Source organism: Cicer arietinum, chromosome 4 (genome assembly GCF_000331145.2).
Source record: "Cicer arietinum cultivar CDC Frontier isolate Library 1 chromosome 4, Cicar.CDCFrontier_v2.0, whole genome shotgun sequence".
NCBI lineage: Eukaryota > Viridiplantae > Streptophyta > Magnoliopsida > Fabales > Fabaceae > Cicer > Cicer arietinum.
The window spans coordinates 61,107,352-61,178,181 of NC_021163.2; the positions used below are offsets into that span (position 1 = coordinate 61,107,352).

General features: G+C 29.4%; 9 protein-coding genes and 1 long non-coding RNA gene across 13 annotated transcripts; 5 read left to right on the plus strand and 5 right to left on the minus strand.

Annotated features, from left to right (window-relative positions):
• Positions 1–9,267: 9,267 nt before the first annotated feature.
• Positions 9,268–13,741, minus strand: LOC101491673 (U-box domain-containing protein 52). 3 transcript variants are annotated; one of them, XM_027333494.2, is made up of 9 exons: positions 13,574–13,741; positions 13,262–13,482; positions 13,045–13,127; positions 12,608–12,777; positions 12,041–12,220; positions 11,682–11,934; positions 11,150–11,251; positions 10,380–10,808; positions 9,268–10,292 (listed from the first exon to the last, which is right to left on the minus strand). In XM_027333494.2, the coding sequence occupies exons 2-9, from the start codon at positions 13,416–13,418 to the stop codon at positions 9,537–9,539; spliced, it is 2,130 nt and encodes a 709-aa protein (XP_027189295.1). In that variant the 5' UTR covers positions 13,419–13,482; positions 13,574–13,741; the 3' UTR covers positions 9,268–9,536. The 3 variants fall into 3 exon arrangements, with proteins under 3 accessions (XP_027189295.1, XP_027189296.1, XP_027189297.1); XM_027333495.2 differs by lacking the exon at positions 13,574–13,741 and having other exon boundaries at positions 13,258–13,424; XM_027333496.2 differs by lacking the exons at positions 13,262–13,482; positions 13,574–13,741 and having other exon boundaries at positions 12,608–12,794.
• An 843-nt stretch (positions 13,742–14,584) lies between these two features.
• On the plus strand, positions 14,585–18,727 carry LOC101492319 (protein PLASTID MOVEMENT IMPAIRED 1-RELATED 2). The gene is made up of 3 exons (XM_004498791.4): positions 14,585–14,752; positions 14,959–17,247; positions 17,655–18,727. Exons 2-3 carry the CDS (start codon positions 15,029–15,031, stop codon positions 18,550–18,552), a joined length of 3,117 nt encoding a protein of 1,038 aa, XP_004498848.1. The 5' UTR covers positions 14,585–14,752; positions 14,959–15,028; the 3' UTR covers positions 18,553–18,727.
• A 45-nt stretch (positions 18,728–18,772) lies between these two features.
• On the minus strand, positions 18,773–20,032 carry LOC101491983 (probable WRKY transcription factor 57). Its single transcript, XM_004498790.4, has 3 exons — positions 19,704–20,032; positions 19,126–19,288; positions 18,773–19,031 (listed from the first exon to the last, which is right to left on the minus strand). Exons 1-3 carry the CDS (start codon positions 19,906–19,908, stop codon positions 18,908–18,910), a joined length of 492 nt encoding a protein of 163 aa, XP_004498847.1. The 5' UTR covers positions 19,909–20,032; the 3' UTR covers positions 18,773–18,907.
• Positions 20,033–23,125: 3,093 nt separating this feature from the next.
• LOC101492648 (protein RBL-like) lies at positions 23,126–26,649 on the plus strand. The gene is made up of 5 exons (XM_004498792.4): positions 23,126–23,305; positions 23,608–23,706; positions 24,998–25,833; positions 25,915–26,176; positions 26,403–26,649. The coding sequence occupies exons 1-5, from the start codon at positions 23,287–23,289 to the stop codon at positions 26,582–26,584; spliced, it is 1,398 nt and encodes a 465-aa protein (XP_004498849.1). The 5' UTR covers positions 23,126–23,286; the 3' UTR covers positions 26,585–26,649.
• A 3,908-nt stretch (positions 26,650–30,557) lies between these two features.
• Positions 30,558–39,900, plus strand: LOC101492983 (FAD-linked sulfhydryl oxidase ERV1-like). The gene is made up of 6 exons (XM_004498793.4): positions 30,558–30,948; positions 33,559–33,636; positions 34,435–34,482; positions 37,556–37,620; positions 38,478–38,555; positions 39,622–39,900. Exons 1-6 carry the CDS (start codon positions 30,769–30,771, stop codon positions 39,734–39,736), a joined length of 564 nt encoding a protein of 187 aa, XP_004498850.1. The 5' UTR covers positions 30,558–30,768; the 3' UTR covers positions 39,737–39,900.
• Positions 34,812–40,401, minus strand: LOC113786322 (uncharacterized). Its single transcript, XR_003472588.2, has 2 exons — positions 40,222–40,401; positions 34,812–36,946 (listed from the first exon to the last, which is right to left on the minus strand). It is a non-coding gene; the product is annotated as an uncharacterized lncRNA (long non-coding RNA).
• Positions 40,402–44,408: 4,007 nt separating this feature from the next.
• Positions 44,409–49,112, minus strand: LOC101493315 (PHD finger protein ALFIN-LIKE 4-like). Of its 2 annotated transcripts, none has more exons than XM_004498795.4 (5): positions 48,824–49,112; positions 48,697–48,729; positions 46,537–46,765; positions 45,521–45,653; positions 44,409–44,949 (listed from the first exon to the last, which is right to left on the minus strand). In XM_004498795.4, exons 1-5 carry the CDS (start codon positions 49,071–49,073, stop codon positions 44,686–44,688), a joined length of 909 nt encoding a protein of 302 aa, XP_004498852.1. In that variant the 5' UTR covers positions 49,074–49,112; the 3' UTR covers positions 44,409–44,685. The 2 variants fall into 2 exon arrangements, with proteins under 2 accessions (XP_004498852.1, XP_004498851.1); XM_004498794.4 differs by having other exon boundaries at positions 44,409–44,967; positions 48,824–49,073.
• Positions 49,113–54,693: 5,581 nt separating this feature from the next.
• Positions 54,694–56,202, plus strand: LOC101493840 (protein BIG GRAIN 1-like A). Its single transcript, XM_004498796.4, has one exon. The coding sequence runs from the start codon at positions 55,012–55,014 to the stop codon at positions 56,074–56,076; it is 1,065 nt and encodes a 354-aa protein (XP_004498853.1). The 5' UTR covers positions 54,694–55,011; the 3' UTR covers positions 56,077–56,202.
• A 3,642-nt stretch (positions 56,203–59,844) lies between these two features.
• LOC101494478 (uncharacterized) lies at positions 59,845–60,336 on the plus strand. The gene has a single exon (XM_004498798.4). It carries the CDS (start codon positions 59,918–59,920, stop codon positions 60,287–60,289), a length of 372 nt encoding a protein of 123 aa, XP_004498855.1. The 5' UTR covers positions 59,845–59,917; the 3' UTR covers positions 60,290–60,336.
• A 56-nt stretch (positions 60,337–60,392) lies between these two features.
• On the minus strand, positions 60,393–65,889 carry LOC101494168 (thermospermine synthase ACAULIS5). The gene is made up of 10 exons (XM_004498797.4): positions 65,642–65,889; positions 65,358–65,424; positions 64,794–64,888; positions 63,948–64,050; positions 62,841–62,929; positions 61,906–62,062; positions 61,585–61,660; positions 61,091–61,149; positions 60,861–60,997; positions 60,393–60,771 (listed from the first exon to the last, which is right to left on the minus strand). Exons 1-10 carry the CDS (start codon positions 65,827–65,829, stop codon positions 60,690–60,692), a joined length of 1,053 nt encoding a protein of 350 aa, XP_004498854.1. The 5' UTR covers positions 65,830–65,889; the 3' UTR covers positions 60,393–60,689.
• Between the last annotated feature and the right edge of the window lie 4,941 nt (positions 65,890–70,830).

Sequence of the window (70,830 nt, forward strand, 5' to 3'; positions counted from 1 at the left end):
TGTTTTTCTTGGTTATGGGGATGGTCAAAAGGGTTATCGTTGTTATGATCCTCATGCAAGAAAACTATATGTTTCTTGCAATGTTGTTTTTCTTGAGCACGTCCCTTTTTACTTTGTTTCCTCTTATTCTCATATTATTAAGAGTTCAAAACTAACTCATATTGATCCGTTTGATTCTAATCATAATGCTTCTAGTGATTGTAATGTTGAGAATTGCAGGACATATACTACTACTTCTCATGATGACATCCCCCTTGCCCCCTGGCTGTTTAACCACCTCGTGCAATTGTTGATCCTCCGTCTCCACCTCTTCGTTATCCCACTTGTCACTGTAAGTCTACTCAGTTACCTGATTTTGTCCATTCCACTTATTCAACTTAATTTGTTTCTTTCTTAACCTCTATTCACAATTTTTTTGAGCCCTCTTCCTATAAAGAGGCTATTCTTGATCCTCTTTGGCAGAAGGCTATGGCAGAAGAACTATCTGAATTGCACAAAACAAATACTTGAGAATTAATAGCTCTTCCTCCTAGAAAGCATGTTATTGGGTCTCGTTGGATATACAAGATCAAAACTAAGTCTATGGGTTGGTTAAGCGCTATAAAGAATGTCTTGTTGCTAAGAGATTCTCTTAACAATATGGTATGGATTATGAAGAAATTTTTGCCCCTATCACCAAGATGACCACTATCCATACTCTTATTGCAGTTGCATCCATTCGTCAATGACATATTTCTCAAATGGATGTCAAAAATGCATTTTAAAATGGTGAGCTTCATGAAGAAGTCTATATGGTCCCTCCACATGGGGTTTCTCATAGTCAAGGGGAAGTGTGTAATTTTAAAAAGCTCTATACGGTCATAAACAAGCTCCTCAAGCTTAGTTTGAGAAATTCTCTACTATGATCACTTCTCTTGGTTTTCGCTTTAGTGAACATGATTTTTCACTGTTTATAAAGTCTACCTCTTATGGTCGCATTATGCTTTCTTTGTATGTTGATGATATGATTATTACATGTGATGATGTTAGTGGAACCAATGAGTTAAAATTACAGTTAATCAAGCAGTTTGAGATGAAAGACCTAGGAACTATTCGCTATTTCTTAGGGATTGGAGTTGCCTACTCTCCTAAAGGCTAACTTCTTTCTCAATCCAAGTATATTGTCAACATTCTTGAACAGACTCGTATTTCTGATAATAGAGCAGCAGATACTCCTCTTGAGTTGAATGTGAAATATGCTCCCTCAGATGGTGTTCCTTTACCAGATCCCACTTTGTACCGTACTTTGGTTGACAGATTGGTGTATCTTACGATTACCAGACTTGATATTGCTTATGTTGTTCATATTGTCAAACAATTTGTGGTCTCTTCGACTACAATACATTAGAAAATTGTTCTTCGTATTCTTCGTTATCTACAAGGAACTCAATTTCAGAGTCTTCTCTTTTCGTTGTCGTCTTCATTGGAGTTATATGCTTATTTTGATGCTGATTGGGCTGGTGACACCACAAATCGTAAGTCCACTACACTATTCTATATCTTTCTTGGAGACTTTTTTTATTTCTTGGAAGAGTAAGAAATAAGACATTTTCTCTCGCTCTTCTACAGAAGCTGAGTATCGTACTATGACATCCACTACTTCTGAAATAATTTGGTTGCGTTGGTTTCTATCTGATATGAGAATCTCTTTTTTTGAGCAAACTCCAATGCACTATGATAACAAGAGTGCTATTTAAATTGCTCATAACTCGGTCTTTCATGAACTCGCCAAACACATTGAGATTGTTTGTCATCTTACTCGTCATCATCTTCAGCATGAAACCATTACTCTACCATTTGTCTCATATTCCTTCCAGATTGTTGATTTATTCACAAAGATACATTCCATTAAACGTTTCCGTTTTTTGGTTGACAAACTCTCGATGTTTCATGTTAATGCATCATGAGTTTGAGGGGAGATATTAGATAATATTATTATATATTAGTAAGGGTATTTTAGACTTTTCTATTCTCTTGTATATATAAATATTGTAATCTTATTACACTCAAGTTTGGTTCATTTGTTTATGAAACCCTAGCCAAGGGTTCCTTCTCTTCTTCCTCTTCTATATTTATGTTAGATTATCATTGTTAACAACTCTAATGTATGTTTTAACTTATGATGCCAACAATGTTGATTTATGTGGAATAGATTAAAGATGTTTGATTTTAATTTTAAAGAGGTTAAAGTATATTTTAGAGTTCGTAAAATTTATTTTGTCATGTTTAGATGTTGTTAAATAAAATTGATTATGCATTCAAAATGGATTTTAACTTAAAAATATTATTAATATTATTTTAGTCTAAATGTGATTTTTATACTAATTTATTATTGAATTTACAAAATTAATTTTAGCCATCGTTGAAACGTTGTGATTTCTACAACACAATGAATTCAAATCCGAATCTCCATTAATGATTGACATTTTGTATTTGACACTCCTCAAATAAAATTATCTTTCGTAGAAGAGAATTAAATAAAAAAATAAAAAGAAATATCGCTTTTCATTTTTTTAATAGAATTAAGAAAGGTTAATACAAAAAGTGAACTTTAAAAAAAAAAAAAACAGATATCTAAAAAATCTTAATATTAACATGGAAATTTTATCGAGAAAATAAAGTTTAAAAAAAAATTATAAAATAAAATTCCTACCATATTCGAACTATTTGTATAAAAGTTGTCTCAAATAATAACTCTTTTAATTTTTAATGCAATAGTAATTTTTTATTTATTAGTATATATGTTTTTTTTTATCCATCGAGGAAATGATAAAGAAACTCGCATAAATTGAGATTTTAAATTTAAATTCGAAATATAATATTCAATTTAACAATATTGATTTTTATCGATTTTTCAATAGTACACTTTAATTAATACTATGTACATAATTTTCGAGACAATATATTCTACTTTGTATTTATGATAATAGTAAATACATCATTAATACTTCATAATAATAATAATTTAATAAAAGTATTTTCAAAATGAGTACAACTTTGATAAAAAAAGTTACTTCAAAATTAATTTGGTTTTAAATTTCAATATAATATTAATTATTTTTCTAATTACAACTTTTAATTAATACTATGTATATATTACTTCGCAAAATATTATACTTCTATTTTATTTTACATTTTTGGTAGTACAAAATATACCAATAATTAATTATTAATAAGAAAAGTTATTTGAGGGAGTTAGAGTGATCAAGAAGTCACGAGTTCAACTCTTCATTATAATAAAATTAATAATTAATTGTTGACAATAACTATTTAAATTGATAGAATTATCATTGTGAAATGAAGTGTTATCTATTATTTAATAACTTGTATAAACTAGAAAAATAATGGTAATTTGATTGATTGAATTGAATTGCATTGAATGATAACAATTGTAATGGATTATAGAGGATCAAATATAGAAAGTAATGAGCAGTAAGGTAGTTCCTAACTAACTTAGAGAGAAGAGGTGACTAAGTCTAAGATGGCTAATAGATTGCCTTCCCCAAACATTAATAATTCTACCCCTCTTAGACATGTTTTTTCATCGTAAATCTAATTATCATGCTCTTAAAACTTTTGAATGTGCTTGTTATCCTTACTTAAGACCATATAATAGACATAAGTTCAATTTTAAATATAAACAATGTGTGTTTATTAGTTAATAGTTATAATCACAAAGGATACTTGTGTTTATCATCTAATGGTATAGTTTTTCTTTCAAGAAATGTCAAATTTGACGAGCATACCTTTCCTTTTCAATCTAACTCCAATTTCTAATCTTTGTTTGCTTCTTCTCCTAATAATACTATTGATCATGACTATGTTTCTCAGATAAGAACTATTCCGTGTTCTAATAGATTCTCTATTTTAAATTATCCTAACCTCAACTACGAAAGTCCAAGGCCCAAGCCAGGCCAGACGGCGGCGGCGTGTGATGGTCAATTTGAACTGCGTTCTTTCTGAAGGTAAAAAAATATCAATTATAAGGAAGGGGGTTTGAATTATAATTGTCCCTTTTAAAAATTTTGTTTTAAAAATAAGATCTCAATCCAAGATTGATCTTGGCAGTGATGAAGATCGATCTTGGTTTTGTTGAAACAACAATATCAATTTTATCAATATAAAATATGATTGTAAAGCATAAAAATAAATAGAGATAGAGATAGAGAGATCACACAAGGATATATCCTGGTTCACCCAATCCGGGTTACGTCCAGTCCTCACAACCGTGAGATTTTTCACTAAGTGTTCAAACCAAGATCGTTCTTGGTTTTCATGGATCAATCTTGATCTTTACACAATTCCTACCCTTCTACCTAGAAAGGATTTCTTCAGTTCTACCTTACTGTTTTGGAAAGACTTTAATAAGTTACCTTTCAAAACATGAAATTATTTTTGCAATTTACTCAAGATTTGACAAAACAACCTTGAGTTACAAAGTGATGGATTTGAGACTATTTAGAATCTTAGTATTGCTCAACTCTTGTTTGAGAAATATATTCTGTAAATAGACCTCAGTTGTAAATGATTACAACACAAAGATTAAAACAAACAACAAACTATAAGAAAGATTTTGAGACACTTGAGTATGATCAAAAAGATTGATCTTTTGCTTGGTGCTGATTGTTGTGTTTTGTTCTTCAACTTGCAGCTGCATTTATAGACTCCAAGAAGGCTTAAGACAGCTCATGCGGCCGTTGGAAAGGGACCAGCTGTCATGAAAGAGTTGTTGGATAAATTCTGCCAAAAACAAGATTGATCAACTGCATCAAAAGATCGATCCAAGATTGATCTTTTGGTTTGTGATGAGCTAGCATTGTACTCTATGATTTGTGTCAGTATGTCAGCCTTGAGTACATGTTTTTCTGTTATGTGTGCAGACTTTATGATAGCTCAAATCAGTAGTGTACTTTACTACTTGTAGTCTTGTACTTGCATTTGCTTTATAAGAAGAATTATCTTTGTGATATGCCTTTATTGAAGCATGTCTTTGATTCTTCAAATTCTAGAACAAATGTGACTTGGATTGATCTTTTGTTGATTCTATATGAGAGTATAAGATGAATATTGTTTCCAGGATTGAGCTTTTTCAGGGGAACAAATTATCCTTGTTTCTGCCATAAACGAAGATCGTTCTTCGTTTTTCATCAATAAGTCAAGATCGATCTTCGTTTTCCAGAACTGCTTTCTTTGATCTGATTTGTGATGTTTGATACCTATCTTGTTTTAACATACTCAAAAGCACATGTTAAATATCAAAACACTTAGAATCATAATTAGAATTCTTAATTAACTTTTTGTTTGTTTTCATCAAAACATTAAATTGAGATTTTGTCTCAACACTTTCTCCTTTACAAAATTGGGATATTCCTTGGGGCACACTTCAAGTTCCATATCTCCACCTATAAAAATTACTAGTGTGTGATATCCCTCCTATGTGAGACTTCCTTATTTTTCAATTCACAATGTCATAATTCATAATGATGACCTTGTAGCTCTCATTAATGTCATCATTATTTCCAACACAATCCTTACCATTGCCTTATCTCTGAGCTCACCCATCAAATAATTTGACATCAACAATGCCTTTCTTAATGGGAACTTTCTAAAACAATGTACATGGCCCAACTTCTAAGTTTCATCCAAGGGGATGGCTTTCTTGTTTGTAAACTCAACAAATTCTTGTATGATCTCAAACAGGCCCCACGAGTTTGGTTCCACAAACTTAACCAACACTTATTCAGCATTAGTTTTCACTCCACTACGAGTGATGTTTTATCAAATCAACTTCTAATGTCAAACTCATTATCTTTGTTTATGTTGATGATGTCATCTTCACTAGTAACTCATATTCATCGATCAATTTTTTCATTCAATCTCTCAACACTAAATTTCATCTCAAACAACTTGATAACCTTCATTACTTTCTTAAATCTGAGTGAATAACATATTGATTACTAACTTTATCCTTTATCTATTTTTATTTTTAAATATTTTTTAAATATACGTAAAATAATCAAATAGATACTTTTCGTGGGATTTTTTTTACAACATAGTTTTTGTGGGATGGAGTACTAGTGTATTACTTACTATAATGAATATCTTATTATAAAATTTGGAAGGTGACAACCCCACATTAACTCCGTATGAGTAGGACAACTGTAACCTGGTGTATATTAAAAAATTCGTATGAGTCAACGAGCTGGTGTATACTAAAAAATTATAAGAAACTTAAAATTTATAAATTTTATTAATGAACTCTATTGAAAAATTGTATCTCACTTTATAAATATACTTTGTTTTGGCGCAAACACTTTATTGATTCGATTTTAAAATTTATGATTATTCATTGCTTTTTCTCCTGCAAGTAATTAAATCTAACAAGTCATTCATTTCATGCAAATGGTTGCACTCGTTTTAAATTGATTAGAATCAACATGTGATTTTTATAAAAAAAAATTCCATTATTATAAGTCATTGGTTATTAATTAACCTTATGTATTATTTTAAGATATCTATATTGATAAAATAAAATACTTACATTTGTAACAAATAAATAAATAAAATACTTACACTTGTTTGAAGATATTTTTTACATTCTCGTCCTATAATAATTGATCTATTTGTAATAAAATCATAAAATAAATAATCATTTTAATTATTAATACAAATTTTTTCAAGTTTAATTAATATTATTTTTAATACAATATATAATAAAAATAATATTTATTTAATTTTTCTTTATTTAATTTTTTAAATATATAAAATAATTAAATTATTTTAAGAGGAAAGAAATATAAAAATATCTCTTAATTTGAGATAGAGAGATTATTTTCAACGAAGGCGTGAACACTGCACACTTTGACAATGAGCATGTATGTTCAGACTTGAAAGCTGCCTTAGATATATGGGTCTAATTATTCATTTCTTCTACACTTAGGCACATTAATTCAGCAAAATACGCTACTTTTGACTTTTTGTCTATCTAACAATAGCAAGTGTAACAAATAAGCCAATCTTTGTAAAAGTTGTGAGCGGCCGAAAGTGTATATTGTCATGTTTTCTCATTAACTCAATAATTGCCATGAAACAGAAAATGAAAAATGATAGATATTTCCACTCACATGTTTCAAATTTTTGCACCGTCTTTTAATATAAAATATATTTAATTTTTATAATAATTATTTCTAAAGTCATACATACAAATATAAATACTTGTAACTCTAATATATTGATAATTTAAATTCTTTTACATATATGACAATTAAACTAATGCAGAAATAAAAAACATTTAATCCTTATTAATTCTGAAAAAGAGGCGTTTGAATCCTTTTGGGTCAAGTGTAAAAGCAGTTGAATGATTGGTGGAAAAGAAATAAACATAATCTCCTACCCATTTTTTTTTAATAGTATCTTATTCATTCACTCCTTTTTCTTTTGATGTTTAAGATAGAGATACTTAAATTAAAACTTCGAGTTTTTTTTAGAACAAATTTAGAAGTTGTGTTGAATGTGCCAAAGACACATGTTAAAGAAAAAAATAAATAAATAAAAAGAGTAGTTTTATGTAAAAAAATATCAAATTTTAAAATTTTAAAACTTGTATATGTAAATTCTAATATTATATAAGAAATTATCGAATAGGCCAAATTTTTTTTAATATATTTTTGAGTAATAGTTAAATTTGCCCCTAATACTATTGTGATTAAACCTATCAAAGCTATTCCACTCATTATGGAGGGTATAAAAAAATTTCTGCTGCTAGTAGCATCATGTATAAAGAGAATTGGACAAATTTTGCAACAAACGCCAAAATAACAAGAGGGCACACAAAATAACAAAAAAGAAAAATATATTAACCTTATTCTTATAAATTAAATTATTGAATATTTAAAATAAATTACAAAATTCTAAATTATCTGTCATCTAATAAAAACTTATTTCTTAATAATAAATCAAAATCCCCTATACGATTAATTATATATACTTTTCGTCAAGCATTTGTCGCACTAAGACGTGTGAACCAAAGACCTATTAACGTATAAGAATTTATATTACTACGTTTAGTCTCAGAACTAATATTATGGAACACATGTTAGTATTTATCAATTTAAAATACTAAACGTCAATAGAAATACTAGAGAGAGAGTTTCTGTAAAAAAACTATAGAAAGTATATTTTTTTTTATCTTGCAAACAAGTGTCTAAATAAATTTTAAACTTAAAAAAAAGTTAAAAACACAACTTTCAATTCAATATTTCTAAAATTGGTTTTTTAACAAGTGTCTCAAAAAACATTTTGTTACCATTTGTGGATTTTAGTGAGAACTTCTTTATGTGCACTTTTACTATTGTTTATATATGAAATTTACTGTGATTTATTTAAATGTGTGTTTAATTTTACGGTGCTTAAAATTATTTTGAAATGAATTAATTTTATAAAATATATTTTAATTAAAAATGAATTGAATACAAAATAGTTTATATTTTAATAAAATTCATGTAAAAGTGAGTTTTATTAATTTTTCTTTTTTGATGTTTTAGATCAAAATCGCTTTTTCAGTGTATAATTTTCAAAAAAGAATTTTAACATGTACATAAAAAATTCCAAAAAGTTAAAATTGATTCAAAGTTCAACATGAAATCTATGAATCGACGCTTCAACTTCAAGTTGATACTCAGGCCAAAATAGTTTCTCATAAAAGGAACCAAACTTAATTGTTCAATTGAACTTTAATTTCTTATGCAAGCTTTGCTATGCAAGCTTGCTGTAGATCTTGGTTGGAATTTGCTTTTCTCTTATCTCTGAAATGTTTCTTATGTTGGTTGAATGAAGATATTAAATTTCAAAAAGAAAAAAAAACTTAATTGTCCTATTCATATATGATTAGCACTTTTCTTAAGAATATAGTTAATATTTTTTTACATGTTTGAAGTTTTAATTTTTTTTTATAAAGAAAAATTTAGATGAGATGGATTCAGAAACTCATCTGGGTGATGACATGTCTCAAAGTCCAAAGAATACTCACATATAAATACTTACAGACGACTTAAGGCTTAAAAAACTAACATAAGTACTTACATATGCCTTAAGACCTAAAGAGCGCTGACATAGATACTTACATATCAGTCAACAAAGAAATTCTCACATGGATAGCGAAAATTAAATCCACAACCTTGAAGGTGTGAACTAACTCCTTCTCAACTGAAGTAACCTTCACTACGAAAGTTTTATTCTTTATATCATATAAATTATCTATCATATTTTTTGCATCACAGCTTGAGTTTCTGATGTTGAATAAACATGATTCTAATTGGACAAGAGTAAATCTTCCATTCCAAGACAACTAACCGAAACTTCCATTCACAACAAACACAATAATGTGTGTTGCAAAGAAGTTCATTACAAAATGTGAAGTATTCATAACACGATCAACATATATACTAAAAATATAGAATCTATTTTATATTGAGAAGTGCTAGCAACACTCGCGTCTTTCAAAGTGGACTTCGAGGAGGCGTAGGAGGACGTGGTACATGGCTAAGATTCTGATAACTTTTCTGTGATTTAGTGCCAACATTTCTTAAGCGATTAAGCTCAGGAATGACTAGTGTTGCAAGATCTGGTCTATCTTTCTTACTAAGCTCTGCACAACTCAATGCAAGTTTAGCAAATGCTAAAGTTTCCTCAATTGGCCAATCAGTAATGAGAGGGTCAAGCATATCTGAAAAATTTCCAATTTCAATGGATCTTTTAACATGATGAGAGAGTCCCATTGGAGGTTTAGCTGTGATAATTTGAAGTAACATTATCCCCAAAGAATATACATCTGATTTTGTTGTTAATTTCCCTGTCTGTTGATATTCTGGATCAATGTAACATAATGTTCCAGCAGCTGAAGTCATATGATATTGTGTGACAGAATCAGCTACAGAAGGTGGTACTAGTCTTGCTAAACCAACATCACTTATTTTACTCACAAAATTTTTGTCTAACAAAACATTGGCTGGTTTAAGGTCTCTATGCACAATAGCCTCTGGCTTTGTTTGGTGAAGGAAAAGGAGTGCAGTTACAATCTCATAAGCTATTTCGAAACGTTTCCTCCATGGAATAGGAGGGCTGTTCTGTTTTCTCAGTAACCTATCTTCTAAGCTACCATTATCCATGTACTCATATACCAAACATCCATACTCTTGACATGCACCTAGAAGGAGAACCATATTGGGATGCCTTATGTTGCATAATACCTCAACCTACACACATACAGCATATTTAGTCACAAATGTGTATACATGAATAAAAAGAATGTAGATATGTATCTTATATATATATATATATACCTCTTGGAGGAATTGTTTTCTTCCTTGGGAAGCATCAGGTCTTAAAATTTTGATTGCAACATGTGTATGATCAAGTATGCCTTTAAAAACAGGTCCATATCCACCTTCACCTATTTTCATTGATAATGAGAAATTTTGAGTAGCATGTTCAATATCTTCCAATGTGTATTTTCTATATCGAATATCATTACGAGTCAACACATTTAATGCTCGATCCTTTTCTTCAATCTCTTTCATAGCTTTCCTCTCTAATTGCAATCTTCTTTGTGTTTCTTTTTCAGCCATTTTCATAGCTTCATCAGCTGCTTTAAAGGCAGCTTTTGCTTTTTCCTTTTCCTCTTCTGCCATTGCTAATGCTGCTTCTTTAGACATCATAACTTCCTCAACTGTACGTGCCTCCTCCAATTTCCATTGATTAATCTCTTTAGCCTGTCAATAACTTACACCTTTTAGATGAGCTAAAATTAATTTTAAAAGTTTAAAATTAATCTTGACATATATGAATGTATTTGAATATAATTCATTTTGGCTTTAAAAATAATTCTAACTTCAATTTATAATTTGAAGTTTTGACTCTAAAATTGATTTTAAATTTTAAATTTTATTTTTCAACTCACTTTTAAATAAATGAGTATATTTACATATAAGTTATTTTACATTCAACTTAATTTTATCGATCATCAATTTTAAAAAATCAACTTAATTAAAATAAAATTTTGTTGCCACTAACCAAAGAATGAGTTATGTCAATAATAGCATAACTACATTACCTTATTTTGAGCCGTGATTGCTTCCTTGCATGCTGAGTTGTACATTTCCATAGTTTGCTTTAGTTTGAGCTTCAATGTTTTCATCTCAGCTTCCATGCTTCCCTGTAATCAATAAAATGAAAACACAATGTTACTAATTAGGTTCTTTATCACAATATAAATTTGGCCACATAATGTTGCTAATTAACTCTTAAAACAAAGACAAACAATTTATGGTCTAATATATACAACAATATGCCATTAGGAATTTGGACTTGTCGTGGTTACTTCTTCCATGCTAGAAATTAATTATATGATTATTGATTGAGATCAGACAATTTAAATTTCAAGCAAATCTTGATGTTTTTTTTTAAAATAAAATTATTGAACTTGAAATATTGACTGTTTTGTCTCAATCAAATAATTACACAATAACTGATTACGTAAATGCATGCAGTCATTAACCGAGAAAATCTAGATCAAACAATTAGAAGCCTCTATTTAATATTGCAACAAAAAAAATCACTATGTAATTTATATTTTTCATGCTTACTAAGGATTGAGAATCTGATGCAAGGCTTGAATCCCAATCTTGTTTTGTTGCATCCAATGAAGCATATTTGTGTGATCCAGATGAGTCATTTTCACTTGAGCTTGTTGAGTCGCCGTTAAATGGTGACCTTTGGCCACGATTGGATATATCAATTACCTCCAATGATTGACTAGATGATAAAAATTTTAGTGGCTCATGTAACTGTGATCTTCCTGATCTACTATTAGTGCTTCCACTTCTAAATGTTTGTGTCCTGTTTCATTAAAATCAAACCAAAATATGATAAATAAATAAAACTATAACCCAAAAAATTATTTTTGAGAGTTACTTATAAATTTCATTATTTGGTTAATTAGCACCTTAGAGCATTTTCTGATTTACAAGATGAAAATCCATGTGATTGTGCAACCACGTTTCCCGACGTGCTTATTGCTGATCGAGTGTCCACTATCTTTCCTTTTGAAACTACGAATACCGAACTATAATCCGGGGCTGATTTAATTAATGTTGTTGGTATATCATCGTACCCTTTAAATTTTCTGAAATAGTAAAAAAGAAAAAAAAAAATTTAACATAATTCATATACACTATCAGTTGACGTATAATTTTTATTTTATTTTGTCAATCAATTACAATCGTTAAATTATTAGATATGTTTGATTTTTACTGTAATATCTATAAAGTCAACTCTATGAATATTTGTGATATGGTGATGCTATAAATTTTTTTACATCAACATTGCATCACAATTAAACTCAGTTTATATATGTGTGCGCGCTTTCACTCTTGTGTGTGCTTTGCGTGTGTTTTAAGTAAACTTTGTGAAACTTGTAAGAATCTAGACCGATAAAAAAGAGTGTATTGTAATATTATTCAATTAAAATAGATTTTTTTTCTTCAAAGGATGTAATGTTCCAAAACTTAACCTGCTTATACTCCTCATGTTTAGAGACCTTGAAAGAACATTCTTGGTTAAGGTGGAAGTAAAGCTGGAGGATGCACCAACAATGATAGTTTGAATGCGATTCCTCTTTGCATATTCCAAAATTCCTCTAGCAATATCACTATCATCAATTACGGCTTCTTTCATCTTTACCTGAATTGATGCGTTGCCTTCAATGTTAATTAATTTCAACTATCATCAATACTATTTATTCCTTTTAAATTGTACATACAAAAAACATATATAACAAAAAATCTCTATAAATGAACTTCAACAAAATGTGGTCCAACCTCCAACTATGGAATTCAAATCTCACTTATGACATTTATAAAATAGTCATTAGTACAATAGTTACTAACAATAATTTTCACCTCCATAATTTTTTTTATAAAAAAGTTCAACAAAATGTGAATTACTTACAACTCTATCATCACACATTTCACGTAAGGGATTGAAAACATTGGCTACATCCTCTTCGTCAGGGGGGAAAACATTGGTGCCTTCTGCAAGCATAGGACATATGAAAAGATAATTAAGAAACAAAAGTATTAAAGTACCATGATAATTAACCATAATTAAATAAATGTTACATATAATTGATTATATGAAATATGTATAAATGTTAAAAGGTACCTACGATGAGGAATGTCTTTGTGTTTAACATGGACTGCAATAATGATCGGATTATCAATATTATTAGTTATCCAACGAAAGGCATGACCACTATTCTTGTCTTTGTCTACAGCTACCATCACTAAGTTTGTAGGTGGTTTGTTGCTACCATGGGAAGGCATTATTATACATATGGTAGTGTTCCCGCCAAGATTGAAGTTGTGATCACCGTCACCTTCAAATTTCCTTCATATTATAAATAAAAGTCAAATGAAAATTGATACAACCTCAATTACAATCATAATAATAATAAAATAAAATAAAATTGGGGTGTTACCACGATTGTGACTGCAAATTTTTCTTCAATCTTGATTGTGGCTACAACCACCACCACCACTACCACCTCTTCTCCTCCGTAACAAGGAGGAGGAGATTGGTTGGTCCCTTTTTCGCTTCCTCCTACCGTTTGAAGATGCAAATGAAACAACCCAAACAACCTCTCATGGGTGACAATTCAAACCTACGGACACAAATATTGTTTCAACGTCATCCTTTGTTTTTTTCTTCAATTTTTAGCTAATTTGACCAAGCCTATTTTAATAACAAATTAATTTTTTTTCTTTCACATTATCTATTTTTACAATGAATTTTCTTATTCTAAATTTTAATTATTGCATAAATTAATTATTTATATGGGAAAATTGTATAGGCAATTCTTTTACAAGGCTATTAATATTAATATGCTAATACATTAAAGGAATATTGTAAGGAGGTAAGGGATTCCGTCCTTTTACTATATTTTTTTTACTAATAAATTAACTACTAGTATTCGTTTAGAAAAAATGAAAATTCTTGTCTTCATTTGAGTTATATATTTTTATATATAGAAAAGAAGTTTAATTATAAAATTAAATGAAGTAAAAAAACACCTCTAACATCCTCTAACAAAATTAAAGAAAATAACGAGAAAACCTTACATAATCATAAATATTTGGATATAAATTAAGACATATACATCTAAAAATAAAAAAATTAAATAATATTTTGTATTATATTGATTATAATTATGATAAAAAGTACAGTTTAGTTTTACTAAAATATTCTTATTTTACATAGAGAAATAAAAATGCTTAACTAATTGTAGGTTGAAATATCAAAAAATAAAATAATCATTAAAGAGTATTTATAGTCTCTCATTCCACAATAACTTTTATTTGTAAAAAATTATGTCCTAAAATCATTACACTTAATTTTCAAAATAACATTAATTATATATTTTAAAATTATATCTCTAATTAATTAAATTTAGCGCTCCCAATTGAATATCTTCTAATTTGGATCATTGAGGGAGTCCAATCCAAGTAAATAACAATAGAGCGAATATAAATTTTAATTATATCTGTTCAAATGAAAGAGTAAGACAAATAGCACGGAAATCAACTACTCTTTCTTTTCTTCTCAATTTCCTCACACTATACACAACAACACGACACAAGGTTCCTTTTTCTCTTATTCGGTGAGTCATTTCATTTGCAAATTAATCTTATAGTCTTCTAAATTGTTTAATGGAACGCAACAATTTGGTTTCCTCAAAATTCTTGCTTGTTCTAATTTGATCTATCACAGTAGCTACATGATGAATATTCAATAACACGTTGCCCTATTTTTTTAATGTTAAATTTATGAATTTAATTGATCTGGTTATTTGAATTTTTTGTTCAGTGGCACTGGTAGTGTGAATGAATTTGTTGGAGTATTTTTCAATTTTAATGTTTCAATTTTCAATGGGAACATGATGATGATGATGATGAAACCAAAGTTTGAGTGTGAAAATAAAGATAATGGTGATGGTGATGGTAAGGAATTACTGCGTGACATTGAAGAATTAAGTAAAGCTCTTTACTTGGATAATACCTCTTTTAAGCCTTCCACCTTATCCTCAGTCGATAACCGATCCAAGTCTGCTGAAAAAGCCCGTTTGTCTAAATCTCAACTTAACTCAACCCCAAGATTTGTAAGTGAGGATCTGTTGCTAGGGGACAAGAAGTTGTCTTCAAAATGGAATTGGAAGAAGCCCTTGAAAGCTTTGAGGCATATTGGTTCTCAAAAGTTTGTTTGTTGCTTTAATCTTCATGTCCATTCGATTGATGGACTTCCTTTGGATTTCGACGGTATTGGGTTATGTGTGCAATGGAAGAGGAAAAACATCATTTTGCAGACCTGTCCATCAAGGGTATTCCAAGGTGCTACGGAGTTCGATGAAACTTTGACGCATAGATGTTCTGTTTATGGTAGCAGCACGGCATCTGGTCGTTCTGTCAAGTACGATTCCAAGTGTTTCTTGATCCACACTTCTGTTGTTGGGGAACCTGAACACAACATAGGGAAACATCACGTTGATCTCACAAGGCTTTTACCTCTGAGTTTAGAAGAGTTATGGGGTGATAAAAATTCAGGGAAATGGAGTACAAGATTTAGGTTGGCTGGTAAAGCTTTAGGAGCTAGCTTAAATGTTAGTTTCAGTTATCAAGTAATGAAGGATGAGTTAATTGGATTTGGTAGTAATAATGTGAATGATCTTAACCGTAGTAGCCGTGACAGTGTTGTCGGTTTTGGTCCTAGCAATAGCGACATAAAGCTTCGGCAGGCTGGTTGCTTTCCGTGTGAACTACAACATAATGGATCAATCCTTCGTTCTCATTCTGATGATGTGGTGTTATCGAATGAAGCAATGTTGATTCCTGGCTCAGGCTTTTCTAAATCAATCACTTTCCTATATCAAAAGCTTGATGAGGAGAACTTCAGTCATTCGACATGGGCAGACTCAGAACATTTGGGACCACCAGAGTCGTCTCAAGGATCAAATCTATACGAGTCTGATGAAACTGAATTTTCTTTCAGTGAAGGAGTAGAAACATTGGAAGGTGACTCATTGGAACTTGATCTGACAGGCATTCAAAAAGTTGATTTGTCTGCAATTGAAATCATTAATGTGGACGAGATTATTAAAGACGATGACATGTTTGTTGACCAGATCAAGAGATGTGATTCACTGGATACTGTATGTTCTAGTTGTGTGAATGAGAAGGAAATGGCAGATAACAGCAAGCATAAATTGAGTATGTCGTGTGTCAATCTATCATGCATGAAGATTGATGATTTAGTTCCTGAGACATCAGAGTTTCTTGACCAAGAACACTACTTGAGTGTTAAATCAAATTATAAAATGGCTAAAAAGTCACATAGCTTGGATGATATCATCGACTCTGTCGCGAGTGATTTCTTGAAGTCGCTGGCATTGGAGAGTGATTCGTTTCGCTCGAGTTGTGATGGTGATCCCTTGTCTCCCAGAGAGCAGCTTTTAAGACAGTTTGAAAAGGAGGTTCTAGCTTCGGGTAAATTCACTTTTGATTTTGATGAAGTCGAGGAGGAATTGAGGGAAGATGCAATTGGACTTAACTGCGAGGATTGTGCTATGGATTCTGGTTTATGTTTAATTAGTGGCGCTGCTGAAGAGGGGTATGCAAGGGAAAATCAGTCATTAATAGAGAGAAGGAAGGCCAAAATTCTCGAAGATCTCGAGACTGATTCATTAATGCAACAATGGGGTTTAGATGAGAGGGACTTTGAGAATTCTCCAAAAACTTGGTCCGGTGGATTTGGAAGCCCAATTGAACTGTCCGATGAAGAACCATACATATTACCTCCGATTGGGGAAGAACTTGGTTCATTTGTTCAAACTAAAAGTGGAGGCTTTTTGAGGTCAATGTGTCCTTCCCTCTTCAGAAATGCTAAGAATTGTGGTAACCTCATCATTCATGCTTCTAATCCAGTCATTTTACCGGTGAAAATGGGTAACGATATATTGGAGATTCTTCAACACATGGCATCTGATAGAGTTGAAAAACTGTATGATTTTATCTTTAAATTAATGCCTTTGCAAGATATCACCGGAAAATCCATTAAGCATGTTGTGCAGAATGCTGACACCAACAAGGAAGCTCCCGGAAGGTTAGCAAATATGTCTGGCATACTCCCTTAGTTCCTTTTTGTTGTCGCTTTTGCAGTAGAAATTGTGCTCCTATTTATTTGTTATTTTCAAAGTTAAATGCAACATTAACTATTGTTTTGTCAATAATACCCTTAATTATTTATTGCAGAGAAAAATGGATAGAATGAGATAATAAATATTTAATAGTATATAAGAGAAAGACAAATAACTCTATTAAAAGTAACAAAATGTATTGGTTTCTTTGATATGCGTAAATAACCTTAAAACGAAAATTAAAAAGCAACGAAGTAATTAGTAGTGAATGAAAGATTGTGTTTTCCCTTTAATCATATCACATTCTCTTCCTTTTTCATTCAAAGCATTTGATTTTTTTTTCCTCTGATTTTGCTTATTAATTCTGTTTCAGGCAGGAGTCATGGCAGCATGTTTTGTTTGAAGAATTTCAATGTAGTTATTTAACAGATAAAAACAAATGCCTTGACTCCTTATCTCTAGAAGCTATAGCTCCTATGACTATTAATAAAATTGAATCCCTTTTAATAGAAGGGCTGAGAATTCAATCTGGCATGTCAAATGAGGAGGCACCAACATTAGAAAGACACTATGGAGAAATCAACAATGATCTTGATGGTTTGATGGGTCTGTCGGTAAAGTTGGATCAGTGGTTGAGGCTTGATTCTGGCATCATCCAAGGAGAACATAATTTGGAACAAATTTTGAAGATTCTTAAAGCACACAATTCTAAAATCACAGAATTAGAAAATGAAGGGTTGAAAAACGCCGCAGAGAAGGCGAAAATAGATTGCAGAAAGCGTAGATATTTTGAAAATAACATAACAGTGGCTTATACGATCCAGCATAGAGACCCTCTAAGAAACTATGAAGCAGTTGGAGTTCCAATGCTGGTTTTAAGTCAGGTAGAAAGAGTTGACATAAATGCAATGGAGAAAGACGACAGCGATTTTGTTGAGGACGCGGATATAGATGAAGAAACTCCTCAGTCTAGATTCAAAATCAAGGAGATTCATCTTGCAGGTGTCCTTGCCAAAGGTGGAAACAGACAAGTTTGGGGCAGTGCATCTCAGCAACAGTCTGGGTTGCGTTGGTTGCTTGCCTGCGGCTTGTGTAATAGTACTGTCAACCATTCTTCTTCAAAATCAAAGGAGATTATTGTTAGACCGTCTTCACTGTTTACCAACAAGTTGATGAATCAAGATATCTTGTGGAGCATTTCTTGTGTTAATAGTAACATGAAGAATAATAATGCATACATTAGGAATCCTGATATCATCTTCCCAAAGTGAACAATGTCAGATAACTCTTCACATGATATTTTAGCCAATTTCCAAAATTTATCCATGTAAATAGTTTTATGAGTCTGCTAGCACAGATATTTTAACATGTATTGAATTTGAGGAACAAAGTAAAATTATTATTAGTTAATTATTATGTATTACACAGAGTCTTAGTTGTGTTGTTTGCTTTGGTGTTGTCTGTGTGATGTATATTGTTGAACATAGCATGTAGAAGGCTTAAATATTTTGTATCCTTCTTAGTATTTACTCCCTTCAGAATAAATTATAAACAAAATTAGATCAAATTACACATATTAAGAAATATTGATTACATTTAATCTATGCAATCCTAATAATATTGGACCTAGGAAGGAGTTGGGTGCGTGTGCATGCCTTCGTAGGTTGTTATCACGTACCGCGGATCATCCTTATCTTTCTCCACTCTCTTTTTAACAGGACATCCCTCCACAGAACACCTATAATAATTCCTGCAATTATAAGACATGTATATTATTCATACTCTTAATGAAACATATATAAACTATATGTTATAAATTAATCATGGTATTAATTCAATATTACCTTGGATTGGGACTGTCCTTCACCATTTTCTTTCCGTACTTCCTCCATCTGTATCCATCATCAAGTATTTCAACCTCTGATTTTGTTTTGAATGCAACTCTCTCCTTAACTAATTCCTTCTTCCAATTCTCACTTTCACTCATAGTAGTACTATTAGTATCTCCTAAATCATATATGACAACATCAATTACTATAAGCTAAAGACAATACAATACATATATTATAAATTAACTAAAATATGTCTAAATTAGGTTTAAATATGGTTTTGGTTTCTCCAGTTAAAACATTTTTTGGTTGTAGTCTCTGTAAGTTTTTGAGATGAGTCTTGCAAATTCAAAAATTGTTGTTTTTTAGTCCATGACGGTAGTTTATTGTGCCACATGATTGTGATTTTATTTGGCTACGTAGTAACTATAAGTATCAATTATTGATTTTCAGAGATTAAATTCAAACAAAAAAACTTACAAAGACTAAAAAAAATTATAATTTCATGAATTAAAACTATATTTAAACATAAATTAATATGATATTATATACTTCATTGAAATTTTATCAGTCATTAATTGAAATTGACTTACTAGTAGAACTAGAAGTCCCCTCTATGTGGCTGTGATCACCTTCTAATTCATTGGCATGATAAACAAAATTAGACTCGGTGGTTGGATCAATTTGTAGCCATTGGTTGTCATCAAAATTCAAGTAATCAGATAGTTCAAAAGGCCATTGGTTGCTAAAATCACTGTCAGGTGATGAATCTGCTGCTATTGGATTTCTCTCTGTCATTTTAATGCAACTGATATGGAAGAAAAAAATGATGAAAAGCTAAGACAATATATAAACACTCAGCAGCCAGCCAGCCAGCCACAGTTTTAGTGAGCTAGCTTGCTAGGTAGCTTCATGCTCACCTTCCTATATAGGAAGTTTCACAGGTAATTATAGAGATGTAGTTAACATGCCACTTACCTACATCAGTTCAAAGAAACATTAAAACAATTAATTAATCCTTGAATTTGTAGGATGTTTTTAAATAGATCTTTGAGATTATGAATATTTTAAACATATCAGTGACTCTATCAAATGTTACTTAATTCAGTCCTTATTTCAATGACCTTTTTTTAACATTGTTTCACTTGCAAATTCGATAATAATTTTTTGGATCAAATTGATATTAAGTGGTTAAATATATGAATTTAATTAATAGTAAGTGGTTAAATATAGAAATCAACTGAACACTTTAATTATATATGCTTGATAGAAAGATTGATGTGAGTAACATTTATCATAGTCAAAAGATGTTTTGGAGATATTTTACAATCCCTATTTGGGTGCGTCTTACAAAATCAAGAATAAATGTGGTGGTTTACTCATTAAGTAAGCCATTAATTAATTAATCTGTGAATGGTAAAGTAATAGAGAACAAACTAAGTGAATTGGACCGAAGTTGTATGACATTATTGATAAATAATTAGATTTTTTAAAACATGTGGATAAATATTCGTTTACAGTATTTGTTCTTAGCACTCACGTTTAAATGTTTGAAACATGTCAATCTAAACAATATTGACATAGTTATATTCATTCACTTTTATTTTTTTTAAATTAAATATTAGTGTCTAGTTGTAAGTGTTGTGTAAAGTATTTGTGTGTCTATCTCAATAGTTTTTCATAGACATTAATCCCTTAAATCGATTTATCTCTTATTACCTATTAGTATGTATGAGAAAACATTGAGGTGAATATTCCTTTATAAATATAAATCTCAATAATCAGAGAGATTACTCCAAGTCTTGTGCAAGTGGGACATACTAAGGATGACTTCGAAAGACTTTCAATTTTAAAATATTACTATTGTTTATCGAGCAAAGCAACAAGTCTTGTGCAAGTCAAAAGTGATGCTGATTCTTTGTGATCTAGTCTAGTGGAAGTTTCTACGAACCACTAACTACATGGACTTTTTACTTTTCTAATATTTATGATTAAATATTAGAAAATAAGATTTTTAGAAATTTTTATTATTTTAAAAAATATATTTTCATTTACTATTAGTTTATCTTATCTCTGCGATATTAATTTACTGTAAAAGTATTTTATTAATATAAAATCAATAAAGATTTTAAGAAATAGAAATAAAATATTTTAGACAAGTAATCGGTTTTAAGTCGCTACTAACATATCTGACCTAGCTGATGCAAACAGTGAAAATGTTTGAATTTTCCTCTTCAAACTTCAATACAGGAAAAATTATATAATAAATAAAGTCAAGATGTATAACAAATAAATTAGTACGGTGTTAATCGATATCTCTCATCAAAGTTTAATCGATTAGCAATTGGATTCAGGGACACAAGACATCCTTTGTACTCTTACTTATTAGCAGTACCCTTTTGAAAATTATACTAATATGCTACTTTTTTGTGCTATTTTAACCATCCTCATTATTTAATTTTGCACCAAAGACCCCTTTGATCATTCTTTTCGATTTTGGCTGACCAACTGTTGCCCTTACATTTTATTTGATCTATTATTTAACAACACCACTTCCCTTTCATTCAAATCATCTAATTTGATTTAATCGCAGTTTTTTAGAAAATAATTAATTTTATAAATTTCAATGATAAAAATAAATTTTATTTATTTAAATACTCTTATTAATAACAATTAGTTGAAAATTTTGATTAATTGAATTACAATAATTAACAGTATTTTAATGAGAAAAAATAATGAATGTTGTATTTATATTGTAAAATACAAATAATTTGACTAGAAAAAAATAGCAAATGAGACATTTAAAATGAAAATAAAAAAGTAATAATTTTTTGACTAAATTACTATTTTGATTCCTTATTTTTTTCTAGATGTCGTTTGGATTCCTTAATTAATTTTTTATTTTTTTTATTTTTACCGCTTCACTATGGTTTTGTCAGCCACTTTAATCATTTTTATCAATTTAAATGAAAAAATGCTAAAATACTAGGTTGTTCGAATTATCTATGTAAAATTTTAAATTAAGATTTTAAGAACAATTTTCCTCCTCCTCCTCTCCTTCTTCTTTGAACTCCAATTCAGACAAATAATAAAATTTTAACAAAAGAAAAAAGACAATAAGTTTATCATTCTCACATTCAAACCTAAATCCAAAACCTCAGCAAGTGAGATCAATGAGAAAACAACAACTTTCTATATCCCTAGATTCAAAGTGTTCTTTGCAAATATTTCCTTATTCCATTTCATAGAACTAAAATTGATTTGATTAGTTCACTATTTTGTGAAATATAATTAGTGCACTAATGTATTACCATTCCAACAAAATAGTGCAAGGAGTACAATCGACACATTCATTAACAAATTCATTTTAACACATTATTTTTAATTGATTAAAATTTAAATGAGTTCCATTCAATTTATTTAAAACTATAAGATTTAATGGCACCGTTAAAGTTTCAACTAATTAGAGAGTGTGTCATAAATAATTTGTTCAAAACTATTTTGCTAGCATAATACAAGTTATGATGCAAATTATGGTCTTGTTTGAATTTAAGAACCAAATTGACCTTATGTTAAATTTAACGGAGACTATTTTGATAATAAATTATATATTTTAGAGACTAAATTGGCATTAAGTTATGTTTTTATTTTTATTTTATTTTATTTTTCCAAAAAAAATATTAACGTGATTTTAGTCTTTGTGAAATTTGCTTATATATTAACAATAAAAAAATGTCATATCAACAAATTTACAAAGTTAACTGTCAATAAATAATAAACTCAATATTAATGACTAAATTGACAATAATTTTAATTATTTAAGGATTAATTTAAAGATTTTGCCGAGTTAAAAAATTACAATTTTAAAAATTAAAATAGTGGTTTATATTCTCTAAATTAAATGAATAAGTGAACACGAGCTTTTGAAACTAAGCGTTGCCTCCATTATTTGTCAATTTTATTTTTATCCATGTGAGTTAAAGAAATGAAAACAATTTGTGAAGTAAAAAAATAAAAATAAAATGCATCTGTATAGCTCTGAGTAGAAAAGAAACAAAGATATGCACTAGGAGAGTGACGTTCTTGTTCTTCTTAGTCTTACCTTTCTGCTTTTCCTCTCTCGTTTGCTGCTCTATTGTTCCATATTTTGTCAACCTCTTCCACCTTCTTCAAACCATGAACACTTCTATAATCGGTAAGTTTTCTACTTTTCCTTTTTCTTCTTCCAATTTCTCTTTCTTTCTCCCCCATTCCTTTTACCTCCACTTCATTCTGTTCATAAAATTATTACGATAATTACCTCATTACTGTCTATTTTGGGTACCATTATTTTATAACTTCTTCAACGCAACATTCAATTAACCTTCCTTGAATTTAATATATAGGTAAGGTAGGTAGTCACACACAAATAAAATTACCCTAATGTTTATTTCACTTTAATTTTTAGTTCATGTTCTTAGGTTTTTGACATTATTATTGTGCTGTTCCTTGTTGAAGATCCGTTGCAGGGTGATTTTCCAGAAGTGATAGAGGAGTATCTTCAACATGGGTGTATGAAATGTATTGCTTTCAATCGTCGTGGTACTCTTCTTGCTGGTAATTATCACTTACTCTTTCTTTTAATGGCTTCTTCTATTCCTTCCATTTACTTGCAACTTTTGTGCTAATAATGCTGGTTTTTGAAAAAATGGTAAATATTAGGGACCAAAATACCCTTTCCTAGTTGATTGGAAAAGAAATAGGGTTAGTTGTATGTGATAGTTATGCACAATTTTAAGGGTTTTTAGCAAGGTTTATATCACGGTTGAAGTTATTTCGGGAAAAAAAGTTAGGAAATTGATTTGTAGGAAGAGTTGAGCCTTTTATTAGCATTACCAAAAATTGGTGTTGCAATTCTTCATATTGTGGAGAATCACGGTTGAATGCGGGGATGATATGTCCACAATGGCAGTGGTGTTGTGATTGATGAGGCATGAAAATCTTTGCGTCTAGGCTACAATTGTGACTGCGCACCTTTTAAAAAATTTGGATTTTACCAATGATGATGGGAGTCTGTTTAAATTCTAGAAGTTTGACTTTGTTTGGACTTTGAAGTTTGACATTTTATTTTGCAAATAAATGTAAGCTGATTTTGTATGCGAGGGATGCTTATGCTTAGTACGCATCTTTTGTTACTTTGTAAATTTGTTGTTGCTTGTGTTAAGGAGAAACACTGGATGATGTTATTTGTTGGACTATCTTTAGCTCTGTCTTAAGAAGCGGCTGTAGCAGCAGCTATAGTGGTGTTAAGTAACGTTTTTGAGTAGCAGCCAAATAGCAGAGCAGGAAAATAGGGAGTGCTAGAGTGAAGTTCTTGTAAAAACCTGAAAATATATCCTCCACTTATAGCCATTCACTGTGCTTTTATTTCGACTTTTTGGTCCTTTCACCCTAAAACTTATTACTTTATATTGGGTTTGAAAATTCATTATAATGAACTTTGATTATTAGTTATGCATGTCTTTAATTTTGTGTATTGTTCTATTTTTGACCTTTCATGTGTATGGTACTATGGTATAAATGTCTTGTTCTTGTATTGTTTCCTTAAACATCAAAGTAGTGACCATACTATCACCCAAGAAAAAATTCAGTACTTTTAAGTATTTACTATAAAAACTTTCTGACTATATTTATATACACAACTATTTTTCTTTTTTGGATTAGATTTCAAGAGGTATTATTATTATAAGTGTATTTCTTTCTGGTTTATATTGCAGTTCTTTTGTGTTTTGAAGCATATAGGCTTATATTTGCATAACTGCATTTGAACTTTTATCAATTATTCATTGGAAGTATTGTACATTATCAACTTGCTCACTCTCGATACTTGATTTGATCAATTAAACAGCTGGCTGCAATGATGGAAGTTGTGTTATCTGGGATTTTGAAACCAGGGGAATTGCTAAAGAGCTTCGAGATAATGAGTGTTCTTCTGCTATTACCAGTATTTGTTGGTCAAAGTGTGGTAATCGAATTCTTGCATCTGCTGCTGACAAGTCGTTATCCCTGTGGGATGTTATGAGTGGTAAGAGGATAACAAAAATAGTTTTGCAACAAACCCCTTTACAAGCTCGGCTTCATCCGGGTTCCTCGAAACCATCTCTCTGCTTGGCATGTCCTCTCTCATGTACACCGATGATTGTTGACTTAAACACTGGAGATACTACTTTTCTTAAAGTTTCTGTCTCTGAGAAACCAAGTGGACCAAACTCTGCCTCACGCAACAAGTGTTCTGATGGGAGTACCTCCTTCACACCTACTGCTGCATGTTTTAGTAAGTATGGCAACCTGGTTTATGTGGGAAACTCAAAAGGGGAAATTCTTGTAATTGATAGTAAAGATGGTGAGGTGCGTGGCATGGTTCCCATCTCTGGTGGTTCTGTAGTTAAGAACATTGTTGTTGGTGGTTCTGCTAGCAAAGGAGAGCACAAGATTTACATATGGGATAGAGCTGGACATCTTGTGAAAATCCTTGAAGGTCCTAAGGAAGCCCTTATTGATTTAGCATGGCATCCTTTACGCCCTATTGTTGTATCTGTTTCTTTGAATGGCATAGTTTATATCTGGGCTAAAGATTACACCGAGAACTGGAGTGCTTTTGCTCCTGATTTCAAAGAGCTCGAGGAAAATGAGGAGTATGTTGAGCGAGAAGATGAATTTGATTTGATTCCTGAGACTGAGAAGGTATATGAACGTTATATGGTCATGTAGGTGTTATTAATCTTTCCTTTTCCATTTTACGGTCCTAAGTTCATACCCTTGCAGGTAAAAGGAACTGATGGAAATGAAGACGAGGAAATCGATATTGTGACAGTGGAGAAGGATCCTGCTTTCAGTGACTCTGATATGTCCCAGGAAGAGTTATGTTTCCTGCCAGCATCTCCCAGATATGATGTTCCTGAACAGCAAGACAAGTTCTTAGAAAGTTCTTCAAAGCTGGTGGACAGCAATAACTCTGGATCCACATTTTCAGAAGAGGCTGTAGTAAATGGACATATGATGAGTCATGCCTCAAGTCCACTTGAAGGTAATGAATGTTACTTGCAAAATATGCTTGTAAAAGAGTATTTGCATTCTTAAGAATCCCATCTTTTAAAAAAAAACTATTGGATATTTTTGTGAGCCCTTTATATGAGTGCAGGTTTCTTCATGTTCTAAGAATTTGCATTTCTCAAATATATTGATTCTGTTATTTAAAAAACATTACTATAGTGTTTGCATTTTTGACATGTTACCTTTGACATTATTTACAGATGATGCTGGGGCAACACGAATTAAAAGAAAGCGGAAACCATCAGAGAAGGTGTTGGAGTTGCAGGCTGAAAAAGTCAAGAAACCCTCAAAATCTAGCAAATCATCAAGAACCAAAAGTAAATCTTTTGTTGATGAGAATATTGGTGATGGTTTTTATTATGATGAGTTTTCTGATGAATAACGGAAGATTGTAAATTATTTTATTCAAAAACACCTTTTACTAATTTCTTTTTTTACTTTTGATAATTCTTGCCTTTGCACGTTGTTTATCCTTCCCTGCCACACTCCCTCCTCTCTTCCCATGCCTCAATTATTAAAGTTAGAATTGACCTAGCAAATTTTCATCAGGTTGGTTCGTACCCTATATAAATATGATAAAATGTCATGCTAGGAAACGCATTGTTGTGTAATGACATTGAATTCAACCCAACGTCAACTTTTTGAGTTAGGTGTCTTGCTCAATATTTTAAAAACCGAATCAGATCGAAGGAATGTTCAGCCAGTTGAACTATGAACAGTCACTGCCTACAGTTTCATTTTATGAGCAATTTGTCCTAATTCAAGCAATTTAAAGCGGTTTAGTTATGCCTTGGAGGCTTCACTATTTTGATGTTTGGTATAACATGGAGAAAGCCGGGTGGCACAAGTTTTCCACACATTTGTTACACTTATTGAGAGTTGTGACTTCTCATGGTAAGAGACTTACCTCATATATACATATTAAGTTGAGATAGTTTAAATTACTACATATTAAGTTGGAACAATTTAAATTTGTTGATAGTAAATTTTATCATATCAAACAAATGAATTTGATGATTAATCTAGGACTCAAATAGTATCTTTAAGGTTATGTATTTTTCACTTTAAAATTTCTTAACTTTTAAATTTCTATATTCGAGTTTGGGCCTATAGTGACCTTTTTCAAGTATCGTTTCTTGCATCTCAAGAACGTATTATTTGACTATGTATCTTTGACTTTATTTGAATAAGACCCTTTCGAAACTTTCAAGACTATTATATTGAAGTAACTATTTGTTGACTTTCAAAAGGAACTCTTTTCAACCCAACACAATGATGGCACACATCACACCTTACCCATTTTAAAAGAGAACACAACATGTAAGATATATAATCAATACTACGATTATATATCAATTATAGTTTAAATGTGTAGTTCTTCATGAACTCAACCACAAATCGTCATTAACAATGACCATGGAAAAAAACACATTCTATAATCCTACAAAGATGTTTGATATTTAATTATTAGTTTTAAAAAATTATACTGAAATTCTCGATGATAATCATTCTTTGAGTAATATTTTAGGGATGTTTCATACAAATCATTTTTGAATAATCATTCAGGAATGATTTAATTTTATATTTCCTTTTTTTAGTTCTTTGAAAACTATATTACATAAGAGCGTCATAAACAATGATCAAGAAAAATCATAATTTGAACAATTTTTCATTAATGTTTTTAATGTTAAATTCTTCTGGAATTTAATAAGAATAAACAAAGAAATATATGATAATTATAAAGTCAAACAAATTTCTCAACAAAATTTATATGAAATAATAAAAATAATTGACATGAAAAAATTATGACAGCAAACATAGAAATAAGATATGAAGAAGAAGGAGAAGAAGATTATGAAACTAATCAAAACTATAGCAAAATATAAAATAATAGAGAGAAAGAATACATACATGGTAAGAATTGTGCTATACTCTTCAATATCTAACATTTATAATATCACATGAATCCTATTTTAAGGGTGAAGATTAAAAGACACAAAGAAACTTGACGGATAGATATAGAGGAAACGTTTCTTCAAAAAATAAATACATAGGAGAAATTTCGTTTTAATAAAAAACAAGAAATACCAGAGCTCAATCCATTTGTGTTTCTTTAAGAAAATAAGCCCAATCTATTTTATGTAGGGATAGGATGTCTTTCTATCGCGATTTCGGCTGCCATAAAAAAATTTGAGAGAGAGAAATAAATAATGTATTTAAGCAAATAAGTTTTTGCTTTGTGATCAGTTCATTTTTTGTTTATCATGGGGATTTTTATATTTTCTTATTTTTATTTTTATTCGCATTCCTTGGTTTTTTTTTTTCAAACAACCAAGGGACTTTAAGTTATTGCATTTTAATTATAGAAGGATATCAATCTTTTTTAATAGTATGTGCAAATATTTAGTGCATAATCATTTCTGCACTAAAAAATATTTACGGAAAAACATAATGAATTTATATAATACATATTAAATTTAAATGATTATAAAAAATATTTTATTATATGTATGTAAAATAAATTATATTAAAATAATATATAATATACACAATTAATTTATCTAATATTGAAAATTAAACGATGTTTTATTTATTATTTTATAACTAAAAATTGTAATATTTAAATTTCTAACTTTGAAGTAAATTTTTAAATTGTAAATCAATTTCAAAATTAAATACTCAATAAAATTTTAGAAATACTCATGTTTGATCTTTGACTTTATATCTGCACCATAATAAGAAAACTAATAAAAAATTAATGTAAATGACATTTAGAAATATAATTAAAAAAAATATCTGCTTTTTAAGTAGGGTTTAAAAGTTAAAAGTTTTCAAAATAAAAAAATTATTATATGAACGAATTGAATGTGTAAAAATATTTGAATTTTTAATATATAATTAATTAAATAAAATCTCACACTGTAAAACTAACTAGTTAATTCATATTTTTTCTATTCATTTATCTCATTTTATCTCTATTATAATAATAATAAGTTTATATTCTTATTTTAATTTAGTTATATAAAATACTAACTTTAATTAATAATATTTTAGCAAAAATTTACTAAAAAATATGTATATTGATGTAGGTTTGAACTAATAAAATACTTTTATTAAATATTTAAGTAATATAGAAAATAAGAATTTATAAATACTAATTGATCCTAAGCAATCCGAAACACTGTTATTTGTAATAATATTTAATTGTTTTTATAATCCCTACAAAATTTATAAGACATTAATACACTCACTTCTATCGTCGTCTTACTATTGCATTTTACCCTTTCATTTAAAACTCCAAAACCTTCCTGACTTTTCTCGACACCGTCCACCTTCCGGTAACCTTCCTTGTTTCTCAATCGTTTAGTTCTGGTTTGTTTTTATTCATCCTTATCAAGTTTTTTCTCTTATTTATTCTTTTTTATGTTGTATCAATGGATTGGATGTTTTGATTCTTATTTTGAACATTTTAGTTTAGTTTTGATTGTTTTTTTGGTGTGTTGTTTCATTGAATTATTGTCCTTTAATTTTGTTGATTTTTTAAAACACCGTACCTATTTTGTGACTTCATTTTTTGTTCTTATTTGAGATTGATTTTTATGTGGTTTTTGCATGGTAGCTTTGAAGTTGTGACTTGCAATTGAATTTTTAAAGAATCTTCATTATAATGAATAAATTATTAATATTTTTGCAAGAAAAATATAATGACCATTAGGTTTCATTTTTATAGTTCTCATGGCCGGTAGTGTCGGTAGTTTCCCTGTGCAATCTAGGCCAATGCACACGACCCCAAAATTACTAAGAACTCAAATTCTGTTTTACTTTTAATAATTATGATATATTGATTAAAAAAAATTTATAGAGGAAAAGAGTTAATTGCACCAGATTTTATTGGGTTCAACAAGTTTTTAGTTAGTGAATGAGTCTACAAAGAACAAATGTCATAGGATTAAGAAATTTGTTTTGATAAAAAAAATGATTAAGAATGTGGTTATTTGATTTTTCTTTTGACATGCTATCTGACAGTATTTTTGAAAGTTATGAAATGTGATTAAGAAGGTGTGATTATTTTCTTTTAAAATGTGATTATTATTTGATAGTATTCTTAAAAGTTATGAATTTGCTTCAAAAAGTGGTAGAATGATAACTCTTTTTAAATAGTTAGAAGATTAATATTAGCTTGAAATTGTATTTAGATGTTATATATAATTTGCTTATTTTAATAAATTTAATAAAAATAGTTTAAGTTTTTAGTGTTTCATTTGTTAAAAATATAATATTTTAAAATAATTTATAATAACTAAAATTATATATTTTTTTTATTAGGGTCTCAATTTTTTAGATTTGAACAATACCTCTAAAAAAGAATTAAGACAGTCCTGGTAGTTCTCCCAGGTCACCATATATCTTCGACCGATCCTGATTGTAGTTATTTGCTAGTATATAATTCATATGGTTTATTTCAATTTTATTTTTGAAAATTTGATGTTTTTTTTCTGAGTGTGATATTGATTTTATTGTAATTTTTCCTCCAATGTTGTCATCAAGTGATACATCTGAGATAACATGTCTGAGAATCCGGTAGAGGGCTTATTTCATAACTTTGAGCAAGTCGCAAATTTTGTTCAACATCATGTATCTAATTTGATAGGCCATCTCAACTCATCAGGACCTTTTGGTGTCTCCATCAAAGCACCGTTTGTTGAAACCACATCTTCTCTACAACCTCGTCATCCCATTCTCAAGGTATCCATCATCAATGGCTTGCTTGTAATATTAATTTTCAATACTTTTATAATGAATCTTGTTCTAGTCAGTTATGAAACACAAACACGGACAAAGACATGAATATAATCACACATGTTCGTGTTGTGTCAGTGTCAATTAATGGACATAGCTTCCATCTTAAGTGTCAGTACTACCTAGGTAGTCAATAGCGCCGGAGCGGAGCGGCGAAGGACATGGCCGCGGCGGCACAGTGCGGCGCGGGCAAAGGAGAGGTCGCGCGTGATCTGGGCCGGTTCGCGGGTCGTGTTCCGGGTCACAGGATCTCAAACCCTAGAAAACGAGATTTTTTTTCTGAAAATCCTCTGTTTTTTTTTTCCATTAAATACCAATTTTACGTAATTTTGGTATTGTCCTTCAAATTTCAGAGTTTCCTTCCTCTGCGTCTTCTCACTGCCGGTTGTCGCAGGTGTAAAGGAAAATTGGGTGTCATGAAACATTTTTGTTTGTTTTGTTTGCCCAATTCTGTGAAACACTGCGATGCAAGTTTATTTGTTTATTTGTTTATTTATTTATGATGATTGCTCATCCAACCCCCATATTTTGCTCAAAAATGTTAAGAACACTACTGGAATTACGCTTCCGTAAGTGTAAATCGTCCCACTTTACACTCCCGGAATTTAACTTCCGGCGGGGGTGGAGGATTTGAGCACTTCCCTTTATTTATTTTCCATGTTTCTTTCACTGGTTTTGACTGTTAGGCCCTTTTGTATGTTTTTGTTTATTATTATATGACTATTAAAGCTATATTCTATAATTTACATCGACATTTCTGAGCTTGTATTTTTGTTTCTTTTTAGTTTATATTTTCCCCGAATCTAATGGTGTATGAAGAATTGAAGATTGATAATAAAATCAAAATGCTACCGTTTATAGGAAACATCTCAATTGGAAAATTCTTCTACTGTTTTTTAGCTATTAATTACAACTTTCATTTTTATGTTTAATTGTATATTGTATATAGGTCCAAAATGTTTGATTGGTTGACATGACTATACTTTCATGTTAAGTATTATAAAATAAATCTATAATAGATGGCTATGTTCCAATCATTCCTATTAAGATTCTTTCTTTATTTTCATATGAATTACATTTGGTGGGTCACAATAAAGAAGCAACATGTTTATCTGCATTCTAGATGCTTTCAGGGCTATTTGTATTTATGTCGTAGTAGCTAAACCCCTAAGAAGTGTGGATATGACATGACATTGAATGAGTATATTTTTTTAATTCTAAAAAGATATTGGATGCTACATAGTTAGAGTATATATAGTAAAATATATGGCTTCACATATTTTAAATATGTTGTTGCATTACATTACATGTGCAATGTATTAAGCTAAAATTCATGCAATTGCTCCTTTGAATGATTTGATTTTAGTTTTAGTTTCTGCTTAAGAATGATACATTCTAAATAGAAGACAATTATTTAGGTTACTTGAAGTTTCCGTGATCTTATTTGACAAACAAAGCTTTATTTTTGTTCAATTAGGTCATTTGTTGGCCTGTATTATTCCATTGTTTTGGTTTTAATAGATCTGGTGCAGTATGGAGTTTAATAGCACTATGCTTACCATATTTGGGAAGATTATCAATTAACTAAAGATTTATAGGATTTGCACCATCAATGTAACCCGATTTTGCACCGTCAATGTAAACCAATTTTGCACCGACATCCAATTAAATTTGAACCTTAATAATTTGATGTATATTGGATCCAAAGGTTTTGTCACATCTGTACTACATAACAGTGAATGTGATTTTTCGTCATTGCATGCATGGAAAAGGGTTTTTAAAATTAAAAAATATAATTTAAATGAAAATATTTAAGAGATAAGATATTTGAAATTATGAAAGGGATGGACAAGTTTAAATTTATATGTATATCAAGATTGTTGACATTTGTAACAAAAAATCTACGAATGACTAAATTTAAGGAATAATATTCAAAAGGAATAAAAATATTTAATATGTAGAGGTCGATATGCTGATATCCTTGTGTATCCTTTTCAATAATTAACCAGGACAAAAGTTATAATAGCAGGGTAAACAATGAACTTGGGTTTTGGGAAGACTTTGGTGTGGTGATGCATGCATATAATCAATTTTGGGGGCTTTCTTTTCTTAATAAACTAGTCTATTTTGCTAAGGTGCTCCTCTTGCAATGCTTTCTTGATTATTGAAACACTAAATGCTTTCTTGATTATTGAAACACTAAATGCTTTCTTGATTATTGAAACACTAAATGCTTTCTTTTGCTAGTTAATGATGTATTTATCATTTTTATTGTGAGGGTTTGAAGTGAATAAGAACTTTAAACTTATGATTATCATTGTGTGACAGTGATATAGGAAGTTTCAATCCTTTTACCTCAGTACATATGTTGTTTTCTATCACTGACATGCTTTTTTTCTTCTAGAAAATCAAACAATTCATTAACCTTTTTTTCTCCTTTTAGAGAATTTCCATCGAGTCAAATAATTTATTAATCAAGGATTCAGATGTGCCGCATATAAATATGCTTATAAATTGTTTTTGATTAGTTTATTTTTTATCATTTTGTTTTTGTAGGGTAAGTCCTCTTCCCCGGTGACTAAAGAAGAGCTTGGAAGGGCTACATGGACTTTTCTTCACACTCTTGCTGCTCAGGTTTTGCCATTGAAATTTTTCTGATACTATAGATTCTCTCATTCTTTTCAATCACTTTGCTTTGCCATTACTTTATCTGAGAAGTCGACAGATATATTAGTGAGTAGTGCCCATTTTCTCCCATTCTTGTTGATGCTATTGCCTGTTAAATGCTTTACATGGGATTGGGATGTTCTTTCAACAAGTCTAACTTTGTATTTGTACTTGGTGTGGTTAGTCACTAGGGAATGATTGTGGTGTAGCCATTGTTAATATAATCCCCATTAGAAAAATTGTGTCGGAGCCATTTCTCGTTATCACGGTGTTCTATCAACCAAGCTGATGGATTACTCATTTGTCTTAGTTGCTGGCTTTCAACTCCCCAACTCTTTACATGCAGTTACTTTCATCAACAAAGTAGTGTTGTTAAATAGTGGTTATAGTACTATAGCATAGCGGGTTTTGAAGAAATTTCAATTGTTTCGCAGTTTGGTATTTAGTTCAAAATGTTGTCAAGTAGCGGCTATAGCGACACTATAACTGTTGCGTATTGGAATATGAGCATACCTCCATTTTCCACCTGTCCAAGATTGACAACACTACTACAAAATTGATTTATTATTTGATGTGACACATAATAAAATATTATTATTTTTCATTTTTGTACACAAGGATGTTCAGAAGGGAAAATTTAGTTAATATTTTTCTTGTTCATGTGGTCAACAAGTTTGATTCTGATGTGCTATCACCCAAAACAACAAATGAAAAATTTGACATTTTTAAATACACAGTTCTGAACACCCTAGTTTCTTTTTTCAGTATCCAGATAATCCTACAAGACAACAGAAGAAGGATGTAAAAGAACTGGTATTTTCTTTCTCTCCTGTTCCCTTGTTATAAATCATAGAATTTCATGAAGTCGGGAGTTAGATCACACCAAGGTCTTATTTTAGTATTGTCTTATGAAACTATGATGTCTGATTTATTTATTTTTGTGCAAAAGCAAAGTAGAATATATTAAAATTAGCACAAGATGTGCCAAAAATCTTACAAACCAACACTGTTGTATCCACCTTTAACTCAATACATGTAAAGGAGAAGGTAGAAAGTATTGACATTAAAATCATTTCAACCAACTATGATGTCTGTTTTATAATTTATCATGTCGACAAAATGATAAAAACTGGTGACTATGATTCAGAAATTAACGAGTAAACTCAAAATTTATTACTTTAGTTTGGAGAATGATTCTCAAATCAGAGGTAGTTGTAGTACAATATACAGACACACACATTCACAATCTTGACACAATCTTGACAAAAAGAGAATAGAAAGATAAAGGAAACAATGAAAGCATATGCCCTTCGCGAGTTCTAAAAGCAATTTTAAGAATATCTTCCTCCTTCATCCTGATTTGGTGATACCCATACCTAAGATCCAACTAAGAGAAAATCATTGCTCCTCCAAGTTCATCAAGCAATTCATTATAATAAGAATGGGAAATTTGTATGGTCCGACAATTTTATTCAAAGCTCAATAATCTACACAAAATCGCCATCCTCCATAAGGACTCACTTGTTAGAGTCATACCTGAATTAAACATATCATCAACAAACCTTTGGATCTATTTTTGTGGTAATGTGGATATTTGTAAGGCCTGATATTTGAATTGTTAGCTCTATATTTAAGAACAATTGCATGATCCTGTCTTCTAGGTGGAGGTAATCCTCGAGGTTCTTGGAAGACCTCTATATATTCATCCAATATCACTTCTACGCACTCAGGCCCAATTGCACTGCATTTGGTTTCAGCCTACAAACTTTGACATTGAAGTAAAAATCCTTGTCCTTGATCATTTATTGTGTTGAGAATAGCTTTGAGTGATGCTGCCGTGCGAGTTACACCAGGTTCTTCTTTCAAAATATGACGCTTTCCATCAATTGGAAGCATTAGTGTCAACTCCTTGAAATTGACTCTAGTTTCACTAAGACTAGCCAACCATTCCATGCCTAACACTGTATCAACTCCTCCTAGATCAAAGATAAAAAAAAATCTTGTTGGATCTCCTAGCCTTGTAAATTTAACTTTAATTGAGGACACACCGCTCCACAAGAAAACTTCTTTCCATCCCCACCTTCACTGTATTGGTGAAGTTTCAGATACCTGTAATTGGTGATTTTTGCCCAATGCGGAAGATATGATGAAACTATGTGAGGCACCCCAATCTAAGGATTATCATTTGTTTTCCCTCTAAATTTCCCCATAATTTGATGGATTTCTCAGAGGTAATGCAAGTGATGCTACACATGGATAACTGTAAATTTTTCATCTCTCCTTCCTCGTGTGTATACGGTTCCTTCTCTTTCTCTCCATCTTCAACTTCTTCCTCCATCAATTGTAGTTATAGTTTGTTTGCACATACATGGCCTGTGATGAATTTCTCATCACATCTAAATCAAAGGCCCTTTCTGGATCTCTCTTGGATCTCAACATCAGTTAATCTCCTAAGCACTCCTTTCTTTTCTAGGGTTGTTGTAAGTCTAGGTTGGTTTTCCACTAAAACCTGTAAAAATGCTTCCCTTGTTTTTCAAATTATTCTTCGCATCCACCCTTTGGCCATAATCTATCAATTCAAACAAGCCATCCACTCGATAAAGTTTCAATTCTGCCTTGATTACTTCATTCAAACAAACCCACGTATAAGTCACATTTTCTCTGCATTCTTCTACCCACCCAGTTCGTCTAAGACTCGATAACAATCAAAAGGGCTTTTAATCATGGATGGTTGTAAGGGCCAAATCACAGCAGACCGGAAATCATCCCAAGTGGGATTTTGTACAGAAAATTCCCACCATTAATACCATGTCAATGCCTTGCCCTCGATTGCCACAATAACTGCTAGTAACTTATCTGACTCAGTCATCCACTTCAAATCAAACTATCTCCCTACACAGTTCATCCACCCATATGCCTCTTCACCATAAAAAATTGAAATTTCCAATTACCGCCATTTTTTCTGTTTTGCAGTCTTGGTTTCTCACTTGGTCATTCCCTGCATGACTTTCTTCCCTGAAACTTTCTTCTCCGAAACTTTCTTCTGGATTGGCACGTATTGTCAATCATCACATCATTTCCATGATCTCATACATTTTCCTTTAAGTTCCAACTTCCAACCATTCCAGCCTTTCTTGTTCAAGACTTCCACATACTTAATAACCCATCAAACCCACGCTCCAGTATTTCCATTCGAGATTCCATTCCTCTCGTTGAAACCATTAAATCTGCCTAAATTGTACACCTTTCTTTGACAATAATTGATAGAAACTGTTATCTATAATTCATAAATTAATGAGTAAACACATAATTTATTACTTTAGCTTCTGGAGAACGATTACTGACACAAACTTTTACAATCGGCTGAAAGAAAATAGAAATATAAATGAAACAGTGATATCATATGCACACCCAAGATGTCCGAGAGCTTGGTCTCTCCCACCCAAATTCTTACACAAAATAACTACCTAACTGCTTTTATCTTTCCCTCTTTTTTATTTATTCAAATAACAATCAGAGTTAGGCCTATTGGGCCTGGGTCTCCTCTTACATTGACTATTGATAAGAGGTCCAACACAAAACTACAAATTATGCTTACAATAAGTGTATGAGAGAAATGTTCAAGCTTCTTTTTTTCTTGTCTTATCCGCCTTAAGTTACGCGTTTAGTTCATTTAATCAAATGCGAATAAAGCTGTAAACAATAATATAACTGGAGTGAGTCATGTTCTAAACTTCTGATGTGGCAGTTTCTAATAATTGATGACTTTAAAGCATATAATAATATACTGTGTCGAAATTTCCTTCCAAACGGTAGTAGTATATGCATTGTGTTATCGTTGTGGAATATAAAATACTAGTTGTAATAGACTGTATTTGCGCTACAGGTACAGATCTTGTCTCGAATGTACCCTTGCAAAGAATGTGCAGATCACTTTAAAGAAGTTCTTAGGTATATTAATCTTTCATCTTTTGATTGATCAGAATTGTTTATGTTGGTTTTGCTCCTTTTAAATTTTCATTTTTGTTGAGACTGTCGGACTATCACTTGTTATAATTTTATTTTAGTATGAATGAACAATATCATGAAGGATATCCTAGATGCAATGGTTGGAGTAGTATTTAATCCCTAGCTTCATTGGTGAAGTCTTTACCCGCAATACGGTGTGTCTTCCCAATTATAGAATCAAATTATTCTTCCTTTTTCTTCTCATGGGTTTGGTGCATGCCCTGCATGTTTTGTATTCTTTTTTTTTTTTTTTTTAATATAAAAAATTAATAGGGTTTAAGGTATCAACATAGATGTGATTTCTTTCTCCCTAGTGATGCTTTTAGATGCCACTTCTTTTGATTAAAAAAAAGCAATGATTGGAGTTGCTGCTTTGTGACTAGAATATCCCACATTTAAGTTGTGACATCAGCTTCATGCAGATGCAAGAAAAGGTTGCGTAATAGACCCACAATGGATCCGACCCTTCTTTGGACCCTGCCATAATGAGTTTTGTAGCATTGCTTATGATTATTTAGGTCGACTTTGTAAATTAATGATGGATGTTATTGAATCTTCCTGAACTTAGACTATCGGTTATTCGTGGGTGTAATCATGTGCAAGTTCTCTTTTATATAGCAGTGTCTTAAATGTCTTTGCACTTCAATTTAGTTGCAGTACTATTTTACAGTAACAATTAACAAAAACCAAACCTATTTTCACTACGTGGGGTTGGCTTGTTGCACTGTTATTTTAGCTATCTAAATTTCTAATATACATGAGCTCTTACTTGATTGCTCCTTTGATGATATGTTTGGCAGATCAAATCCTGTACAGGCCGGGTCACATGCTGAGTTTTCACAGTGGCTCTGTCATGTGCATAATGTTGTCAATAGAAGGTAAGATCTGTTCGTTTTTCTTTCTATTATGTTAATGTAGACTATGATTGCTGTTATCTTTTGACATATATATCAAACCTTTTTTTGTTGAGTTTGTCGGCCACTTTTAGTATGATAATGAGCATGTCCTGTTGAATTTTTGGTATGATTTTCTTGCATATAGATAAATATCCTACTTAAAAGGTGAAATCATTTACAAATATTCCAGTTTTTATTTCATTTAAAATTTCCCAGTGACAAAAAATGTTTGATATAAAAATTAGTGTTAATATTTCAGCCAAGATCAAAAGATGATTTTGATCACTTCTAGTAAAACAAAGATTTGAAGGCAAAGTCAAATTTAAACAGAAACCAAAATCTATAATTTCACGAAAATCATTTTGGTAGAAGGATTAGTCAATTATGATACAATTCACCATAAAATCCAAACATCCAACTAAGGGTAAGTTTGAGAGTTGAGTTTTGGGGGGAAAGAGACGGGAGGGTATATTTTTCTTTTACAAATTAAGGAAGCTATAAAATATTTTTTAAAATAAATTAAGTAAAATTGATATGTTATATGATCATTTGTTATGTCATTCTTTTAATTTTTTTAAAATCTCAAATATATAACAAAATATAGACTTAACCCTCCTAAACCGAATTCTTAAACATAAGCTTTTGACACCGTGTTCTAGCCTCTATGACAAATTGGTCTGGATCGATCCGGACTTTGACCCTTGCCATCCCCTTCTATATAATGTTGAGAGTTTCTTCTCCCACCCCCGAATGTTCTCCTGATTGGCCAATTGGGATGTGTATTTTGGAGGCTTAAGGGAGTGGGAGAAGAAGCTATCATATTTGTTTCCACTTAGTATAAAATGGGCTTTTGTGTGCTGCCTATGCAATTGTGTATTAAGCCCAAATGCCTCTTACATGTGGGAGTGTATTAAATTTATAAAACTTAACGAACCTCTGAAGTTCATACTTTACTAGCTTGTGCTTACAGATTTAGCTAACAAACTAGTATAATAATTTTCCCTAATTTTGTTCCTATGACACTTACATTGTTATATTTTTATGACAGCATTGGCAAACCAGTATTTCACTGTGAACGAGTTGATGCAAGGTGGGGAAAACTTGAGTGTGAGCAGAAAGCATGTGAAATTATTGGTACTACATCAATTTTTGGGAACATATAAAGGATTACTACTAATAGATACTTGTACCATACAAGCTATGTATTGAATTGGAGCTGTTTAAGAAATCTTTTATGATACACCTTGATTGTTATCTAGTGACTTAGCACCATAGTGTGTAGGTAAGTTATATATAAATTGGATTTTCTGCAATCAGCAGGTACACACATTCATGCAGTCAAAGTATCGGCTGCACATGGGATTAAGATAAGACAGTTTAAATATGCACCATCCAATATTGATTAAAATGATTAAAAGTCTACGATATCTCGAATGCATGAAATATTGAACGGCTATCGATATCTTAAATGCGTGAAAATTGAAATATTTGCAATATTGTTCACCAAAGGCTGGGAGCCTTCCATATCATGAGAATAGTCTTAATTGAATCATCAAACCGAGATAACAAAACGCCATGCCAAGGCCTACAAATATCAAGGCACAAACTATCAATTAAAACTAAAATCTTATGATAGAAAGGACCGTACCGTAGCAAGGATAAACAGTCAGATGTTTTCTGATACACACGATCTTCATTTTTGAGACGAGTGTAGAACATACTTGCATCTCTTATGGGGAATTTATGATATGAACGTAATAATTAGAGCTTTCAGAAAGAAGAGAAAATTTATAAAAACATGTTTATATTTAAGCACACTGGTGGTTTTATTTCAATTGCCTCTGAATTTTTATGTTACAATACATCTCTTTTTATAGCAAATGAGTTGCACCAAAGACCAAAATACAAACTATTCATGATCATGCTCCATTATAAGCATTATTGGAATGCTTTACAATTATTGGAGACATATTTATGACACACTTTGACTATTATGCCACATTTGGACGAAATACATACTATTCATGATCATGACCCATTATAAGCATTATTGGAATGCTTTACAATTATTGGATACATATTTATGACACGCTTTGACTATTATGTCACATTTGGACGAAATACAAACTATTTATACAATAATTATAGAAGACATATTCATGACTCTTTGGACTCATTAATCTTTAAAGACAGACTCGTGACTTTTTTTTAAATATTTTGTGTTATGTGTTAGGTACTGTAATTTGATATATTTTGGGATTATGTGATATGTTTAGTGATTGTGTTATGTGTTATGTTAATTCGCATTTATTTTAAGTTAATTCATAATAAAAGATACTGAAAATGATAAAACAAAATATTATAATAATCCATAAACGTAGATACACAACATATTCTAATCTTCATTTAATGAAATACAAGATGATCTGATAAATGATGGATCAATGCGTTCCCAATGCTTCATACGTGCTGCATAAGCTACTTCCCAACTCTTTGCTGTGTCACTACAAAAGTCTTTCCATTTTTGTGACGTAGGTGGCAATGGACAATCAGACTTCAATTTGATCTGAATAAAAAAAATGTTACAAATTAATTTATCTGAATAATAAATTTTTTAACATTAATTTAATAAACAACATTAAGCATTAATTTTACCTGTACCCAATGATTCTCGTTAACAAATCCAATTGCTAGTAAAGACTGCCCAAAGGTCTCTTTCGATGGTGATTTGTTTAGCGGGAAAAATGTCATATTCAGATTACGAGACAACGACACCAATATGACATTATATAGTGTTGCTATCACGTAACCCAAGTCTGGTAAAGACATCCACTTATCTTTTCCTTGAGCACCCAATTTTGATATTTTCAATGAGTTCCGCACTGATTCAACATTGTCATCAAAAACATTAGAATAAACATCTTTATGTAGACCAATCTCTTTATCCAATTGTGATCGAACTAAAGCCCAAGATTCTTCGGTCCAACCTAGCAATGCTGCAATTGCACGAAACCCACAATTTCCATCAGCCACAACATCTACTATGTCCTCAATATACGGACGTATATAAGTAGGAAATTGTGTCTTAAAAGAATGCTGAGATGATTGAGATTGTTGCCTTGCAGAACGTTGAGATGATTGAGATGGTTGCCTTGCCTTTGCAGATTCTTGAGAGGCATCAACATACTCCCAATATGAAGGATCACGAGGAGTATCAAATTCTTTTTTCTTTTTACCAGCTCCTTTGGTTCTCACTTTCTCTAGTGGTGCAAGTATTGATGTGGTGTGTGGAAATACAACTTCACGCACCTTTGCCTTGAATATCCTTTGACTTATAATATCGTGTGTCTTCATGTACGCTTTCATTGCTTCCAACTCTTCAGAAAAGTCATAATCTGATAAAGATTCTTCATCCTCTAATTCATGTGCAATGCTTAACTGTTTCCAAAAATCATGAATGCTATCTAAAGGGATAGCATTACCATTTATCTGCAACTTAGCCAACTCACAAGCACATGGTAATCCATGAGTTGTTCTAATTGAACAACCACATTCTGTTTTGTTAGTGCCTACAATCTTCACCCTTTCCAACTGGTTATCAATTAATTTCATACACTTTCTTGATACACAGTGATGTAGATTTTGAAAAAATTGATATTGAATTTAAAAAAATAATAAAATAAATTTTGAAAGTTTAACTTAATGAAAAGTTCGAAACTTACATACATTTCGAAACTTTGGTGAAAATGAAAACTTTCAAAGAACAAAATGCATTTCGAAACTTTGGTGAAAATGCAAACTTTCGAAGTACAAAATGCATTTCGAAGATTTGTATGTTTCGAAACTACATTTCGAAGGTTTCATCAAAAGCCAAATGTTCGAAGCATAACTCTATTTCGAAACTTTCAAATGCAAGCAAAGTTTCGAATACTGTCTATTTCGAAAATTTAGCATTTATCCAAAGTTTCGAAAATTTGTCTTTTTTTAAATAAACTGCATTTCGAAGGTTTTAAAATAGCAAAAGTTTCAAGTAACTTACTAAAATTCATTTCGAAAATTTAAACTTTCGAATCCAAACATTTTTTTTTGTAAATTTTCGAAGGTGGTGGGGTGTGAAATCTGAATAGTAATTTTTAAAATAATATTATACTGTTTTACAAAGGGGTATTTTAGTCTTTAAAAAATACTGGGGGGTGGCAGGTCAAATTGGGGGGGTGCCTGGTACAAAACTCGAATACTTATTGTTTAATTCTATGACAATTTTAATGGAATTTTGGGTCATACTTTGTTAAAATCATTGAGTCCATGTGATGCATATGCATTTTGTTGTCTTGTTGTTATTAGTGCAACTCAATGGAATGTGTCTTCTGACAATATATACAAGAAATTGATCTCAGTTAAGTTGAGCATTGATACTATTGTATGCTTATTTTGACCTCAAGAATAGATGAATACTTGGACAATTGAAAATTAGTTCCAAATTTGTTAGAATTGAAAACCAAATCTATAGCTCAATGGCAACAAAATGTAATGATTTTTAAAATTTTGGTTATACTTTTGTACATTGTTTTGTTTTCGGATTAATTAGAGTACGTATTATTATTATTTTTATTCTCTTTACTGGTTTTTAATAAATAAATTATTAAAAAAACTTATTCTTTTTTAAATTTTGTTTTCATTAATTCAAATTTAATTTAATTATTGTTCAAGTTCACTGAGGGAAAAATAATCGTTTTTCGACTAACAGTCATAATTCTTTTTTTGGTCTGGCAGTCATAAAATTTAAATCTATGTAAAAAGGAAAACATGATTTGAGCATAAAAATGATAATCTTATTTTAATTGGTTTTATTTATTGAAAATTTTACCATGTACCCCTTACATTTTACCTTTACCCTCACAAATATAAGGAAATAATATTTTTTCCCTCGTATAAATTTTAATATTTATAAAAGAATTCAATTTTACCAAAAAACTTAAAAAAAAGTTTTCCCGTACACACCATGTATTCCGAAAAACTATTTTTAAGTTTTTTGATAAAGAAGTTATATCTCGGAAATCTTTTTTCAAATTTTTCGATAAAGAAGTTATATTCCGTAAACTTTTTTCTATCTTTTTTGGTAAAGAAGTTACATTCTGGAAAACTTTTTTCAAATTTTCTGATAAAGTAGTTATTAAAAACTTTTTCCAAATTTTTTTAAAAAGAAGTTATTTAAAAAAAAAAAAAATAGTGTACCGAAAACCTTCTTCACAAGTTTTCCAGTGCAGAAGAAAAAATTTTGGTATACACCAAATTCTTTTTTAAAAAAAGTAGTACCGAAAAACTTTTAAAAAAAATTCCGGTAAATCTTAATTTAAATTGATAAAATATAAAAAGAAAAAATCAATAGTATATTTGGCATTTTTAAAAATTTATGAGTATAGATACAAATATGGAGGTACAGAGTACATTTTTTTTATTTATTTAATCTAAGCATTTAAGAAAACAAACTAAATCAATCCAATTAAATAAAATAATTTCTCTTACCCATTCTTTTGGGTCATTTTGTGTTTAATTCATTTACTTTTTCAATTTTAATGTATTGCAACATATTAGTTAATTGATATTTTTTATATTACCTAGGCAATATAAACAAATATCGCGAAGTTCAACGATTTATTTATGTAATCGAGTTTCAAATTTTCGAGTTAGTTGAATTATTTTCAATTTTGTTTGATTAATTGTCAATCATACCCTAAACAGTGGTAACTATTGATAAGGACCATACTCCTCTCTCATGTTTGATAACCAAAGCCAGCACCATGCAAGTTCTCATTGTATGCACAACTCAAGGTCTAAAGGGAATAATATGAAAATTACTAAAATATAAACAGCGAGTACAGTTAGTTACATACAACATTAAAACTTAAGGAAAACACATAACAGAACAATATCGAAGTCTTTCTATGACATAAATATCCTAATTCTGGACAATATCACGGTGGCTCATACACCTAATATAACATACCTTAAATTTACGGCAAGACTGATGAGCCTGACCAACTAAACAAATTAGTAGTCATAATAAAATTGTCAAGATTATAGTCACAACCCTACATTCCTATATCCACAGTCAAGGGCGAGCTCTCTTGTTGCTGCAAGATGGACATTTGTATTGTTTGATATGTTCAGCCCTTGCCGGTGTTATCTTCACGCATTTTCCGTGAAACCACTTCTCACAGATGTCACAGCAAATCCAGAATTCATCAGCTGCATAGCTCTCTCCGCATGCCCCACACAATGTTTCTCCATGCTCTTCTTCATCTTCCTCGTCCACACCTAGACCATCCTCATCATTGTCCATTGATTGCATTTGCATTGGTTTTAAATTTTTTTCCTGAGATTCAGAACCACGCTGCATTTGTCAACCCAAAAGAGATAAAACCTTTAATTGCTAAATACCAATCAGAAACCGGATACCGCTCAAATAATTATAAATTACTTTCTAGCTCAAAAATATGGATTTGGATTCTCTGCAGTCAGAGATTCACAAATATGCCACAGTCGTGCAAGACCCGTCAAATCAAAATTAGACAATTCACTTTCTGACTTTGTAAATCAGATTAAAAATACCAATTTGAAACATGAATTGTCCAATCTTGACTGGAAGGTGATCAGAAAGTTCGGATAGCTTGACTGCGGAATTTCCCTAATGCAAGGAATCTAAATCCACCAAAATACTTCTACACTTTTGATTCAAATGTTAGCATCTACAAAACAAGTATTGCGCTACAGTAAATAGGAATATCTCATCATGGTCAATATCCCTTTCTCTAAACCATTGCTAACATACCCGAAGTTTTTTATAGAAAAAGTAATTCATTTCGTTGATAAAAGCTATGAAACTAGCAAAATATTACTATTAGAGGAAAGTAGTAAATGGTTAGTTTGATTCCAAGCATGCCTACCTTAGAGTTTGATTTGGACTTGTTGCTGCTATTATTAGAAACTGACATCTTTTCCTTTCCTTGATTCTTGGCCAACCCTGTAACAACTTCAAATATTGTTGGAAGATCATTTATCATATTAAATAGGCGCTTCCTGCAAGAAGATGATAAGTACATATTACTGAAAAATGAAAACTCAAATCAATTAATTTAGAGAAGGTAAACCATCAATGAATGACGAGAAAATTCAAACAGAAGCACTGCTAACAAACTATTAGGGGGCAGGATCAAAATCTTTTTAAGACATTGAATTAAAACAAAAGATACCCCTTTTACTAAAAGGAAAGAAACAATAGGTAAAAAAAATGAAAATTTCAACAGACTCTCTGAAATTATGTGCTGTAGTATTCATTCATATGTTACAACCCAGCAATTATGCAAGCAATAATAGTGGTATATTGCGAAAAAAACACTGTCTGCTATGAAATGTTTAAATAAACATCTTTCAACCATTCCATTGAGTTGCAGAAATAGCATGACAACAAAATGCATATGCATCACATAGACTCAATGCTAGTAACGAAGTATGACACCAACCAAAATCGATTAAAATTGTCATAAACTTAAATTCTTCAACAATCAGTTATTGTCCTTTAAACAGATATTTGAAAACTTCGGAATAGGCAATAAGAGACTTCCTACACTCATCTTTATTGGTTAGAAAACTATCCCTTTTGTGTCTAATCATTTATTTCTTACACCCTCATGTTCTGTTCACTCGATTCATATGAAAAACAAAGCAACATAAGAACATCATCCCAAAAATATGCTTGAACCTTCAGAGGTTTAAAATTTAGAAATAAAAAAGTGGAGACAAAGACCTTGAATCAGTGTGCTTAACCAAGCCTAAGCTATCTCCCTATCAAAACATCTCCAACAGTTATTTAATTAAAATAAAAACAACACAAACAAACGCAACTACGCAGAGCAAAAGTGCAAAACCGCAACTTTGTGAAAAGGTCAAGAAAAACAAGTACCTGTCAGCCTTGTCAAATCCAAACCTAGCACCAAAATAAAATGACACAGAAAGCAACCAAGCGTCACTGTGCACAGCAACCAAAGACAGCCAATCCTTTTCTTGCATCCCATCTCTAGCAAAGTTAATACCCAATGCTGGCTCTGGAAGCTCAGGAGGCACTTCCTCAGCTGGCAGATTCACCTCCCACTGCTCACTAGGAAATCCATAAAGGCAAAGATTTTCCTTCTCTGAATCACAAAGCTCGTGTAAATTTACTAACTCATATTAACAAAAACTAAAAAATACAAACAGCTATTTCCACTATGGAACTAAATCAGTACGGAGGAAACTGTAAAAAATACCAAATAAATCATATTACGTGCTGCATTGAATACAAAGAAAAATAAAATTTCTTAAGTTCGTTTCCTAGAAAATAGGTAAGGCAGCATGGGAAACAGCTTATATACGTCATTCAAAAAGAAAAAGAATACCAAAAAATAAAATTAAGGAGTCTAATTGAGCTATTGAGTACATTTTAGCTCACTCTATTCACAAATCACACAGGTACGTGCAGGCATATGCCACGACAAATGCAAGCAAATTATTTCCTCATAAGGTCGGTTGGAAAACAGAACCAACAAGTAGGGTCAAACCCAAACATGATGTGACAAAACCCTTGGATCCAATATACATCAAATTATTAAGGTTCAAATTTCAATTGAAAGTTTTGAGCAAATGAAAGATTAGTTAATGAGTTTAATGAGCATAGCCTGTCAATGCAAATCAATATTACACTAACATCCAATGAGAAACCACCATTTTCCATGCCATTCCCTCAATTTCAAAATACCCTTACAAAAGTGGAGTGATGTGGTAAAACAAATTATTTAAATTGGATGTTGGTGCAAAATCGGTTTACATTGACGGTGCAAATCCTATAAATCCTTAGTTAATTGATAATCTTCCCAAATATGGTAAGCATAGTGCTATTAAACTCCACACTGCACCAGATCTATTAAAACCAAAACAACGGAATAATACAGGCCAAGAAATGACCTAATTGAACAAAAATAAAGTTTTGTTTGTCAAATAAGATCATGGAAACTTCAAGTAACCTAAATACTTCTCTTCTATTTAGAATGTATCATTCTTAAGCAGAAACTAAAACTAAAATCAAATCATTTAAAGGAGCAATTGCATGAATTTTAGCTTAATACATTGCACATGTAATGCAACAACATATTTAAAATATGTGAAGCCATATATTTTACTATATATACTCTAACTATGTAGCATCCAATATCTTTTTAGAATTAAAAAAATATACTCATTCAATGTCATGTCATATCTACACTTCTTAGGGGTTTAGCTACTACGACATAAATACAAATAGCCCTGAAAGCATCTAGTATGCAGATAAACATGTTGCTTCTTTATTGTGACCCACCAAATGTAATTCATATGAATATAAAGAAAGAATCTTAATAGGAATGAGTGGAACATAGCCATCTATTATAGATTTATTTTACAATACTTAACATGAAAGTATAGTCATGTCAACCAATCAAACATTTTGGACCTATATACAATATACAATTAAACATAAAAATGAAAGTTGTAATTAATAGCTAAAAAACAGTAGAAGAATTTTCCAATTGAGATGTTTCCTATAAATGGTAGCATTTTGATTTTATTATCAATCTTCAATTCTTCATACACCATTAGATTCGGGGAAAATATAAACTAAAAAGAAACAATAATACAAGCTCAGAAATGTCGATGTAAATTATAGAATATAGCTTTAATAGTCATATAATCATAAACAAAAACCAATACAAAAGGGCCTAACAGTCAAAACCAGTGAAAGAAGCATGGAAAATTGTGATTAATTCAGTTGGATAATTGAATTAAACACAATTTTGACCGTGAATTGAATAAACCATGTACTCAACTTAATCAACCACGTTTTTTAACATTAATCAGGTGTCCCGGGGGTAGAAATAAAATGGGCGTATGAATATAATAATATAATAATATAATTACTTAAAAGCAAAAACAAGATTGTTGCAAATAAAAAAATAAAAAAATTCAGTAACGGTTTTTTGGCGAAAGTAAAAAGAACACGAAACGTAAACATAAAACAAGATATGAATTAAATTTTGACGAAATGAAACGTTACCGGGATCACACTGCTGATAGAACTCTCCCACATCTAGAGAAACACAAGAAATTAAAAAGAATTGTTAAGTTTTGAATTTCTTGCACACAAAAAAAAAAAAAAAAAAAAGTAGCGGGAGGATAAGAACCGGTAGTGAGGGCTTTAATTAAAGCAACTCTGCGACCCTTGAAATCCCGGAATACTTCTTCGACAGTACGAGGATTGTAAGGAGTACCACCGTCCATGGTTTTATTTTTTGGAGGTGAAAGTGAAAAAAGTGAAGAGAATGTGGATTTGTGGAGGGAAAAATCGATGGAAGAAACTGTTTGACCCTTCTCTCTCTCTCTCTCTCTCTTTTTCTTTTTCTCTCTGTTGTGTGTCCAAACAACAACAAACATGATTTGATTTTACTTTATTACTACCGGATTTGAATCGGGAAGAAGTGGATTGTGTTAACTGGATTTTATAAAAGCCCATCGAGTCCGTCAACCCGGTTACAGTTTTAAGTTTTTATCTCCTCTTCATTTTTTTTAGTCAGATTTTTTAAAATTAATTTTTTAAAAAATGGGATATAATTAACTATCATAATTTTACATCCACATTCAATCATAATAAAATATGTAAAATTTGTTTAAATTTCTTTTTTCAAAATATTATTGTTAAGAAAAATTATAAATATTTTAACATATAATTAATATATTAATTAATATTACAAATTTAGTTATTCAATAGTACGACACTTAAAATAAAATTTAAAAACTATAATTGCATGTGATGAAAAATACAAATCACACAATCATCGATCTAGTTGATGAGTCACTAGTTGAACAATTTAACTGTTGACCCAACTGACGTATATTAAAATTTTAAAATATAATCATGATAATAATATATTTTTAATAAAAGTATATATTTTGTTTTAAACTAAACTAAACAAATAAATTTTACATGAGTTGAAAATTAAAAAAAAAAAAAATTATAGTAGAAATAGATTTTTATTTGACTAATTTAATATAGAAAGTTGAAAATTATAACTGTTGTTTTTTTAAAAAATGTAACTGGTTGAATTTTAAAATAAATAACTTCTACACAGCCTTGAAATCCCGGAATACTTCTTCGACAGTACGAGGATTGTAAGGAGTACCACCGTCCATGGTTTTATTTTTTGGAGGTGAAAGTGAAAAAAGTGAAGAGAATGTGGATTTGTGGAGGGAAAAATCGATGGAAGAAACTGTTTGACCCTTCTCTCTCTCTCTCTCTCTCTTTTTCTTTTTCTCTCTGTTGTGTGTCCAAACAACAACAAACATGATTTGATTTTACTTTATTACTACCGGATTTGAATCGGGAAGAAGTGGATTGTGTTAACTGGATTTTATAAAAGCCCATCGAGTCCGTCAACCCGGTTACAGTTTTAAGTTTTTATCTCCTCTTCATTTTTTTTAGTCAGATTTTTTAAAATTAATTTTTTAAAAAATGGGATATAATTAACTATCATAATTTTACATCCACATTCAATCATAATAAAATATGTAAAATTTGTTTAAATTTCTTTTTTCAAAATATTATTGTTAAGAAAAATTATAAATATTTTAACATATAATTAATATATTAATTAATATTACAAATTTAGTTATTCAATAGTACGACACTTAAAATAAAATTTAAAAACTATAATTGCATGTGATGAAAAATACAAATCACACAATCATCGATCTAGTTGATGAGTCACTAGTTGAACAATTTAACTGTTGACCCAACTGACGTATATTAAAATTTTAAAATATAATCATGATAATAATATATTTTTAATAAAAGTATATATTTTGTTTTAAACTAAACTAAACAAATAAATTTTACATGAGTTGAAAATTAAAAAAAAAAAAAATTATAGTAGAAATAGATTTTTATTTGACTAATTTAATATAGAAAGTTGAAAATTATAACTGTTGTTTTTTTAAAAAATGTAACTGGTTGAATTTTAAAATAAATAACTTCTACACAGTTCATGGAAAAATAAATAAAATTACTAATTTTTAGAATATCAAATAAAAAATGAATGAATTATATTTCTAAAGGTTAATAATGATAAATATATTTAACAAAAAATTATAATAAAGAATACCAAATGTTACTATTTAAGTGAAAGTTTTAAGAAGATAAATGAAAAATAAGTCTATTTTTCCATTAAAGAAAAAAAGGAAGAATCTACATATATAGAATTTAAGGATAATGGAAGTTGGGCTTCAATGAAAAACTAGGCCAAAACCAAAAACTAAAACTAAAGAGTAACAAATGGCAACCAAGGAGGTAAATGTAACAACACCTGTCAAGCTTACCAACAAAACAAAAGGTGACTTACTCATGGTAACATCTTATTTAATCTTTTTTCTCTTAATTTTTGAAAAATGTTTCTCGAAGTTTTGTCAATGGAATCTTTCTTAATAATAGATTCATACTTCATTAAGATGATTATTAAGACTAGTCAAAAACATAAATAGTCATTTTTCTATTTTTTAAGAAACTGAACATTGTCATTATTGCACCTCCAATAATCCTCATTATAAAGATCAATTTATTGCCATTAAGTCATAAATTCATTATAATACTATGAAGTCACATCCTTATTTCCTTGTTTGTCACGTCATAGTCGTGATTTGAGATAAATATATAAAAATAATTCAAAATATTATAATATGTTTTTTAATGGTTTCCCAAACTTTTTTCGTGATTGGCCAAAACATAAAAGATTTTCCAATTGTTAACTCCATAATTCTAATCAACCAAACAATAATCATAGAATTCTGGTACTTCCAAAACATGTAATTTTGGATATGTTGTAGTAAACAATTGCACCTCCTTGTGAGGCAACTATATATACCCTTATTATCTAGCATCAATCTTACACTTTGGGACCACTCAACGCAATTTTTTCCATTGAGTTTATGAACTTCAATCTTGAGAGCATTAGAAAATCCATCGTGGCCTAAAATATTGGAGAAACTATTGTTGGAACCACTATTACCAAAGAAACTACTTCAATCACACTCATTAGGGTTGTTGCCGCCAAAACCACCGCCACCTTGATCACCATCATCCAAATCTCTACTTTCTGAACTGTCGTTGTTGGCGTTGTTGTCGGCCACTTTTGGTTTATCACTAGAACCGTCGTAGTTTTTGCTAGTAGTCATAAGAGTCACCTTCTACAAATTATGCGTTATTAGAGGCATAATTGGGTTGAAACATGTCAGGTTACAAAACCAGTCGTACAAAACCTCACTAAAGTTGTGGACAACTATGTATAATCCTAACCTAGAGCTCTAAATACCATAGAAAAAATAATAAAATAATATTTTATGTGTTATTACTACGACCTTATATTATTTATATATATAAAAAAATATTACAATAATTAATAACAAAAGAATCATGAAATAAAATAAAAGAATAAAATAAAAACATAGATAATCAAACTTTTTTTTTATTATCGAAAGATAAAATTACACAACTAGCAAAAACTTATATTTATTGGAAAGAAAATATAAATCCATAATGCAATACTCTTCATTAACCCTTTTGTCAAATAAGGGATTCCAAACTTAAAAAAACTCAAGGCCAAGTGCTATGTGGACTTAATGATGTCAAAGGGTACATAGAAGATTAAATTGTATAACCACATAACATCATCCCACCAACATCAATTGCCTCTAATATTAGAAAAACAAATATTTGCATAGACTTGTGATTATAATAAGAGAACAAAATTTAATTTGGGAATGCATTATTTCTCGAGGGTGTCAAGTTTAGAAAGGAATAGTGACTATTATATTTTGGGTTTTTTTTATAACTTTTTCTCAACTTATGTGGGAATCTCACAACTTTAATCGAAACATATCAACCAACCAATCATTTGATTGAAGTAACTTTCTCTTTAAAGGAAGAATACCTCTTAAATAAATAATACCCCTATGTAAAATTGGGATTTGGGTCTACTATAGTGTTTTTTACTCAAGTCTACTACAGTTAAAAAAACACACATGACTTTAAAAAAATATAGTTACACTACCACACATTAGTTGATTTTGTTCATTAATTTAATTTGAGATTGATGAACTCACATTACACATTTACAAAATCATCATCAAATCATTTTCATTGTAGATTTCAGTTCAAACAATTAATATAATCGATCAAGGACAAATAAAACGAATGGCTACCAAATTTCCTTTTAACAATTTCTAAGCGGATCCCGAAAAAATAAGGGGTTGTGTGTGGGTCTGATGCTAAAAAAACAACAATGTTTTCCTTTTGCCACACACAAATTAAGATTCCTACTTTGCTCACATATCAAATACTATTGCATATATTTTCTATTCAAGACCATCAATTTCCTCTATCTTTGACTCCAATTTTTGACCACAATACCCCAAGCACTGACCCTACCAAATATTAAATTCCGTTGAAGATTCATTGCAATCAGAAGTTGAAAGTACATTAGATCATTGTCTAATTGTTGGTGGAAGCCAGCCTCACGTTCACTTACTATGCTAATTTTCTAACACCTACACCACAATTCAAATTGATCATCACACTACTTGAAGTTGAATTCAAAGACCAAATCAAGCACCTTTCTATGTCACGTTTTTTCTTTTCCTTCAACTAAGGGTGCATAGTGGGTCATCTTTGTTGTATATATCATAGTTAATGTCTTGAGACTTATAAACATAGAGGAAACCAAATATTGGAATACATGTGACCATGACATGTGTTTTGGGGGCAAATCCTTGATATTCGTAGATCTAATGGCCATGGTGGGGTTTAATGGATCTTACTGTAAGTCCAATATGTCCTTCTCAATATGTTAAATCATGGACTTTTGCTTTCCATATACATTGCTACATACATTATCAGAAGGGATAAATTATTGCTATGGTAATCAAATTAATGTATTATTTGATCAAATCCATGCGCACAATAATTTGATTTCAATAAATTTGTCAGTTGGAAGGGTTTCATAGATAGTTACGTGACAATTGACGATCCAAACATTTTTCCCTTGCGTGGAGCAAGTAGGGATGAAAATTGTACTCCCTCAACATAGTGCTCGTCTTAATATTCACGTTTTAAAAAATATTTGTATTTGAGAATATTCATATGTAGACAACAACTTTAATATACACCTCCATATCTTTTGAATATCTAAATACATGTATCTACATTAGTCATGTACAATTTCATTATGAAAAGATAATGAAAATAAATAAAAAATATCCAAATTCAAATAAAATATGATTCAAAAATCTTTCAAAGCATCCAAAATATAAAAATTATGTATATATTACAACAACTAAAAAAAAAATCGTTAAATTATTTATATATATATTCACTATGTAAATAGATATTCAATATATTTATAAATTTTAAAATTATTTTTTTAATAAACTTTTTTTTTATCTTAATAAAGTCTTCTTTTAAATCTCCACTCTTATATACAAATGTTTGAATCTTTTAATGTTATTTTATGATGTACTTCTCCATCCTAAAATAGAAATAAAAATTGATTTTAAAAAAATAGTATTAACTATAAGTACGAAGACAAACACTGTGAACGAAAATAGCTTCCTTATAGTATAGGTATCCATACATTTACGCAGTTAATAAATTGGTAACAATTAGATTCAAATAACTTTACAATGATATTTAAATAGTTTGGTAGGTGAGTTAAAGAACATTAAATAAATATTCAGAAAAAAATCCTAAATTCAATCTCTACTACTAATTAACCACTAAAATTTACTTTAAAAAAAAATCGCTCACTTTACACTATTCAAATTATTATTCTTTCTAAAGTTTTAATTACTGAGCTTAAAATTTGAAGCATGTGATTAAGGATATCCCAAGTCCCTTAATTAAGGATATCCCAAATTGAGGCAATCTTAATCCCAATATTACCCTCACTCTCCAAAGTGTGAGCTACGAGTTGTGTGACCCTCCTATATAAGTCACCCTCTCCCCTCGTACCCTTCACTCTAAATTCTTTCTCTACACCCTACCCTCTCACCCAAATCTCAAAACCCATCAACTACTACTACTTACTTCATTCATAGATATCTCTTCCCTTTGCAAATTCAACACCTCCCTAAGTAACCACATCCTTCTCTTTTTTTTCTTTTCTATTAGTTTACTATTCTCTCATCCCATTTCATCTTTTAAATCTATCCAACCTTTACATTAACTCTCTTCTTAGCCTTTATTTCATTATCAATATAATAATTGTTATTCTTTTTCACCCTTGTCATTCATTTTTTTTTTTTTTACCAAATTAATTCCATACCAAAAATGTACAAGTTTGAGAAAACATCCAAAAATCAAAACAAAATCCTCAACCCCTCTTTCTCTTCCACACTCTTAGACCAAATTTACCGTTCCATAGACGAAAGCGAAACAAACTTAAACAACGAAACAACCAAATTCTACAGAGAACAAAAACCAACGGTTACTAAAATACAAACCGACACAAAAAACAATAAACCAAAAATTCAAAAAGTTTTTGTTGCGAAAGAAACCAACAGCAGAAAATCACATCAACTTGACCTTGATCATGATCACGATGTTCTCTTCTTCAGTTCAACCTCAATTTCTTCAGATTCTAGCTCCGGTGGATTCTCTTCCTCCGACACAGACTCATTATACGGAACGAAATCACGTGCCTCTGCACGTGATTTCGCGGCAACGAGAGTACCAAAACAAGTGAGAACAACGAGCGCGTCATTCAGATTTGAAAATGAGAAACAGGGGAATCGCGTTTTCAACGGGTTTTGTCGTAGTTCAGAAACCAAACAAGGCACAGAAAATCACGGCGAAGAAGCGGTTTTAATAAGGAGTAAATCGAGAGCGCTTAAGATTTACAATAATCTTAAGAAAGTGAAGCAACCGATTTCACCAGGTGGAAGACTCACGAGTTTCCTCAATTCTCTGTTCGAGAAGAAAAGCAGTAAAAGCGGTTATTGCGAAAACGAGAGAAAAGTAGCTTCCACGTGTTCTTCAGCTTCTTCGTTTTCACGGTTGAGCAAGACGACGTCGTTTTGGAACAGAGGCGATTCTATTTATAAGAAACAATTGAGTAATTGTGGGGTGAATAAAACGGTGCGTTTTTGTGGCGCGGAAGAGAATAAGGTGGTGGAGGAAGCTACTAGAAACTATTTTAATGAGTATCGTTATAAGCATAATAAGAAGAACGATTTAGTTTTATTAAAGGATTTGGGTATTAATGAGAATGATTATGATGATGACGTGGCAAGTTGTGCTAGTTCTGATCTTTTTGAGTTGGATCATTTGGATGTGTTGGGAGATGGTAGGTATTGTGAGGAGCTTCCTGTGTTTGGAACAACTCGTGTTAATTAGTAGTATTAAATACTAACAAAGAAACGAATTATTACAGAACCATTTTGATATTTGTTTTTGTAATATTTATAGTGGTGTATTTAAGTATATATGTATGATTGAATAAAATGGATGGTTTTGATGGAATGAAAACACAACTGTTAATGGAAGTAGCTAAAGGGAATTGCTTTCACATTGAGAAAATAATTAGTGCCTCAAACCAGCATCTGTTACTCGCAATTTAATTCTAAAAAGACAATAAATAATTAAAATATTACAACTCAATTAAAATATGATTCTAATTTTTTTTTTCAAATCAATTCATAACTGAAAATTGGTCATAACTTACCAAAGCTCATTTTCCTTAAACAAAATAAAGCCACGCTAGGAATGATGTATTTCTAAAATTAATAAAAATAATTCTTTGATATTTTCATTATTTTTTAAAATTCAAATAATTTTTTTATTTCATAAGTTCGACATTTACTTTATTTACAAGTAAAATTAATACAAATTTTAAAAAATAAAAAATGCCCTTAAATTTTTCATGTTTATGTAAACGCAACAAGATTGTACAGTAATAATTAAGACCGTTTCCATCGTATTTGACAACAATTCTATTTATCCTTTCGATTGAAAAAAAATCTAGGAATTCTATAGAATATATATTTTAAAATGTTGGTTTAATTTTGGATTGTAATGCACAAAACCAAATGGATGTAAATTACTCCCTCTATTTCTATTTAAAAGCAAAAGTAAATTATCAAACATTAATGTATTTAGTCTAAATAATAATAGATGAATATGTATGATAAGGATAAATGAACACAATTGATTTAAGCCTCTTATTGTTAAAGCAAAAGAATTATTTGTTTTAATATGTACGTGTCTAGGTGTATGTGTATAGTATGTATGTAATTGTTCATAGAATCAAGTATATTTTAAAATGAGCAAGAAGATGATAGAAAGAAGAGTGAATGGGGTACTTGTGATTTTATGAAAAGAAAGTGATGTGGGGATACCTTAATCATCGATCATGATATTCAGATGAAAACTTAGTTTGAGGAAAAAGGAAGAAAAAGAAGAGGGAAAACGAGATATTCGAGATGGTTAATCACAAGCAAACTGAGTGAGAGGGGGTGTGAAAGTGAATTATGCTCATGGTAAAGGCAAAGGCAAATCTTCATCCATGAGAATAGAGAAAGTGATCAAAGACTTAAAGCTTTTGCTTTATTCATCTCTTTCTTTATTTTATGTGATTCACTTGAACTACTAGCCAATCAAATCTATTACACGACCTTCATCCAATTCATTCACTATATATTTGATGGATTTATATCTAATCTATTTGATAATATAAAAATTATTAAAAAAAATCAATTGTTAGTGCTTTTACTATAATTCTAATGGGTCGTCTAAAATAATAACACAAACACAAAATATTTTGTAATACAACTTTGTAGAATGAGAACTCAATCAATTTCTATCTTTTAAAAAAAAATAAATTAACATTTCTTCGTACATTCAAATAGCAAAATTGAGTAAACTTCTAAAACTATAGTATATTGAAATATAACTTTTACAAAAAAGTATGAATGTTAAGAACTTCTAATTGTAAATATGTGAGCAATACTCTTTATTCCTTCTCCATTTCATTTAATGTTACGATAACGTGAATAAAACTCTATATATTAGCATAAAAACCAAATTTTTTATAGAAATATTTATAGGAGACTTAAGTATCCAAATTATTTTTGTGATGGATTAAAAATTATTTGATTATTGTGATAGACTAATCTGAGTGTCGACTTTTTAAAAAGTTTTATTTTACGAAGAAAAAAAAAGGGAAATAAAATTGGGCATCTCCTATGAGGCTTTTGTACTTTGTAGCAAGGGTGGTGTGGCTAGTTATAAGTACCCATGTCAATGTGATAAGCATTGGGTTGGAAGAAAAACATTGGGGCCTCTAACATTGTGGCTTGTTCTTATGGTCCACACCCTTTAGCTTTGTTATGTTGGGAAAGACAAAGTCATGGACATTGGAGATCCCAATATTAGTTTCCTACAAATACTATGGAATATGGATCCACTTTTCCTTTATACCCGAGAAAGAAAAATGGTGAACATGACCATGATTAAGATTCTTTCTGTCCAGCTCAATATAAGAGCATAGGTTTACTTTTCCACAACGATCTTGCTGCTTTGTTTTAGGTTCCTCATTTGGCACACCTTGAATTTAATGTGAGGGAAGATTAGGCCCGCCAAATTTCCTAGTGGTGTGTGCCATATAGGATTAAAATCTTCTCATGTTGAAAAAAAAAATTGAGGAAATAATGTGGAAGATTTAAACCTTTGAAATATAAAGAGGAGGTGATTTTGAAATTTGGAGAAAGATTAGTTAAGGGTTGCATTTTGAAACTTGAGAAACCATAAGAGAAAAAAAATGAGAACGTCATTTCCACCTATATGTATGATAAGTAGTAAAAATAAAATGTTTAAATAAACTTTTAAGTTAATTATTTTTTGAATTAAATAAATAGATAAAAATGCAATTAAGCCAAAATAAATTAAATTTATACACAGGTGAATACCTTGGTAAATTGTTAAATTGGTCCAACGGATAAGTTTTTACTGAAATAGTGTAAATATAGTAGGTGGAAATGACTACACTAAAATGTAAATCAAGTCATGCATCACATTGGTGAGAAATTATTTAATAATGTCTTTGTAGTTAATTTTTTAATTCTTAATACTAGTTAGGTTAGAAATTGATAAGATGCTATAAGAAAATGGTTTAATCATTTGTACTTATAAAAATATAATTTAAAATATAAAAATTTAAAATTTAATAAACTATAAATATATACAAAAATTGAATTTGATATCAAATAGAAAATATAAAAAAAATTAATAACTAAAATTAAGTACTTGACTTTATTTCTATAGTTATATACTTTTTGACTCAATATAAGGGATTCATAAATTATAATTTTTTTCACCAAACAAGTCAAATAAAAAAAAAAAAAAGCTTATATATAATTTTAATAATTTAACTTTTATTTAATATTTATTTTGATCTTTTTTTATTAATTTATTTTAGTTATATATCTTTTGTTTTAATGAATTTAGTACCATTAACGTATTTAGAGGTCTAAAATAAATATTATAGTGCAACTTTTAAAAATTAAAAAAATGTAACACATGACTTATAAAAAATAAAAAATAGATAAGTTTTACTGCACCTAATTTCGAATCTAAATTAAGATAAATGTGAGCACTTATCTAATCAATTGAGTTAACCGAATATCTAAATCAAATTTGTTTGAAGTTTTGTTTTAAGCTCTAAAACCCTAACTTTAACCACTTGTATGTAAATATTTCAATAAACATTACTGAATCACCCCTAAAATTTTACTTGCCTAAGACCCCAAATCAACATGTTGTCTTCTACTTAAATCTTATGTCACACATTCAATTTATGTATTTTGACTCAATTAGACTTTCACCTTAGAATCCAATAATGTTAAATAATTTTAACTCATAAATAAGGTAAAATAAAAAAATTGATCCATATTCACAAATTCTAATATTAATTCAGCAATTAACTAGCTAAAAAAAGCCAAGTCCACTCCACACTAGCACCTAAGAAATAAAAGTGTGTGTGACAATTGAGAGGATAACCTTATCTCCAATCCCAAGTAGAATATCTCCCACATCATCAAAAAAATCTCCATTTTCCACCTCACATCCAATTCCACACATTTCTTCAACCACTAATATCTAACCCCATATATCCAACCCTTCATCTCCAACATTTATTTTCAAACAAAAGCAAACCAAATCAAACAAATAATAATTATTAATGGCTTCTGCTTCTGTTTCAATGTCTTTACCACTAACCCAAGCCACCCACAAAAACCTTTCCAATCCCTTCTTGAAACCATCATTACCCTTTCCACAAGCAAAGAAGACAACAATAGTAAACAATTCAACCTCAAAATCCAAACTTGTTGGAATTGAAGCATCATTGAAGGACAAAACAGTGAAGGGTCTATCAGCTATTGCATTAACAGCTTCAATGGTGATTCCAGAAGTGGCTAATGCAGCTGGAAATGATTTCTCTCCATCTCTTAAAAACTTTTTGCTTAGCATTGCAGCTGGTGGTGTTGTTCTTACTGCCATATTAGGTGCTGTTATTGGTGTTTCCAACTTTGATCCTGTTAAGAGGACTTAAACTATGTTGTCTTGTCTCAATCTTCAATATTTACATTTTCTATGCTACTCATGTTTTTTTTTTTGTTCCATGTAATTTATGCAATTGTTTCTAATACAAGATGAATTAATGAATTATACAAACACTAGAGAAGGAAGATCCATCTCATAAATATGTCTTTCATATATGAGATAAAAATTCAACCTAAACATTATAAATGATGAAACAATTATTTATAAAATTATTTGTTCTAGCTAGCTATGTTTCTCATACTTATTATTAACTGTACAGAAAATTCTTACACACTCTAAAAACATGCCTGTATTACAAGAATTGAATTGCCCTATTGATTAACCTTATAGGATTATATAAATATTGCGCAATACTTTTGAGGTGAGAGCATGCAAGAATTTCCCTTCCTTTAGAGACGATAAGAAGCCACACCATGTCCTGGAATAAATCTAGCATTTTCTTCAGTGTACACATTAGTTTCATTTTGGAGCCTGAAACAACAATTATTTTTTATGTCAAATTTTATAAAGTAATCAAATTAATATTCTTCATTTCAAGCAAATTGGACATTGTTACTTACGATTTGGACACGGTCTTGTTCATGATTGTAGATGAATGGAACCAAGCACCATCTAGATACAACAATTTCCCATCTATTCTTCTTTCGATTCTTTTGTCCATTTCCATAGCATCAATCAATATTGGTTGGTCTGAAGCCTTCATTCATAGCATATCAAATTTTCAATAAATCATAAATCAAAATAATAAATAAATAAATAAATAAATAAATAAATATTGTTTTTTGCATACCATAACCCATCCCCATGAATCAGCAAATGATGGTATATAAGTCGTGTATGCCACAACATCTGCACAAAATGGGAAAGAAGAAGAAAAAATTACACAATATTAGCAATTAAGAAAAACATATCTTAGTTAAATTAAATAGTGTAATTAATTGAATATTTTTTTTATAGATAAATATTAATGGTTAGTGTTGTTAGTGGAGTAGAGATCGAACTTCTAATATCTTTTTTAATATTTCTTTGATATTCCAATTGAAAATCATTAATTGTGTTTATTTTTAATTGACCAAACAAAAAGATTAATGTAACTGATAGTTTATAAATTCATAAATAATTTTAAAATTTCTTCATTTTGAGATATCAAATTGCACCATGCTTCAATTGGTGATTAAGTCATCGCTCAATGTCCTTAATTGTTATATTTGAACTCTATCAATAATTGACAATTAAAGTATGAATCCTATAACAAAATATTTGAATTAGGTATATTAATCTTACATTTGAACACCTGTTTTATGGTGTTATGTATAGTAGTGAAGACCTCTTTGTGTGTGAAGATACCCGTTGGTCCAGCCTGCATGACAATATTTAATTTGATTTGTTCAAGGTTATTTTTTTTTATTATGAATTCAAGTATCTTGCATTCAACATTAGAATATTGGTGATTCTTCAATCTAAAACAATGCAGATTTTAATTTTTATTATATCATTAAAAGTACCAAACTTGAATTTGGACCACATGATTTTGATCGAACAATCACCGATATCTCAAAAGCATAAATGAAAAAAATATGGTGACCAATATCTTAAAAAATGTACCTGGGTCACAAAAATACCATTCTTATTTAGTTTGGGCTTCACTACTTTCTCATAAAAGGACTTTGTGTAGAGTTGATAGCAAGGCCCATCTTCAAGTGGGTCAGCCAAATCTCCAACAATGATATCAAATTTCTCCTTTCTCTTCTCTAGCTCAACCCTTTGAAACACATAAAAAGTTGTGTAGCAATTGAGGTAAGAAACCCACCAATAATATTAAAATTTTAGAAATTGTGACACTTTTAGGAAATTATATTTCAGCAGGCTAATTTTTTGTTTTTGAAACAGTTACATTGAGTTACAAAGTTTTGTTTCCAAAATTCAATGTGAATGTGTTTCAAAATTATAATTTTAAAAATAAACAATAATACTTTTGACTATAGAAAATAAAATGATTTTTTTAATAAAATTATATTTTGATTCTTATTAATGAAAATAAAACTATTAACCTTTTGACCAATAATAAAATAATCTTATTTTTCTTTGACAGATATAAATATAAATCAATCTTCTAAAGATATATTCCTTTGAAGTGAAGCCTTAAATGTTATTTGCATACTGAATAAGAAAAATGTTATTTGCAAATAATTTTTATTTTTAAACATTATACTATTAGTAAATATTACAAAAACAAAGATAATAATTTGTTTGTACGAGAACAAGATAATAGTTCAAACACTTTTATAAATGTTTATCTAAAATCGTCATGTTATTTGACAAAATTACAAAATCAAAAGTTTTTTTTTTGTAAGTTAACAATTACTATTTAAGAGATATGGGGAAAAGTTTAATTCACATCAACTTTTCAATTGTGGAAATACCTATTTTTTTTTTTAAATGGATGAAAAAATAATCTAATTTGACCCATAAAAAGAAAAAGCAATACAAGTTACTCAATTCATGAATATGAATAAACCAAAAACTAGCTAGCTTCTTACTTGGCATCATTGATGACAAGGTCGAGCTTCTTGTTAGCAAATGCGTCCCTATTTGCAACCAAGTATTTTCGACAGAAATCTACCACCTCCTGCAAGAAAAAAGTCAATTTTTCTTTTTTTTATGGAAATAAAAAGTTAAAACTATATTACCTTAATTTGAGAATATATATTCTTCAACCTTAGAATAAGATTTAAAAGTTACTAGTAATGAACCATGTCTTAACAACCTCTTATCAATTTAGACCTTCGTCTCATTTTCTATGTCATTTTAGCAGAATATTTTTGTTCAATTTGTATTATTGTTTTATAATTTCAATGAATCACTTTTTTTCAAATATATACTCGACCATTATTAGTATATATTTTATCAACTTATTTTTTCTTAAAAAACTTAAGTCAATTGAGAGAAAGCTAGTAAATACAAAATATTTTTATAAAACTTAATTATTTTATAATTTAAATCATATCTAACACAACTCTATAAAACTAATTTAAAAGATAGACATATTTTTCAAACTATATTTTATCGTAAGTGTGACACAATCATTCACGTTCGAGACTAAACATCTAGAACGTGATTCGAGTGATTCAATAAAATTAATTTGATAGTAGTTGTCTATCAAATCTTAAAGATATTTTAAAATCATTTTAGATTTTGAGTTGAGTTTAATTTAATTCCTATAAAATTAACTTGTAAAATGAAAATTGTACATGTAAAAATATATTTTTAAGTCATATATCATCTATGACAAGACTATTAACAAAATATATTTTTTAATTCATGTATCAAATTCTTAAACGACAAATTAAAATAGAGAGAATAAGGATCAAATATATTTATAATTTTTCTAAACATCTATATCTAAAATTTATCATGATATTGATAGTCAACATTAATATTATAAAGTAAAGTAAAAAAACATCAATATCTTATATTGTCCTTGTTTCTTTTGGGTAAGCAGAGTGTCCATGTATTTTATTTAAAAAAATGCCACTGCCCACATCAATATGAATATTATTAGCTAAGCTAATTATACAAAAAAATGGATATTATTAAGTTTTCAATTTGAGGGACGGCTAAGAAGAATAGGACTTTATAATAGTAACCTTGTCAATATCACACATAACAACTTTGTCCATTGACTTGTGCTTGAGGGCTTCTCTAGCTGCAGAACCTTCACCACCTCCCATTATAAACACTGTCTTGGGGCTGCAAAATTATTACCATATGCCTCTTCATATTATTCGAAGGGTTCATTAAACGAAAATCTAATCAAGTCTATAAAACAGCATAAACACAAGCGTTGTTGTAAATATATTTTAAAAATAACAGAGTCTTTTACAGCGCTTTTGTTGACAAGCGCTGTTGTAGGTCATATAACGTTTGCGCATAACGTTATAAGGCTTTTACAGCGCTTGTCAAAAAACCGCTGTAAAATGAAGCGCTTTTGCGTATCAGTTACAACGTTTTTTTCACAAGCGCTGTAAACACATGCGTAGTTCATATATTTGTAATAAAAAATTAAAGATGTAATAATTATTTTTTAAAATAATAAAATCAAGTAATTACGTGATAAAATGATAATTTATTATTGAGTAATGATTTAAAATTATTTTACTCCGTCCTTAATATCCATTGGACTCAACAAAACTGTCTAATTATTTATTCTCATGTTACAAGATAGTATAAATTATAATACTATAAACAGCATGGAATAAGGGAATATACTAAATTTGTCAACAACATAAAAAGAAACATATTAAAAACAAAGAAAAAGGAATTTGAATCTATACTTAAAAATTGCAATTAAAAAGTATTTTCCTTTTAAAATATATATATGTGGCGAATTCTCATAACGTCAGACTAAAAAAGGAAAACAAATATTTTTCTAAAGAAAGAATTAATGTAAGTTTAATAAGGTCGTCCCATGAATATGATAAATTGAAACTTACTTGGGATGACATAAAAGAGAGGGATGGATCAAGCATTCATGATAAATGAATTCATCTGCTTCAGCACTCTGCATCTTCCCGTCAAGCACCAAGGCCTATATTATATGCAACATCAATAATTAACAATCATATACTTAAACCAACTATTGTTTATAAAGTTCAACTCTATGCACACTTAGTGTAAAAAAAATTATATAATAAAAAAAATAATTAAATATTTTTAATAATTTAATAGTTGCGATTGATTGATTGTATAAATTTTTTTATATTGATTGTGAAATAAGTCTTTATTTATATTTTGGTCAAAATATTATTTAATTTATTTATCTCCACTGCTTTTTTTATTATTGGAATTACATATTATTAAAGAAAGAGATACATAAACTTTTAAGACTTAAAAATATAAGTAATGCAAAAATTAAAGATAAAAAAAGTTAAATTTTGTTATTTTTTCGATACGAAATTTGAGATGAATTTAATATTTTTTCCGCTCTAAGTTTTGTCATTACTTAAATTTTGATAGCAATTTTTGGCCTTATATTTAAAGAAACAGAGGCTGCAAACCTTTCCAAAACGCTTTGTATCTAAGAGAGCAATGTCCTGGTATTCACTAATCGCTTTATGAAGCACACTGTTGAAAATAATAAAACAAACAAATTAAAACGAAAGAAAAGTAATATACATGTAAAACAAACGAAGCTAAAAATGATATAGTAAAATAAAATATATATATATATAATTAAAGAAAATTAAACTCAAAATTTAATTAAACTCAAAATTTAAACAAATTACTCTGAATCTTGGTTAGAGTTGATTATCATTATAAAAGATTTAAAAGTATAACAAACCTGTTGAGTTTAAAAGACCATTTGAGATCATCATCGATGACTTCCTCGTACCAAGTGGAAGAATCATCAACGTTGTTGCCATGATTTGTTTTCTCAGTTTCAAGAACAAACTTTGACAACTGCTTTTTCAAAAAAAACACAAACTTTGAGAACCCATTAACATACAACATTTCTGGAGCCTCTCCCATGGTATGAAATATCAATGATGTGGTTGCAAAGTGCAATGTGGATTGCAGGGTGTGACAATAGTGGGTAGCACTTGCTTTTATAACAACAGGAAAATGGATAATATTTAATCTAAGGGCCCCATCATGACTATATTAATCACATTTCATATATCCTGTTGAATATTATATATTTTGTTTTTTTTGGTAAAAAATATTATAATTTTTGTTTTATTAGCTTAAATTTTTATACATAAAAATTAAAGTACAAATTAAACATATAAAAATAATATATTTATTGTTTTATATGTGATAAATATTTTGCTCATTATATTATTATTTTAAGGGACTTTTTTTCATACATTCACAAATTTAAGAGTTTTGGTATATTTGTTTTATAAATAATAAATTAATAATCATTTTTATAAAACAAATAGCTATTTTCTGATTTTTGAATTATAAAAAAGATATTTTTCTTTTAAAGTTTTTTATTCATCGCATTCATTGTTTTATTATTATATTTAATTTCTTTTATTGTTACATTTTAAGAAAACACTTAAGAAAATCAAACAAGTTTACCACCTCCTCCGTTGTTCTTTACGTGTCTTTACACAAATTAAAAAAAAATCAATAATTTTGCAATAAAATTATTTTTCTTTTCATAAGATACAATTAATTGTTTAATATTATTTTACTGCACATAATTTTCTCCTTGCGACATATGGAGACTTAAGGTGGTCAAATTTAAATATGAGTTATTTTAGAATTTACAATAGTACTTTAATAAAAAGACAAAAAGAATATATATGAAACATATTTTTTTAGGCAAAGAAAGTATAAAACCACTAGATTAGGACTTAAAATTGTTGATATAAAATAATTTGAAATTAAGACTTCTTTAAATTTATGAAATAATAAGTATCTTTTTTAAACTAATCATGTCAATCAAAATGTTTGTCTGTGTTGATGACATGATATATGAAATATTTTAGTTTGACATTACTATTTAAGTGAGATAATATTTTAAATAATGTAATTCAATTTGAGAGACGAATTTACTATTTCATAAATTTAAACTCTCAAATCATCTTACATTTAAATATTATGTCTCAATTTAATAGTTTATTTAGCTATTCAATTAAAATAATTAAGTGCATACTAATTAAAAATATTAGTCGTTTCAAAAAATTAAAAATACTAATAAATATTATTAAGTTTTCTTGATGTAATTAGAAAAGTAATTGCATTCCTATTACACTTTCTCTTTATTTAATTTTGGCTAAAACATAATTTTTGTAATTTATTTTTATTTAAAATTTATTTTAGTCTTTTATTTTTTTTATTCTTTTTGCTCTTTTATCTTTTTTATAATTCTTTATCTTTAACAAAATTATATAAATTTGTCATTTTTTAAAGACTAAAATGAATATTATATAAAAATAAAAGACGAAAACAAATTAAAAAAAGAATAAATGATTGAAACAAATAAAAGTAAATAAAAAAACCAAAATAAATATTAAATAAAAGATAAATTACTAAAACTATATTTTAGCCTTTAATTTTATAAGAGAGTTGTTTAACAAGAACATTAATCAAAAGCCTTTGCTATCAATTATGCAATGGTAAAAAAATAAAATAGAGATTACAGGTAAAATTCTAAACTTCTTTTTTGTTTTTCTTTTTTTATCTTAGTTTTAAACTTCTTTAATTTTTCTGAAGTTAATAGTAAAGTAGGAATTTCTTCTATAAAAAAAAAAGTAAAGTAGGAATTTTAAACTTCATTTTGCCGATCAGAGTCATTAAATAAACAATAAATTACTCAAAATACCTAGAAAACTGAAAGATTTAAAAAACAGTGAGTATTTTTTACTAAAATAATATTTCAAAGTCATCCATTGTCATTAATTTAAAGGTTGGTTATTTTTTGTTTAAGCTAAATAATTGTTATTTGTAATTGTCATAAAAATTTACTACCTGTCCATAACAAAATAATTGTCACATGTATTGCAAAAATATTTGTCTTGAAGTAATTGTCAGTTTTGATTTTCAATGCAATTTAAATTACTTTATTTCAATTGTATCTTCTAATTAATACGATTTATACCACTGATAAATTATTATTCATCACTTTGTATTTTATTGTAATGAGAATATATCAATATGTGACAAGAATAAATTAATAAAATTATTATTCTCTTTTTTTTATTTATCATCTTTTTTTAATTTGTATGAAGTAATTAAATAAGACAAATATTGTGAGACTAACAAAAGAGTAAGAAAAAAAGAAAGCCAATTGAAGACATAAATCTATACCAAGAAAGAAAGAAAAAATATTAAAAAAGGTCCTCAAATTAAGCAGATTTTATGAGCTTTGAGGGAAAATTCTCTATTACATCATCCTTTTACATATTTTTTTTGTCTTTCTTAAAAATCATATTCATAAAAAGTTCTTAACTAGCCCACATGTTCCTGCCTATCATGAAATATAGGTTTAGTCAAATGTAATCCCACATAATTAATATTAGCTTTTACCTTTTGGTTAATTATAATTATTCACCACATGAAATTCATGTTTATGTGTTATAATATCACATAAGGTAATACATTCTTACTCAATTAGTGTCTTGACGGATGTGCTTGACTTTAGACAAAATAGAGAAAAAAAGTTACAAAATATAAATTTAAAAGAGCAATTTGATAAACAATTAAAATTTCAACCGCTTAGTAGTTTACTCAATTATACTATTCTAAAAAATATACTTTAAATCGTTTATCTTAAAACAAATTTGTTAAATAAATATTTTTCTTTTATACAAGTGTTGAGTAAAAAAAATAATGTCAATAATTATATTTTAAATATTATTTTTCAATTATTTTGGACAAAATATTAATTTTAATTTGATACTATACAATATCTTTTAATGATTTTTATGGAACTTAAAATTAAATCCTCTATGGATGCCGTGTGGTGCACTAACTAAAAGGATAATTATATTTTGAGATAATATTTATACAACATAATTTTTTTATCGTTTAATAAAAGAAAAAGCAAAAGAAAATAAAGATAAAAATGTAATCTTCTTTTATATGATTAGATAGAAAGTTAAAGAAAATAAATAAATTATATTTATAAAATGATATAACTGCCTTTAAGTAAAATAAAATTTAATAACGAGAATAAGAAAAAAAATATACTCTTAATAAAATAAATAAATAAACAAATACTAAGTCATAACTAAATAAATAATTATCTATTGAAAATAAATAAAAATCATACTATAATTTTTGTTTGCAATGGATAATCATGTTAAACATTAAAAATTGATTTTTTTAAAACATAACAAAACTATTAAACATTATTTTATTTTTAACAAATTTATTAATAAAATTTATCTATAAATGGTAAGTGGTATTGCTTTGTTTTGTCTATTAAGATTCTTTCGATTCTTTTTATCAACTTGAGGTGCTAGTTCAAATTCTAATCACAGTTTGAGATATTTTGTCAATAAATAATCTTTCTTGTCTTTTCGTCTGTAATGATATTTTATTTATTTTATTTGAATTAATTTTTTTTATATTAAATATATTTTTTAGTTTCCACAAAATTTTGTTATTAATTTGAATAAAGTTTTTTTCGACTTTTAATCCCACAATATTTTCTATTAACAAATTGAAATTTTTTATCGAAGAGCTACCAAACTATTTTGATACACTTTATGTGTCATAATAGAAGTTTTTTGAAATTATTTTTTCTCAAAATTTGATTTGGAGTCTGAATTAATGTAATTTTTATTTTTGGAGCTTTTTCCATTTTAAAAAAATAATATTTTATTTTTTACTCCTTTTAATAAAAATTCTAAATTTTATTAGACAAATATTTATATTGCTCTAAACTTTTTCAAAAATATGATTAAAAAGTTTAAATGTTACATATGAGTTAATTTAATAGAAAGATCTAAAATTGTTGTTAGAAATTATTGTGGAGATTTAAATAACATATATTTAATTGAGTAATTGCAAGAGAAAAAATAGATCTTTTAAAAGAGCTTTTGGTGACTGCGGAGTATATTGGAATTGGCACGCGCGGAAAGTTGGAGGTTGTGGTGACACGTACACATATGCCATCTTAAGTGACACGCTGAGTTATGTTGTTATTATACAGTTCATTATTTGGTCCAATTTATATTGTATTTGGTAATTGGTAATTGGTGGGGACTTTCTTCCATTTTTATTTTTATTATTATTTCTGAGACCACCCATTAACTTATCTTTTACTAGGTTGTTGTCAACCCAATCTTTCATAATACCACCCACAATGTGTTCCTATACACAATGGATCATGGATTCCATTACCAATACTCAATTCTAACAAGATGTATGTCAATTGAATCTCTTAACTTATATCCACTTCATAATATAGATGAATAGTGATTTATTCATTTTCTTTTTAAATTTAATGGATCACCTTCAACTATAATACAAAACCATTTGGATAAAAAATTATTATTATTCTTTATAATTCTTTTAAAATAAAAAATGTATTATTAAAATACAAATTGTGATATGACATTATCGTTACATTATTAGTTATCTATCACTTTTATTGTATATCTTTCTTATCACTATTATTTGCAATTCACCACCACTCTACATTCATCTGTCAATTTATGATGGTTGATCTGACATCGTTTATTATCAGATTAAAAAAGTTGAAATATTTATAATTACATTTAAATTTGTCGTTTTCATAATTATTAAAATTATATAGTTTTAAATATTAATTTGAATGAATTGTATGTAAATAAAATTTACACATGCATCTAAACAACCATACTATTGTGCCACTTTTATTATGTTGGATCATAAAATATCTTTATAAATATCTATATAATGAATTATGATGATTAAATGTATGTATAAAATGATTTTATATTTACAATATATCAATCTAAACTCACAAATTTATGGATAATATCAAACTAGTAAAAAAATTTCATGGGTAAATTGGATTGATTATTATTATTA

Excerpts from the sequence above, each read along its gene's own strand:
- LOC101494168 (XM_004498797.4), bottom strand. The coding sequence starts at position 65,829 with ATGGGAGAGGCTCCAGAAATGTTGTATGTTAATGGGTTCTCAAAGTTT. Across the intron at positions 62,063-62,840 it reads CTTGTCATCAATGATGCCAA|GGTTGAGCTAGAGAAGAGAA; the intron begins GTAAGAAGCTAG and ends TGTGTTTCAAAG. Across the intron at positions 60,772-60,860 it reads AACAAGACCGTGTCCAAATC|GCTCCAAAATGAAACTAATG; the intron begins GTAAGTAACAAT and ends TTGTTGTTTCAG.
- LOC101491673 (XM_027333494.2), bottom strand. The coding sequence starts at position 13,418 with ATGCCTTCCCATGGTAGCAACAAACCACCTACAAACTTAGTGATGGTA. Across the intron at positions 12,778-13,044 it reads AAATGTGTGATGATAGAGTT|GTAAAGATGAAAGAAGCCGT; the intron begins GTAAGTAATTCA and ends GCATCAATTCAG. Across the intron at positions 11,252-11,681 it reads CATCAGATTCTCAATCCTTA|GGAAGCATGGAAGCTGAGAT; the intron begins GTAAGCATGAAA and ends TATTGATTACAG.
- LOC101493315 (XM_004498794.4), bottom strand. The coding sequence starts at position 49,073 with ATGTTTGTTGTTGTTTGGACACACAACAGAGAGAAAAAGAAAAAGAGA. Across the intron at positions 45,654-46,536 it reads GGATTTGACAAGGCTGACAG|GAAGCGCCTATTTAATATGA; the intron begins GTACTTGTTTTT and ends ATCTTCTTGCAG. Across the intron at positions 44,968-45,520 it reads AGTCCAAATCAAACTCTAAG|CGTGGTTCTGAATCTCAGGA; the intron begins GTAGGCATGCTT and ends TGACAAATGCAG.
- LOC101492319 (XM_004498791.4), top strand. The coding sequence starts at position 15,029 with ATGATGATGATGATGATGAAACCAAAGTTTGAGTGTGAAAATAAAGAT. Across the intron at positions 17,248-17,654 it reads AACAAGGAAGCTCCCGGAAG|GCAGGAGTCATGGCAGCATG; the intron begins GTTAGCAAATAT and ends ATTCTGTTTCAG.
- LOC101491983 (XM_004498790.4), bottom strand. The coding sequence starts at position 19,908 with ATGACAGAGAGAAATCCAATAGCAGCAGATTCATCACCTGACAGTGAT. Across the intron at positions 19,289-19,703 it reads GGGGACTTCTAGTTCTACTA|GAGATACTAATAGTACTACT; the intron begins GTAAGTCAATTT and ends TATATGATTTAG. Across the intron at positions 19,032-19,125 it reads AAGGACAGTCCCAATCCAAG|GAATTATTATAGGTGTTCTG; the intron begins GTAATATTGAAT and ends TTATAATTGCAG.
- LOC101492983 (XM_004498793.4), top strand. The coding sequence starts at position 30,769 with ATGTCTGAGAATCCGGTAGAGGGCTTATTTCATAACTTTGAGCAAGTC. Across the intron at positions 34,483-37,555 it reads AGAAGGATGTAAAAGAACTG|GTACAGATCTTGTCTCGAAT; the intron begins GTATTTTCTTTC and ends TTTGCGCTACAG. Across the intron at positions 38,556-39,621 it reads CATAATGTTGTCAATAGAAG|CATTGGCAAACCAGTATTTC; the intron begins GTAAGATCTGTT and ends TTTTTATGACAG.
- LOC101494478 (XM_004498798.4), top strand. The coding sequence starts at position 59,918 with ATGGCTTCTGCTTCTGTTTCAATGTCTTTACCACTAACCCAAGCCACC.
- LOC101493840 (XM_004498796.4), top strand. The coding sequence starts at position 55,012 with ATGTACAAGTTTGAGAAAACATCCAAAAATCAAAACAAAATCCTCAAC.
- LOC101492648 (XM_004498792.4), top strand. Across the intron at positions 23,707-24,997 it reads TCGTGGTACTCTTCTTGCTG|CTGGCTGCAATGATGGAAGT; the intron begins GTAATTATCACT and ends TCAATTAAACAG. Across the intron at positions 26,177-26,402 it reads TGCCTCAAGTCCACTTGAAG|ATGATGCTGGGGCAACACGA; the intron begins GTAATGAATGTT and ends CATTATTTACAG.